At 37.1% G+C, this 72,089-nt stretch overlaps 1 protein-coding gene across 2 annotated transcripts; it reads right to left on the reverse strand.

The window, feature by feature from the left end:
* Positions 1–5,622: 5,622 nt before the first annotated feature.
* On the reverse strand, positions 5,623–41,562 carry LOC121302516 (leucine zipper putative tumor suppressor 1-like). 2 transcript variants are annotated; one of them, XM_041232529.1, is made up of 4 exons: positions 41,355–41,562; positions 12,687–13,155; positions 9,707–10,561; positions 5,623–9,388 (listed from the first exon to the last, which is right to left on the reverse strand). In XM_041232529.1, the coding sequence occupies exons 2-4, from the start codon at positions 13,035–13,037 to the stop codon at positions 8,693–8,695; spliced, it is 1,902 nt and encodes a 633-aa protein (XP_041088463.1). In that variant the 5' UTR covers positions 13,038–13,155; positions 41,355–41,562; the 3' UTR covers positions 5,623–8,692. The 2 variants fall into 2 exon arrangements, with proteins under 2 accessions (XP_041088463.1, XP_041088464.1); XM_041232530.1 differs by lacking the exon at positions 41,355–41,562 and adding an exon at positions 16,998–17,131.
* Between the last annotated feature and the right edge of the window lie 30,527 nt (positions 41,563–72,089).

A 72,089-nucleotide genomic window follows, 5' to 3' on the forward strand; every position in this document is an offset into this window, starting at 1 on the left:
CTTGCAAACCTTCTGGTTCAAGTAATTTAAGTCTGGTGTATAAATATATGTCTTTATACTGAGTCAGAGGCAGATAGTTAGTATAACAGACAGCTGGCCTATCTGTGCACTAGCACGAAGCGCCAGCCAACTGAGCAGCCTCTCTACCAAAGAGTCTCAGCAAGAACCAAACTGCGCTCTGCTGAAAAGAAATGGGAGAGAACCAAACCCCCTACTGCCCATGACCTCCTCTCCTCCTTCTCCTCTACTCTCTCCTCTGCTAATTGCTCCTATTTCCCACCTATTACACCGTGTAACAATTTTTTTTTTTAGTAGTAGTAGATTTTCGAGATTTACGATTATGCTGTAAATACAGTATAATTGTAAATCTCGAAAAACTACTCACTTCTAAATCTTTTGTAGTCATTTTTGTATTACTTTAGTATAAATACGTGTTAATTTGGATTCATATGGTGTTTTTTTCTGACTTTATGTGAACGAAAAGACACAAAAGCGCCCGTTTTCTCATTGGAAATAGTGATATTTTGAAATATCACTGTCCTGGTCACAAAAGCAAAGTTTGTGGGGAATAATAGCCATTTTCTCTACTTTTGAGGCATAAGCAATTAGGAAATAACACTTACTACCCAGGAACAAAAATTGTGTTACATAGTGTTATCCAGTCGTCCACTAACAACCCCTGGACACTATTCTCTACCTTCTCCCTCCTGCAACCCTCTCCACCCTTGCCCCGCAACGATGGAACGACCTTCTTACTGATGTCAGGACTGCCCAGTCCCTGACCACCTTCCGGCACCTCCTCAAGACACACCTGTTCAGACAACACCTGTAAAACTCAACTCTTCCCTTCTGGACAATGTAGCACTCTGACTTTAATGCACTTTAACATGCACTGATCTGCTCCCTGTTTTACTGTATTTAATCCTGCACTGAACCCAATCCTGTAGTATCTTGTATTTCACTTGCACTTGTATCTAAACCTGATATAACTATCAACAGTGTTATCTGCTCTTGAACTGCACCAATATCAAATTAAGTCATTGTATTTTGTAACCTGCTCTTAATTGTACTGTAATTCTTGATGTATTTTTTGTATACTGTAAGTCATCCTAGGTAAGGGCGTCTGCTAAGAAATAATAATAATAATAATAATAATAAAAAAAAATAATAATAATAATAATAATAATAATAATAATAATAATAATAATAATAATAATAATAATAATAATAATATACAACAAGTGTCTATACTGTATATTGCTATGTACTATAATAATATAAAGGCTTTTGTGAAGACTTGCTTCATGCTTTTGGATAATAAAGTGTTCTCAACTCCACGGTTATTGCTGATTCTTACCTGTCTTATATTTCATCTTCTATCTGATCACTGTTATTTACAGAAGTTGCTGCAGATTTGACTAAAATAACTGAACGACACAAAAAAAAAAACCAGCAGCATAAAGCATGGAAACACCCACATTCTGTAATTCAAGTCTGTAATCTGAAATCATTATTACAGAATTCTAAATGCACTTTTCTTCAAATGGATTACGGCAGAGCAGCATATATGTACACTCTTTGAGGTACTTCTGATAAGTGCTTTCTATTACCTACAGTGAGGACATCTGCTACTCTCAGTGACTAATGACCCCTCTGTACAGAGATGCTAAAGGTAATTGTTCTTAGCCTCTTAACACATTAACTGAAGCCTCCAGAATATAAGCTGTGCTCACTTACCTTTTTGAAACCCGTTCCCTTTCTTTCCATTAGCTCAGTATAATTATCACCCCTGCTATAGCACACCGGTTTAAATACATCAGCAACCAGTGACTCAGCAAGGGGGGCTCAGGGGGCTGGAGCCCCCCCGCCATAGCCGCTACTACAAATTCATGATTGTACAATCGCATTTACATAAAGATAGTTTATGGAAGCACCTGGCGGAGGCAGGTTTGGGAAGGGGGCTGTGATTGACCCCAGCATACAAAATGCAGTGGTAAGGTGCGGGGATAGTTCACAGGACTGGGATTCATCCAATATTGAGTTTTTAGAAATCTTCTTTTTACCTGCAAAAAAAAAAAAAGACTAGGTTAGACTAGGGTAGTGTTGTGTTGGTGTTAGTTCATGAGTACAATCTTCATGCATGTGATTTATAATACAATACTGCAGAATGACATGTGTAGGTTGTCTCTTATTATATCATAAATCACAGCTGGGACACAAACCTCTCAAGGTGACTTATATATTATATATATATATATATATATATATATATATATATATATATATATATATATATATATATATATATATATATATATATATATAAGTGGAGAGATTTGTGTCCCAGCTGTGACACTATATATATATATATATATATAATATATATATATATATATATATATATAAATAACAATTATTGTACCATGGTATTATTATTATTATTATTATATTATTATTATTGGTAGTAGTCATAGTAGTAGTTGGAGTACAAGGAGTAGTATTTGTATTAATATTAATATTAGTATTATTATGAATGCTGTTTTTACCAGTCATAAAGCAACTAAACATTTCTGCTCATTTCTGAAGAGAAAGGTTAGTCTGCATGTTACCTTATGTTTATAGCTGCATATCATATTTATGTTAAGGAACACTGGTCAATTCCAGTCTATTCCAGTTTCAGTCCACTGTAACCTAAGATAAGATACAAGCTGTTTTCATGCACCCTGACAAAGAATATCATTCCAGCGTTTATACGATTAGACTGTGTGCATTTGCCTCCAATGTAATTTATGTAAAACTCTTTATGAAGGCCTCCTAGCCTGCCATCATCTTCACAGCATGAGATAGGATGCATTATCATAATATCCTCTGTTACTGCTTGGCTCATGCACAATGATTTATGCATTGATCTAAACTGTTGTCAAACAATAGTCTAGGAGAAAGGATAGTCCAATGCATTTTCTTTTAGTTTAAACATACAGTACTGTACTATACAACATGTGGCCCAAGGGTATGTATACAGCAATAATTCACTGTGTTCGTTTCCAGAGATTTAAGATAAATATGTATGTCTAGTGATTGAATTTAGGGGACGTTTTCATTTTAAAGTCTTCATGCTTTGAACAAAAAATAATTACTGGGGTGTGACCGGGTGCCCTGAACCTGACGTCACCACCCACTCACACCTCTCTAGCCATCCTGCCACAGGGGGGCTTGGTGAAGTCTTTAAAACAAAGCTAAGCCTAGCCAATACTCTAAGAGCAGCACAGAAACCGGGACTAGAGGAAACTGAGTGGAGATAGACTTAGAACAGTGGGTTGGAGACACTTCTTTCATTGAGTGTATAAAATGTTTGCCATTGAATTGATTTAGTTTTTTTTTCAGTATTTCTTAATTTATCAATATTGGATGAGTTTTGAGATGAACGCATCCACAGTACTAGGAGCTGGATGAGTTCTGATACATACGCACATACACTCTGTCCACTATATCCCTAGAACCAGAGATTAATCCCTGCAGAGGATAATAAGAAGACTAGAACGACTGGCCGAGAATTTGAAAAGCAGTGAAAAGAATCACAGAATAGATTATTCTGGGGTAGGGCTGCTCCACTGATAAGCTCAGACAAAAGGTAATACTTCAGTCTTGAGACTGAAGAGGATTATATTTAAATAGGTGTTTTTGATTAGATTCCTGTCTGGGGATAACCTCAGGCATACAGAGATGTGTGTATTCAATGATAAAGATCCTTGCAAGGGTTATATCTTCCTTGCTATTTAATTTCACATGCTAACATTTTCTGTTGCCTGCAAACAGGAAAAGAGATCTTTTTCCTGGCTTAAGCCAGAATCTCGATATGATTGCGTTAAAAATGTGGTGTATGTAAAGAATGGTGTTCATCTGGTATTCTGCACCAACTTTCAAATTTGAACTTTGCCATCATTAATACATTACAGTTATATTGATATGCATTCAAATGAAGAAAAGAGCATGGAATTGGGCAGGATCTGGATACTAAGCGGGCACAAACATTATAATGTGATGTAAGGATTTTGCCTGTTCTTATAGGTGCAAACCATTGAAGAAGTGAATAATTTAGAGCTGTATAAAAGCACACACCTGCAGAGACCTATCGTTGGCTTCAGGATGGCTGATCCGTTTGTTTTTAAATATTTGTATTCTCATATCCACTAGGGAATTGCTTATTTTCACCTTAAACTTGTGAACTTGGTTGCAGGAGAAAGAAAGGGGTGCATCCAGTTCACTCCCCCTCCTGCAACAGCGTTTATTAAGATTTATCGGTTAATCTGCAAGCCTATTACCAGCAAGTACCCATTAACATATAATTAAGTCGTCCGATTTTTGGGTTTTACTCGATTTTAACGTGATTTCTCCCCCCCGAAATTTTTTTTTCTGCATTCGGGTTAAAACCGAAAACTCCCCAAATAGGCACATACTTTATATGAATTAACACATATGCAGTTGTCTGCAATTCAAATGCAACAAAGTAGAACAGGCTCCGATGACGGTAAACTGATTTACCTATTAGGAAAATGTAGCTTCTCAGTGTAATTATATATATATATATATATATATATATATATATATATATATATATATATATATATATATATATATTAGATTTTTCAAAATAACAGCCATATAGGTTTAAGGTTTTTGCTTTTTTTGCACACTTTTCTTCCCAGTTATTTGTTTTATGAGTGTGTGTTTAAGCCAAGAGTAGTTAGATGTAACAGTCAATCGTTTCTCTTTGTAAAACAGCATGGAGTAAAGTTGTTTAGTTTTCCTGTGTGTTCTGTGTGCAATTATACTTGATATACAGTCTGTGTGTGTGTGAGAGAGAGAAAGAGAGAGAGAGAGAGGGAAGAGAGATAGATGTCGTCAAAAGTCTGCCTACTCCAATGTGTGGAAAGATACATACGTTGGGGATTTAAACTGCTGACGACAAAAAATCCACCCGATTTCACCTGATTTTTTTCATTAAATAATTCTATCCGATTTTTAAAAAAGCATTCACCTGAATTTGGGACAAAAAAATCACCTGAAAATCAGACACCCTATCTCTCTCTCTCTCTCTCTCTCTCTCTCTCTCTCTCTCTATATATATATATATATATATATATATATATACCTATTTTGCAAACTGTCTTGCTATGGTTTCAAATCATTCTACTTATTTGTCACCCATTGTTGGGTCAATGTTTTTGGATACTTAGAAGATTTGTATTCTAATAAGGGTAATTAATTAACGCTAGATTGTCCTGACTGAAACACAATAGGGCAAGCCACTGCTAGTATAATACCACAGTGGTAGCACTTTCATATTGGCCACTCTGGTTATCTATTGTAGTACAATGGTACATTCAATACCAATCTCTTACTGTATATGTGCAATCTTCTCCAAATCCATTCTGTTTTCCATTGCTGATAATGAGCTCTGCAAATGGCAGATGGTTTCTTAATACTAATTATATTCCAAGGATCTCTTACAAACCTTTTATGTAAGTTTCTTTTTTGTTGTTGTTGGCAACAAAGGAACACCAAGAGGTGCAGACTTTTATCAATGAGATTCAACTTTATTTTTTAAATAAATACAAAATATACAGTACATAAATAACAGTGCAATTCCAATATTTTCCTTAAGTGTCACCAGCCCCTAGCAAAGCAGTTGTTTATAATCATTTGTGCAGCGTTTCAGTCTTTTTACAAAAGTGTTGGAGGGTAGTCAATTAAATAGGCAGTTTGTTTCGTTCAAAAGCTGGTGACTCATCAAACATGCAGAGTAGAAGTAGCTGAGAAATTTATTTACATCACCACTGTGATCTGATCCAACCAAAGCGGTTTGTGTACAATAATATAAAAACGCATAACCTTAAAAAAAGAATTTGGCATATTCAGTGAACATTGTAATGCTGCAGAACATTAGCCGAGTAAAAGGTAAACCGTTATTTTTTTTTAAAGATAATGCAATTAAAAGAGCAGGTGTTCACCTGTCAGGCACCAAGCAGCCTTTGATTGTACACCTTATAAGGGTAACTAAAACAACACCTGAAGTACATGCTAAAGCAACATCATGCTTAGTGCCCTGCAGCTGTTCCATTTTAGCTAGGTGGAGCCTGTTTTGTACTTGGAATGGAGACCACTAAACAAAGTCAATGCAAAGTCCGGGGTTGTGTACTCTCGGGGGTGAGGATCTTTGAACAGAGTTCTAAATCCAAGTCATCATGCCTGCTCCATGAACGTTAAAAGGGTGGGGTACTTATCTGAAGGACAGGTTTTACCACTGCAGCTCAATACAACTCTGGAAAAATCCTTTCTGCCCTGACCAAGTCTTAATTCCACCTGCCTTGTTTCACACCACTGTGAATAAGAACCTGAGCTGGTTCTACCGGTTTAGATAAAGGATTTGATTGAGTTAGTGAGAGACAACCTCTTAGAAATGAGTATTCGTCTCTTGATCGTATTTGAACCCCCTTCCTTCTGAAACAACGCTAAAAGTAATGATTTATCTGTTGTATTTTCTGGTGCTTTGTGTAACTCTAATTACTTTAACAGATTTAATCATTTTGCATGTGAAAGAAACTGGCATAAAACCAGTTTATGAAATACATAGGACTTTTATTTTGAACTGAATTTTTACTTTTTAATTTTTTTTTAATTCAATATGGAATGGATTTGCTTCGTTATCTATCGAATGGCCAGTTTATGTGTATGACTTCATGCTTAACATCTCATAAGTTTGCATTGCTCTGCATCAACGGCTCTATATTTGACAGAAATGTATGGCTAATAGGTTTGTAATTAGATTACAATTGTTGAAAGTCTCATTTTGGATTGTCTACAGTCAAGCACGGAGCAGGCAGATGCCAGTAGATGCTCCCTAAAAGCTCTGAGACTCTCCTAACCTAAACACCCCATGCAGTCCTGGGCCTCTCACAAGCAGACACTGCCAAGTGTCCACTAGCCCGAACACAGTGCTCCAGAGGTGAGAGACAAAAGAGGTTATAAAAACATCAAAACTCCATTACTTCCTACCTGGTGTTATTTTCTCTGCATTACAACCATTGTTTCTTCATCACTCTTTTGAGTCTTGAAAATCTTTCTGGTCATTACTTACTCAATGAAACACCAGACAAATGAACACAAATAGTAACATAAACCCCAGAAGATAAATTCAGCAGTTTTTTTTTAAATGGCTGCTGTCAAAGGCCTACATGGCTCATTACCAAAACAACAGCGCCAAAGGTAGTTAATTCAACTCAACAAAGCCATTGTGGTGAACATTTTTAGCACCTGGATAACAAATGGGGCGCAGCCGGGTGTCAGCATTTAAGGAACTCCTTTATCCTCTCTTGTTGTCATTGAAAATAGACAGTTATGAATGGGATCTCGTTGACAAACACTTTTTGAGGTGTTCTTTAAGTCAAGTGGAGTCACTCCCTAAAGAAGATCAGTATCTCTACTCCTTCATTCTTGTCAGCGTTCTCTTTTTATATTTTTTAACAGAGTCAGGTTTCCAGAGTACTATCAGGCTATGACTCAAAATGCTCAATGTCTTCTGCCTGACTAGCTCCGGAAACTGCCAAATTCTGCATCTAATGTACTAGTTCTTCAGTATCATGCAGCACTAAAGCAATGCTGTTTCCACGGTAGTTGTTCTTTGTTGCTGTTTCAGTGGCATGACCCTGTATACTTTCCATAAGCCTAAGGTGCTTGAACAATGTTTCAAGTATTGAGTGGATCTTCCTCTTTATGATATGAGCTAGGGTAAGGACTGGTTTTGGTAGTTGGTTTAGAATCAGGGCAAAGGTTTTGGGTGGGGGGAAGATATTTTTAACAGTATAGAGAATGTTATGCCTAGATTTGGGGGGTGATGGTTAAGGGAGGTTTCTATAAAACCAGCAAGTGTTCTTGTTATGTGTGTAATTCTCATAGGCATGTGGAAGCACCTGGGTAAATATTTCCCATAAATATAGTGGAGATGTTTGGGTTGGATTTGAGGTTGGGCTTATATAGTTGGCCATTCAGATGGAATGTGGAAGTGTAGGTAGATATAATACATAGAAAATTGATGTGCTTGGAAAGGAGTTGCATCATTTATAGAAATGCTTGGGTAGGTCTTTCCTACTGGCATGTTGATAACTACGATAGAGCAGCCTCTATCATGCTGGTTAATATACATTAGATACTCCTGTGTTACTGGTCTTTCCAGGAAGAACACTTATCACTGTGTCATCCTGCTTTACTGAAATATTGGACAGATAAATGACACAAAGACATAGACTTCCTCTGAAAATGTTACCAGGACAAATACAAAGGAGAGGGCTTCTCAAAGGAAGCTCATATTAGCATATGAAACATTATATTTTTCAGAAATGTATATGAGTTTAAGAAGCCATTTGGGAAAAATGTGTAACTTTTCCAAATGGGACAGGATTAAAGACCATTGAATGGATAACGTACTATCCACCAAAAGAGTGGGACCTCAAGCAGTGTGGTTGATATGGCATGAAAAGCCATTAAGCAACTTAAAGTTGAAGCACAGAACCTGATGCCCATGAAAATGTAACTGGATGTGGGTTAACCCTTGTGATAAGACCTCAAGCAATGTGCTTCAGAAAATGTAGTTTTTCTTTTATTCTATTTTGGATTTTGTAAAAAAAAAAAAAGTTCAAATTTTCGTGGCTATAATTTTCTCGTAGTGAATGTCTGCACTTTGCACGTCAATGTCCAACTCTGTGCGACTCTCCAGCTCCACAGTTAGTTCCTTCAAGATCTTCTCTAAATCCTGGTTCTTCTTGTGCACCTGTAGGTAGTTGTGCTGAAGCTGCTTCTGATACTTGATCACCTTTTCCTTCTCCCGGTTCCAGATCAGCCTCTCATGCTGAAAACTGGTCACCATCTTCTCCCTCTTCTGCCTCTCTTCCTTTAACTCTGCTTTCAGCCTTTCCACCTCCTTTTGCAGGGTTTCCATCTCATGCTCTCCAGTTGAATAACATTTGGCTTGTCCTGTTGCTCGTCGACCACTGGCTTCCTGCTTGTTTTTCTGCAACTCCTCCTTGACCAAGGCAAGATCCCGATTCAGGTTCTGGATGTCTGTCTCCAGTTGGCCCACCTTTTCCCTCAAGAGGTCAGCCTCGTTCTTCTTGCGCTGAAGCTCATTCTCACATACCTCCACCTCCATGGTCCTCATGTGAACAGACTCCTCCATCTCCCTGACCTTCTGCTCCATGGGCTCTATTTTAGCTTTGGTTTCTTTCAGGAGGGCTTTGAGGCTGACGATTTCGTTCAGCTTGTGGCTCACATCTCCCTGGGATTCCTTCAGCTGCTGCTTCAGTAGAGAGATCTCTCCAGATTTCTGGCACACCTGAAATGGAGGAGAAAACAGAGGAATGTTTTTTTGATTAAGAGAAACCCTAATTATTAGCAAACCGCAGCACTGCCAACAATGAAGTCAACACAAAAGGTTTGGAACAACAATAGTACTATTATCTCAAATCAGCAGCAGACAGGTTATCATGTTACCGTGGCACTAAAATGGATTACTAATATGAATTGTGTGTAAAAAACAGTTTTATATTAGTGGTATATATACGTATGGACCAGATTTTGTATTGACTTGCGAATGGACCTCCTCAAATTAAAGCAATATGAGGAACTCAAAACAAACCATTTAATCACTTACTTCCCACTGTGTTTCCTCCAGTGTTGGCGCCAGTTGGGTCTGCCCTTTTTCATAAGACTTGAGTTTGACCTCTAGCTGGTCTTGTTCCTGGGCCAGCTGGTTCAAATCATCCTGGAGCTTCTTCTTCTCCTGCTGGAGCTGGAAGATCTGGAGCTGCATGACCTGCTGAGCTCTCTCAGCCTTCTGGGAGACCTGCCGTAACTTGGATGAGCATCTCTGCTTCAGCCCTTCCATCTCCTCCTTACAGTACTTCTGTTTCTCCTCAAAGAACTGACAGGTGTCTGTTTCTTTCTCCTCAAAACTGACCTGCAGGTCCTGGAGCTCACTATCTTTCTCAAGCAGTTTCTGCTCCAGCTTCAGGATGAGGGCCTCATCGGTGGAGATGGGTGACCGGATGCAAGTCACGTTTTCAGAACAATGGTCCACCTGCCCTGAAGGTCCACTCTCACTAGAAGAAGATTGTCCACAGTCGGAGAAGGACATTACCTTGAGGCTGACAATGTTGCTGTCATCTGGTGTGCCTGTGTTTCTAGTCTGGTTCATGTTTTGGGCAGACCCTCCAAACCTGTTCGGAAGGCCAGCAGAAGTGCTGAGGTTGTCCGTTTGGCAGCTGCCAGTTGTGCTGTGTGTTGGGATACTAGACATGGAGTTCCTGCCAGAGTCTGACAAGGTCCCAGAGTGGTTTGCCTGCTTCTGATCTTGGTCCTTTGTTTTCTCAGAAGGGCTGAGTTGTTTGCCGTTGTGAACCTGGTTCAAGTTATTATGGCTTTCCATTGACATATGAACAGTGGAATTGCTATTCCGAGGAATGACTGGTTTAAATGCTGTAGGCCGTATCAAACCCTTTTCTGTTCCCTATTAGGGGAAAGAAAATAAGTTGTTAATCTAGTGCTATGCATTTTCTTGCATATCAATTTTTCAGAACATAAACACGTGTTTGAAACAATTGAGGAAAAGGTAATTTGTTCCATCAAGGCTTTACATCATTACTTCATGCATGTGTTTCTGTTCTGTTGATACTATTACTCTAGCTGCTGAAATAATAATACATTTCCATGAAGTCCTCCATACCCACTTTTGTTTCACTATGGCTACAGAAAAGTTTACTAAAACTTTTTTTTTGTTTTTGTTTTAACATTTCTTGAAACTTGTTCCCCAGTAACACTTGTCCGCTTTACTTTGTTTCTTGTAAGATTTGCCAATATGGCTCAAAGTTATGAAAAATATACATTTAATGTAATGTGTGATCTTGGACTTTGAGACCCTTTTGTTTCATACCCTACTCAGTCTGCCTGCTGTAAATAATGCACAGCAATCTAGATGTTAAAACTTAACTGCAACTGAAGTTAATGGTGGTAGTCATGAATAATTCATGATAGTGAGAATAGTGTCTAAATCAATCTATGAGTACAAAGTCCACTTGAACACAAAATAAAGAGGGCTAATTATGATTGATTGTTTAAATGATAATTGATATAAAAGCAGGCACCTGCATGAGGAGAATGGGAACTATGGGAAGCGTGTTGGTGGAAAACAAATGTGCATCGTCAATATTAAGACATTTTACACTATTTTGGTATATTATAAACCTTGCAGATTGTTTCAGCCAATCAGGTTCAGAGTAGAGCATGAATTATTCCACAAATACATGTAGATGCCCTCTAGAAGCTAAAATGACTTCAAAATCTTTAAACTTTATACATGCATTTCAAGTTGACCCAGCCATAAAAATAACAAAGACATATTTAAAAAGGTCTTCAAACATAAAACTACTGTTCAGTTTATAATAGCATAAAATCCTCTGCAGCGGTCATTATCTGTGAATAGTTGACATTCTATTAAGCGCCCTTTTCTTCAGCTCAGGACACCTAACTGTTGTTGCGGTCCATTATCTAGCAGGTAATGACCATTGTGTCATCCACTAATGCTTAATTTTATAAGCCTCACAAACCACAGAATGCTTAGAAAGACTGGATCATCAAATGTAGTGCGCCAGAGTAAAATGTGTCTGAAAGTCTGTTTCATTTCAATATACATGTACTGAAAGCATGGTGAAGCATCGCTAGGACCAGTAAAGCATTGCACAACCACAAAATTACGGGTCACATGTACCATGAATAACTTTTATATGGGCCAATCAAATGGCTATGCTGGTGTAATAAATTGCCTTCAAATCTTGGTAGAAGGACCCTATCATGAAAGATCCAAGTTATTTATACTGTCTCCTGTTGCCTCTACTACATGTTGTAAGCACGTTGATTCAGCATTCTTGTAAAATGACTTCATTCCTAAGACAGCGATATTTTCCATATGCCCAAGTGAAGGCATAAAGAGCCATTGAGAGGAAGTTTGCTCCTGCATGGCCCTACTGCAGCAAATCTTTCAGAAGATCAAGGCATTTCTATTCAATCTTAAGACTTAATGAAGCTGGCTCGACAGTATAAATTTTTTAGCGTTTCAGTAAAGGGATGGTATTAATTCCAATCTCACTCAGTAGAACACGTAGGGACTGTCTCTGATGTGCTACAATTACGTTTTCTGTGGCTAATAATCACATTTATCGGCTGATTTATAAATACTGTATACATTATTTGAAAATTGTGTGGGCTAATTCCTATATCTATCTATCTATCTATCTATCTATCTATCTATCTATCTGTCTATCTTTCTATCTATCTATAAAGCTTTAAATACTTAAGAATGTTTTCTTAAAAAAACAACACTTTGATGAATTAAATCAAGTTTGCAGTTCACAAACCCCATTCTACTGTCATAGAGAAGATTAGAAGTTTATTTCCAGAACTGTTTATACTCTTAAAAGAAAGGAGTCTTAATACAGACTCCTTTTTTGAATAGGGTGCAATGTTAAAAACTATCAACAGACAACTCAGGTACAGTACACCTACAATAAAGGAGGGCTTAAGGAGGCTTTGAAGGAACAGCAACCATGTACAACAGTGAGCTCTAATTCTTAACTCACCTTTTCGAGTTTTCCGGAGAATGGCACCAGTTTTGGTGGTGTCGAGCCGACAGCTTCCATTCCAGCTTGTGCTTTCTTCTCCTCCTCTCCGATAGCCGGTTTTACACCTTCGCTTTTGTGGGGCACTCTGGTTTTATGGCTCAATTTGATATAAAAGAAGTCCTCACTTTTTCCCAGTTTGGAGATGGCTTTGGTGGCGTTGTTGGTGGAGTCCTGGGAGAGACCATACCTCAGAAGGCCGTTGGCACTGCGACTCGATTTCTTGCTTGTCTTCTTCACTTTGTGTTCAGAGGCCCGGCAGTGCTTGCTGTGATAACTGTGTCCTGCTATCAGGCTACTGACGCTTCCCATGTTTTCTTGGCTCGAAGAAACGCAAACGTAAAGAGGAAGCCGTTTTTGCCTTAGTGGGAACTAGATGTAGCGCTTTCATAGCCACTGTGAGTCATCAACACGTCTTCCACCGGTGAACCTGGAATTAAAGGGACATGTTTTCAGCTTAAGATGCATAAAAGAGCTAAACCACGTGAGCCGAGATCCAGGATGTAGTATATCAGACCAGGAACAGTTTGAGGTAAGAAAGTTGTATGCAAAATTATTTGATGATAATATTGATCGGAATTTGAAAGGCGATACTGTGTGTATAGTTTAGTACTATAATACATGGTGGAACAGATGTCACCTTTTGCAGTTTGGAGGAAAGGACCATGAAGTGAAGCTGCTCAAACTATGCAAAATGACACCCTGCACATATACGTATGAACTTATTATAGAAATGAAGATCTTACTCATGAACTAACATTCAAAAATACTATAATACAACCATATCCTTAAAATAGAGTTTATAATCCTTATGTAATGAGTAAATTAGTTCAATATTTCAAATAAAACACTGAATATAATATACACATCTTATGATGATCTTGCGTAAGTCATTTCTGTATTATCCAAGTATTTCAGTTTATAACGGTACCTGTATAATTGATGTGACCTTGGTCTGGAAATGGCATGGGTTTTTTGATTGCATTGCTAGGTTGGGTTCACTAGCTTGAAATGAGATTGACCTCCTGGTTCCAGGGGTCAGTAAGCCTGTAGAGGTCATTCATCATCACCCTGTAAGGTATCACTTGATTGATATTGACAGGAAAGATCCAGAGCCAGGTTTAAACTGGCTGGATTAAGTAGGAGATAAACTGCTGTGTTCCACAGCCATGCTCAGCGTTAAAATCTGTCTTTACCAGTAAAGCCAAGAAAGGATTTTGTTTTGTTCAATACCTTCAGCCTTTCAGCTTTCAGTGTACTAAATTATAAATACTGAGTACTACATAAATACAAACTAATTAGCAGGACATGTGAGGTGAGAAAGGAAGTTCTCCTAGCTGCTTTCTAATAGCAGTCATTGTTACTGACCATGGGCAGTATATTCACGAGCACTCCCAAAACACCAAAAGAACAAACAAAAAAACATATATATAGAAACACAGTGTTGATGAACTTGTGAACATAGTGTTAATGCATGCAAGTCATGGGTAAAGAACTCATAGTGCAGCAGAGAACTCCCATGAAAAGCATCCAGACAGACCCAAAGCCTGACAGTGTCCCATGGAGTTGCAATTTACCATGTGCAAGGCCAATGGAGGATGCCAATAGAAACATGTTCTATAACAGAGGTGGCCAAACCGCATAAGGCTCCCGGTGAAATTTTGGGTGATGCACACTTTGCGGAAAGAAAGAATAAAAAAAGCAAAAATGAAAAGAAAAGAGAACAAGTAAAAATAAACACAGGGTTCTCCCCAGGAATTCTGTAGAGCTGGGTGGTGGGACATTGTAGCCGGGAGTACATTTAACGGAAAAAAGACTGTGGTCTGTTCCTTTGTGAATGGTTAACTTAAACGACCAGAAGGAGAACCTGTTGTGAAACATGCATGTTTTGTTTGTTTTTTGTTTTTTGTTAATAATACTGCTTGTGATTATTTGGATGGCTAACACAATCCGGAGCTGTTGCCAAAGGCCAGCACTAAACCCGGACCAACAACACTGAACTTTTCTTTGCACTAAAGAACTGTATTCACCACGAGCATTAGAGCACTAGAGCACGCATGTGGACTGGTGTTTGTGTTTGTTAAGTGTTACGTGTGGGTGAACTTAAAATGGGACTGTTATTATTTCGGGGCCAACCCGCGGATTACAAATAAACAAAACAGGCCACTGTTGTTTTGCCATCAGGCCATTGGATTTAAAAACCATTAAACAACATTGCACCTGGATTTTCATTGTCTGTCTGTTTGTTAATCGCTGCTGCATTACCTTCACCTGCACAGTTAACCACTTTGCCTCAATTTCGTATCAGGTTTTACCTCAGAAAAGTCAACTTCACATTTGAAGTTAGGGATGAAATCCTTATTTTTTTCACACGACCCGTTGTTTATATATCACTCTTTTTGACTTTCTTGCAGGAACACATTAATTTATTCACAAAGGCGAACGTGGACCCAGCGTGTGTCAGTGACTTTGTATTTCCCAGACACAGTATAATACATTTTGGAGGGACATGCTCTGTAATTGCAGCCCCAGAGACAGAATATCAGGTTTGGCTTCCAGCGTACTTCTCAGTGTGACTGCAGGAGGATCTTGGCAATCACAATCAGTGTAATCAATAATTGGCCATGAATATTTAATTTACACCCTATCCTCTGGATGCATGTGAACCCAGGTGTTGCTAGCTGTGGGCTACAGCCCACTTGGGACTAAGCTGACCCTTTCAAGTCATCTCTCTGGTGACAGAAGCTAGAAAGTGGCAGCGACTTCCACAGTTGATAAATGGGGCTTACGTCATCATCACCATCTGCTCCCTGCCTTAACTGGGCATATATAATACTTATTTACCAGGTAATTGTAACCAGCTTTGGAAAACATCCTTGCTTTTAATACATTGGCTGTACAGGGTATTTCTTTTGTAAAGCGCTTTGATAAGATGTATATGCTCTTGCTGTTACAATTATAATACCTGTGTATTAACCTGAAGAAAAGCCTTTCACTGCAATGTGTCGTTAACCCCATCTTTTTTAGCACCAGGGAGAAAAACAACCATTGAAATTACAATACTGAAAGCAAGCATCTGTGGAATTTAATTCAAGGGCTTTTGCTGTTAATTGTTATAGTAACTGCTGTTCTAATGTGCTAATGACAATTTGGAGTAAAAACACACTTTGTGAATCCCCCCCTTTGTTTTTTTTTTTTTGGTTTTGTTCAGGTATTTGGAAAAACATTTTGGAAGTATAATGAAAAAGACTTAAACAAAAGCAGACAAACATAAATAGTACACCCGAGTTACTAAACAGCAAAGTGCAGGAAAGCACAGTGAAAGCCTGGTAGAGCATTGGTAAGCATTGTAAAGAATGAGGTATAGTAAAGCATATTAGAAAACATGGGAAACCAGAGTAAACTATGTTAAATGCTATGGGACAAGCATGGTACAACAGCAAACATGCCAGGGTAAACTTTTATAAGGGTATTTGCAAATACAGACTTTTATATATTTGTCTAGCATTGACTATTCAGTACCCTTTCCCACTTTGAATGTGATGAGGCAAACACAAAGGCACTTTGGAACAATTGCTTGTCAACTCTTCACAGCTACCCAACAGCAGGGATCTGTCAATAGATAGCTATACAGGATGCTTCCTGGAGCAAACAGACGATGAAACCAACCCAATAACATTCTTATTGTCCAGGCGTTTCTGCACTGGCAAAATAGGGGACCTTGAAATATGATTTGTTTTTGTTGTAAGTTCTCGATTATACAGAAAAACAAAGACACACACATTGCAAAATGACTAAATAAGTATTATACTATAGAAATTTGATTTTTTTTTTCTCAAGTAAGAAAATAATTGACATATGTTTTGCACTTATTATTTTATTAAGATTATTATTATTATTATTATTATTATTATTATTTTTTTTTTTTTTAGATAATCTCTACTGCGTCAATTAGTTAAAAACAAAGTACTTTTTATATTTAAATTGTACAGTACATGAGTACATTTAAGAATAGTATCCTCTTTATTTAATGACAAAAAATCATTAAAAAAAAGAAAAGATTTTATGTTAATTATTTTGAGAGCTTACACTATGTCAATATTTATAGTTATTTTACAGGTAATGGAATGCTCAAAGCCAAACTGAAAAAAGGGACCAAAATGAAACCCATGTTAATTACTCCAAAAAAAAAAAAAAAAAAAAAAAAAAAAGTCATAAAACATCTCATTCTAAGAGCCAGCTAAAAACAAAAAGCTTTTCAAACGTACTTACTTCACAAGATCCTGGGCCAGACAGCCCTTTAATGCTCCTCTCTAAATCCAGAAACCCCAACATAACAAGCAAGCCTGAAAACGAGACCCTCTTACTGTTAACCATCCACTTTTGTTCCTCGTTGTTTAGGAGCTCCACATGTGCAGTGGCCCTGGCTGAACCAGTTTCTGAATATAGCAGGCTGCCAGCAGCCAACCAGCCAAATACTAGCATGCACTGGGGAGGGGAAGCTTTCATTCAGCAACTACAATTTTGCATAACTGACATGTAAATGCAGCCGGGGGGGGAGGCGGGGCTTTGCCCCAGGGGGTAGCACACTTCTTTACACCCACATGTGCCACTAAAGTGATTAACTCCTTGCTTAACAATACATTTACTTTGCGTCTCACAATAGGCACACTTTGTAGCCCCCCACACCCCAGCTCGACGGCTCCACACCATTCTTTGTATGAAAGATTAAAAGAAGCACGTTTCTCTTTGTCTGTTTCTCAGTGATGTCTCTGTGGAATGAGTCCACCTGCCCATATCTATCTACGAACAAACAGGTCTTTATTTACTCTTCTACCTAAATGGAGGACTTCACTCCAAATCTCAATCAACAATTCAGAGGTAACGTTAAGAAAACGGATCATAAGAAGGCTATTGTTTTCATCACTGTGAGTTTTACCTCAGAAATGTACATACTTGTATAGGCCTACATGCACAAATGGACAGTGCATGCTCTTATTTTGCAGTTTTCCCAGGCTTTTCCCATGGTTTTACTATGCACTTACCATAGTTGCAATCTTTTTGGATTTTGTTTTTCCTTACCTCTCTGTGCTTTTAAATGCTTGACAGGGCTTTACCATGCTTTATTACATTTTGTTCTGCTTTTATTTTGTTAAACTTGTATTATAGTACCTCGAAACACAAGCAAGCTGTATAATGTTTAGTATCTGTATGAGTTATCTAGTTTACAACAAATGTTTTAATACAATTTGAATTCCGACATTGGCCATGCCCGGTAATTTGCATGCAACTTGCCAACCACACTGTAGGCTTGGCCTGTCTGGATACTTTCCATGGAAACTTAAGAGCACTTTACCATGATTGGCATGCATAAACACCAAGCCCACACGTTCATCAACACTATGTATGTTCCTGTCCTCCATGGCTGTCTATTTGTAAATCAAATAAAAATTGATTTTCTGTAATAACGTAAGAATATATATTTTTTTCCCCCAGGTGATACCACTGTCTAAGAATCAACGATATACTGTAAGAAGGATATTGTTTGCGTTTCATGTTGTTTATAACAAGATCCAAAGACATTCTAAAAGTAATACAGCTGGCCCGAATTAATCGCTACCTGCACACTGTGTACACATTGCACATTGAATTCCAAAAATCTGTTCAGCCAATCTGAGGGGTACGTTTAACAAGTGTAGACAATCAAAATAATTGTAGGCATCATATACAACTCATATTAGTGCTATCCCTTTCAAAACATAGGTGAAGTTAACTCATGTCACTACTTCAAATTGAGCACAGTATAAAATATCTAATATCTAATATAACATAACATATCTTTCAACCTTGTCAACTTGGTACCATCTCACTATGTAATGCATTGGCATCTCAGCCCATTGAATTGAATGCAAAGGCAAGGGCTGGATGCGAACCGTCAACCGGACTGTTCAATGATGAATGTCTTACCATTCAGCTGAAGAGCAACCTCTGCAGTTGAGAGGCAAGTGCGTGTTATATGCTGATGTATTATTAACTCATCGGCTGCTAGGAGCAGATTATTACAAATACAAAGGTGTTACAGTATCACAAGCACGGTGCAATAAATCAACACTGTAGCTATGGCTAGGGGTTATTCATGCTGGTCTCTCAATGGCATTTCTAAAACTTTTCTGTTAAGTTGTAGCTTTTCAATAATGCTGACACTTTAGAAATGAGTAACAGATTATTTAATTGCTACTGTATTTGATTAAAAGGATACATTTTTAACACATGCTGCTGTAATTACATTCCATACAGTCAGCGGAGAACCAAACCATTAAAACAAATTGAAGTCTTATAATTTATCTTTTCAAAGGAGTTGAAATTGATGTGGCAAAATGGGAAAAACAAATAAACAGTGGAATCATCCCGAAAGAAAACAGTTTCATTTGTTTCTCAGTTGGGATTTTTAATGTGCTCTCTGCTACAAGGTAGTAAATGATTCTGCACAAAACATATAAATTACACTGGTTTGCTACAGTTTGTGAAAACAATACCAGTGGTACAATATTGATATATTTGATTACATGTAACATACAGTACTACTCTGTAAAAAAAAAAAAAAAAGAAAAACTTATTGGCTATGGGGAAATACAAATTCATGTCTTCTGAATATTGCATTTCTTACACTATGGGTAGATTATCAAAGCTATTTACTCCTCATTATCATAATACACACATTTTCTTAAATAAATAGAAAAAAACAAAGCAAAAAATAATGTGATGGCTTAAAAGTAGTCCAATTGTAATAGATGTGTTTTCCTTTCAGGGAAAAACTGCTCTAATGGGTAAATTGCATTGAGAATCTAGCCCTGTGTAAAGGCTACATAACACTATATACCCACATGCAGAATTCTTCAGAATTAATTAGAAAATATTAATATAATTATTGATAACATATTTTAATCATATTTGTTAAAAAAAAAACAAAAGCATAGTAATTGATAATATGTTTCAAATGCCTTATGAGGTAGCCACTCACTTATAAATGTTTCTCATAGTAAAAGCATAGTACAAGCATTGTAAAGCAATGGCTGTGCAATTTTACCACGATAAACATTTTATAAATATTATTTTTGCAGATTGTAGTAACATGTTATGACAGCAATAATATGAATGATTTTGAATCTTAGTTATTTGTCCTTTTTGAAGGCGTTTTGAATGTAACTTACTGTAGAACTAAAATTCCCTTTTCTCAACCAAAAACTGCATGTGATTTTTCCAGTCTTTGCAATAGTAAGTGCCACTTTATGTTATGTGATAGGGCTGAACAGTACCAGCTGTAGCAGAACTGCTTAAATCAAGCTTTTTTATTATCTTCTTTTCCTCAGAAACGGAACCAATTACTTGATCTGCCAACCACAACACAAATCTACTGACAAAATAATGAGTTTCTGAGGTTCAGTCTTTCTGAGGAATTCAATCAACTTGAAGCTGACAATCTGTGAAAACATGGCTGGTGTAATTCTCATAAAGAGATGTATAATTGCCCTTCCTCTCTAAAGAAATTTAAAAAGCCATATTGTGATGTTCCAGGCAGTTTATGTACATGTATGCGGTTTGATTTAGTAGATTATTAATGAGATAATTAGGTTGTCTTATATTCCTCTGGGTTATAGTACATTTTAAAAGATACTGTTTCAGCTCTACTATAAGCAAAATGCTAAATACCTTTAAACTGGTTAACAAATAAACTGAATACCTCTTACCATTTGTTATATACAGCCATGGCAAAGTTTCGCATCACCCTAGAGAATTAATACAATTTGCTTCATAAAGCGAATGAAACTGATGAATAATGTTATGTTAACATATGGAATCACATACTGCTTTGTGACTTTACTTCACGAAAAACTGACAAAAATTGACATTTAGAAATCTAACATTCAATACTGTACTACTATTATGACTTCCAGTAGACCTCTGCATTATCCTTTTGTAGTTTCTTTGACTACATAATGTTAAATAAAAAATCAAAATGCTGGTCATTGCTGGTCATGTTTATATATATATATATATATATATATATATATATATATATATATATATATATATATATATTGTGACCAAGTTGGCTGTAATTTGGGTTCGTGCCCCTTTAAAAATATGACCCAGGAATAAACTTTGTTTTCAAGCGCACTTTAATTCAAAATACAAATAAAACAAACACAAAAACAAACAAACAAAACGCTAGCTCCCTTGGAACACTAACTAAACATTGACAGGTCCCCGACTAACGCGTAGGACAGCTACACTGTTTACCTGCCAAACAACACACAACACACTTTTGACAACAAAAACTTTTAAACCAAACGTAGGTTTTACCCTTATATCTGCACCAGCAATCAAGGTTTTCATTCTACAGCCAGAGCCCAGAACAGACTGGCTGCACCCTTTAAATACCCTGCACCTGGTTCTAATTTACAATTACCTCCAGGTGCAGGGGATAATTAACAATTAACAAATAATACAATTAAATTAATCAAAAGCAGTTTAATTAAACAAAACGTGCATTTTCACATTTTTTTAGGCAGGGAGGAATTTGACCCTCCCCCTTGCCACCTTACAATATATATATATATATATATATATATATATATATATATATATATATATATATATTAATTATGTCTCAATCTTAAAATTCAGTGATACAATAATTGTGGCCACAGCTGTAAGTCTCAGATGTGCAGTTTTAAAAGTCAAATGATATCTGTCAGGTTATAGAAATGTATGTTAGCAATCCATATGTTAAGTGCTGCACTTCCATGCTCGTTTTACTTGTAAATTGCCTCAATCCATGCATATATGTATATACACACAAGGGTCTACACATTCGTACACAATACACAACAAACATAATGAATGTAAGTGATACACCAGACCTAATTCTCAAAGTCTCAATTCCCTTTCCCCTGTCTCACTGTAAACAAGAACCTCTCCTCTGTTTGTCAAACCCTGCCTCCTAAAATAAAAGATTTAATTGATTCGATTGATTCAGTGACCAGATGCATGTAATTCTCTTAAGAAAATGTTTGTTTTAGACTCAGGGGGGCTCATGCTTCAGGACAGCCCAGCAGGAGTCAGGATTTGACCCCTAGTTCCAAGAGTCTCAGCTTCATCAATCTTCCAGCCTTAACCAGATAACACAACAATAGGGTCTATAAGCACTGGTGTGTTCCAGTACTATTGTCTATAGACAGCAGTGGTGTAATAGGCAAGCTAAGTCACATGACTCGCATCTCTTCACATTGTCTGATCCAGTCAGTAGTTCTCTTGATACAAAGAAAAGAACATTATAAAAAATGCTGATTAAGACGACAGCAGCAGTGCATTGACTACGAATGTAGAAATTAAAGAAATGCATTACATATTATATGTGTTACTAGAAGTTCAGTAAACAAATAAAATATAACTACACCTCTGCCTGTAAGATGAGAATTTTGCTTGCAAGTGATGGCCAAAAATGAAATATTTATATGGAAGTTGTTTTGCCTTTAATGGAACTAATATAAGGTACATTTATAGAACTGAACTTGTCTGTTGCTGCAGTCTTATTTTTTCCATGAATATGGAATTCTAGGTAGGTCCCAATTTTCTCTGTTTTGCATCCATCTTTAATGTGAGCATATTTCAACAACTCCAGTCTTCAGTATGTTGTTTACCGTTATGAGATGCGATACATTAAAAAAAAAAGGATGCAAAGTAGGAAAAATTACCAGAATTGTAGAATTCGATACATAAAATAAATAAGGATGAGACAAGTTCTGCTAATTTACCTTACCTTCAAAGATGAAACAACTTCCATATTTCATTTTTGCCCATCAATTTTGGCCTATAAAATTCTTACAGATATCAGAATTCTAAAAAATGCCATGTCAGGAGACTTATGGATTCCCTAAGCCTTTAAAAAACCCTTAGAACATTAACATACTCGGTTGTAAATTAGTTAAAAAAAAGAAGCAGTCAGTCTGTGGTCCCTTTTGTTCAGGCTGGTTTAATGTAATTATGCAGCAGCAGCTCTTAGCTGTTTTTAAAGATTGTTCCCAGCATGTCTTCCAGTTTCAGCTTCATGTTCTATTAAGTGAGCAGGAACACACCTCCCCGCTGTGGCTCCACTGAGTAATCTGCATTCACTTAAAGAGTGCACTTCCACACCCTGCTGTTAAGCTCCTTGACTTCACTGTGAATGTTCATTAACACAGCGGCTGACCTTTTCAGCTTAATGGAGCCGCCGTTTCCCTTTGCCCATACCTGCAGCCTGGTTGCGATGCAAGCTGAAAGCAGTTTATTAGGTTTAAGTGCACAACAAAAGATGGGGGAAGATGGAGCTTAGAAAAAATAAAGGCACTTACCTACTTGATTGCATGCTTATTTAAAAGATAATGCTTTCCATTGACTGTGCTGTATTAACAATGCCCTGGTGGAATTTTTTAAGGTTATGTAGGGTAAGGGATTTCAGCACCTGGGTAGAATTAATGGAATTCCAATTTATATAGGAATTGAGAAGTACAGGCTAGCAGTATAGTGCCAGTAGCCCCTGTGATAGTTTTGGCACTTTGTTTAGCTTGGTCCACCTAGAACAGAAGTGACTGCTACAAGTGCAGGTCTACAGAGAAACACCTGTCATAACACTGTCAATGGGGCAGCCAGGACGGCACAGATTCAACATAACAAAGGAGTAAATTGTTCTGTCATCACTTTTCAGATAGATAGATAGATGGATAGATAGATAGATAGATAGATAGATAGATAGATAGATAGATACTGTTGATATAGCTAGATCAGTAGGTAGATAGGCAGATATCCTTCAAAATTAACTTGAAGACTTTTATAGTATGGCCTTTGTTTCCGCTTAGGTTTGTATATTTTAATATTAGTGTAGGTTTGACTTTTTTTTCTATTGCCTTGTGGCTTCTGCAAGTTTTTGGGGCTGTGTTTTAGAACAGAAAATAGTTTCTGTGTTTTATATCTACAGAGCTTTGAGGTGTCTCAACACAAAAAATAATGTTGTTGCTGTTGTCACTAAGCAAGACTACAGCCAACATCATTGTTCCTCACATTTCTAAGTTCAGAAAAAAAAGATCAATATTGCAAAATAAGCTTTATAGAAATAGTGTCTCGAAAGTCTGAAAACATTAGCTAGTCAATACACTACATTGCATGCAGCCTATCTATTTAACCTAATTATTCCTGTATGCCAGTTTGGAATCTGTCAGGCCACCTGTCCAGCACTGCCGATCTAGAGGAAGCCTGTCCCAACCCTTGTATTGTCCACGCCAGGATAATCCTTTAAATTAACTGACTTGACCTGGCGACCCCTGTGTGAAAAGGTCCTGAATGTGACTGTAGTCCCTTGGTAAGGATCTGGAAACTATTTTGAATCAATCAATAATGGGTCAATCAACAAAGGGTTACTCCTGGCCTTTACAGAAGGGTTGTGTTGTCTGGTGTGTGGAACATACTGCAAGACATTAATTTTCTACACATTTCCCTGATAATAGAAAGCTATTATTATTATTAATGAGTGTACTATGATCAGACTGTGCATGGCTGTGAACCTTTGAAGTGTCCTTCTAAGAGTTTACTACACTGCTTAACTATTACAGATACTGAAAACTGCTGATAAACAGGGGACTGCTTTTTAAACATTAAAACAAGAATTTCTATTCCAGTGTAAATTAATTCAAGTTGTGTTTGATCATTCAGATTACAGCTTTGCAATAACTGCTTTTTGAAACAGTAAAAAAATTATATATTGTGCAATACATCAGTATACTCAAGCTTGTCCTGTAAAAAAAAAAAAAAAATCCCACTGAGATATAATAGCGGTGTGTTACCCTGATCAAAACCTAGCAGAACCTTTAGCAGACCACAGCATACCAGCAATGGCAGCACAATAGATTTGGAAAAATATTGCACAAAATATGATACAAAATGCATGCACATTTTGCTCTGCAGCAAAAGTAAGTCTGTCCCTGAACACTAAAGATTATTTTACGGTTTACTATATGTACCACTGCTGACTGTTTTACAGTTATCAACAACAAATATCTTAACTCATTAATTAAATTATTCAAGATCTAGGTGCAAGATCAAGATTCAAGAACAGTTTTGGCTGGTAGTCTGAATAGCAGTAATGCATGTAAATCTGTGTATGGCCTGCGAATTCTGCTTTTGCAAATCAACGTGTTGCCATTGTTCTGTTAAGAAGATGTTCAAGTATTAGCCTCTATCCAAGACATTTTTGCGATTTGCTATCTCATTGCACATCTTGACCTTGAAACTGGGGACTTTATGCTTTCAAACTCCCTTAAAAATAAATGATTTTGCCACTGGACACCTTTTAGGACAAGTAGCAGACCACAGCAAAGGCAATAGATGTGCTAATCATACTGCAGAGTGCTCCTAATATCAACCTGTACAGTGGTGCAGTGGAGTGTGTATTGATTCATACCCCATTGTGATACCACTTGTATGTCAAAATATGATGCAACTGCAGTATCATTCTACCAATGGCAACTCATACTATACCACTGTGCAACCATATAATAACATACCCCTTAGTATTGAACCATTGCTTTTGCCAAAGCAGTGTCTGCCACTGCAGTGGGAAGGGATGACAGAACCCTTACTAGAAAACACTGTAAGCCTTGCTTTTAAAACACACAGCTTTATAGATGCTCACACTTAATTAACTATGTCATTTGCACATACCGTATGGGCTTCAACAGCGGCAATGATATAGATGAAAAGTTGCAGATGCTTCTTGGTAGCTAATGACTTCGCTTCCATTGTTTTACTCAATCCACTGCAGTAGCTGCTAACAGACTGCGACAAACATGTCTAGCAGTTTTGCAAAAACGCTGCATTTGGAATATGTTCATATTCTGATTTAACATAAAAACCTAAGTGAAGAAACAAAAATGATTCTCAGCACAAGAAAAGTGGGACAAGTACTAATTTGAATGAAGATTAGAAGTCAAATAGATATTAAACCAATGTTACAAGGTAGCTATGGTACAGTTAACTGCAATTCAATTTCTGTATATTCACTGTGGTTTATATGCATTTGTTTTTCAAACATTTCATGTGAAAATAAATTCTTAAAAAACCTACAGCATCTGTGCTTTACATCTTGAAACAAAAAAAACAACAAAAAAGGAAATCTGTGCTAATGTAATTTCACCAATGGTATATTAATGTCATGGTTTGCAGATTTCTTTCTTTGATTGCCCAGGACATGCTAGTCACAATAAACTGCTCTGCTACTGTATGACTAATCCAATCAAACATGACCTAGCCTGTCCCAATACTTGTTTCTGAGTCACATTGAATGCTGTTTTTTCCATTCTTTAAAAATAAGTGTCTTAAGCGCCACTTACAACGTTGATTTTATATCTCATCTGCAGGATGGAGCACAGGGAGGTTAAGTGACTTGCTTTCGGTCAAACAGTGAGCCAGTCAGTGGCACAGGTAGGATTTGAATCAGGGACCTTCTGATTACAAGCACTGGACTTTAACTGCTGTACCACACTGCCTCCTTAAAAGGGGATATGAATACAAATGTGTTGATAGGGTTAATCAATTTCACATACCATTGCTGTAGTCTGTCTATGTTCCTATAATAGTCGTTAATTCAGAGTTTTTGTTTCTGGGGGAACATGATCTGGATACACTCAGACACTTTGAGCGCTCCCCAGTGAAAGTTGAGAAATGCTTCTGGTTTTATTGCCCAATAGATGATGTTGAGAAATATACTGATGAGGTACAATGGGTACAGCAAACGTGAATGGCATTTCTGTACCCTCAAGACACATTTTCAACACATTTCAATCATTAGATTTAATGAAGTCATATAGCTATGTGGGATACAATAAAGCTCACGATATAACTGAATATATGGAAATGTTATTAAAAATGTTTAATAATGCATGATCTTCTTATGATCCCACTGAAAGCCACAGTGATCTTCAATGGATTGTTTTTGTATCATTTTTAACATTTTACATTATGCATATTATATATCTGCCTCACCATGTGGCTTAACCTGACACAAGCTGAATGCAATCTGGTGATACTGCGTTTATTGAAATACCACATTATTTGCTGCCGATTTCACAAAAAACTGAATCCACCCTGAAACAATCACATGTGCTCTGTTTTAGGGTGGGAGAGGATAATTAGGTACATTTCACTGACAAAGGAGAGAGAGAGAGAGAGAGAGAGAGAGAGAGAGAGAGAGAGAGAGAGAGAGAGAGAGAGAGAGAGAGAGAGAATGCCTCCTTAATACCGACTAATTTGAACTGGAAGAAGGGATTGCTCATTAATCAGGGAATGTGTACGGATAGGCACAGCACCTCCTTAGTTGTTCAGTCTGGCGTTCACACTTGCAGAAGCCTGGCGCTGGTCCTGTTGCAGCCCTGCAGATTTGAAATCCCATCACATAGCAATTTCAACCAACCCATTCAGCAGAACAGTTCACCTAACAAACGTGAGCCGTACTGCGCGATAATAATTTGCATTTGAATGCCTTGCAGTAAAGAGAGAGAAAATAGGTTATGAAAATGATATGTCTCCCATGTGTCATTCATGGTTTCTAATTCTTATATTGTTCCATTTTTCATAACATCCTTGAAAGTTAAACTTTAGAGTTTGTCCAAGTACATAGCAATAAATTCTCTTCTAAAATCTATTTGGGAGTCTGTGTGGTCCATTGGTTAAAGAAACAGGCTTGTTTGCCTTAATTTCTTATCTGAAATTGGAAGTCAATGAAAGAAAGGCTTTTTCAGGGTTCCTGGTGAGCCTGGACTTACCCACAGTGAAAGAGGATGCGCTCAATCAACACAGGCCTGACAAGTTCAAACAGCTTCATGTGTTTGCCTGGAGGAGGGTATGTCTTGGCACTGTATTGAGGGTACAGCTGCAACAGACTAGTAAACCCTTAGCACCCTGGCCACGGTCAAGGACACATTATCTGGGTATTTTATAAGAAAGCAGGACTGAGTTGCTTCCGATCTGGAACAGAGCAACCCTTCATAGGAGGTGGGTTGCTTGTAAAGTTCAAATACTCTTCTGTTTTTTGTTATGAGAGACCAACGCATCCAACACAAAGCTCCACAGAAATGAGTCACCTTAGACTAGGGACTGTGGTGCTTATTGAGGAAAAGGACACACTTTCAAGATAATCTTCCTCTTTTAAAATGATGACAACTGGAGAACTTCAGAAGAGATTCAACAAGTCCTTTTTACCTGTTTAATTATAAGCCTTGGCTGAGATTGGTGGGAGAGATCATGGAGGCTTACCTCCTCCTTGGTGTGTTTGAACCTCAAGGGAATAGGGAGCGTGTTGCGGGCCTGCTTGCCTTGCCTTGTCAGAGCAGTTCCTCTTTCACAGGGCTGTGGCTTCCTTCTTCCTTTGCCGGACCAACAGCCAGATCTATAAGCACATCACATCACCCCCCCCCCCCCCCCCCCCCCCCCCACCAAGTAAAAACCATGATCCAGACATTGAATATCCTACAGCATGCGTTCGGCTCAATTCCCTATTGTTCTTTTTGCTAAGATCACTATTGACATATTGTCCACAGTCTGTAGTGTGTATTGGGTCATTGGGTGATACCACATGTTACCATCTTGCAATGGCTAATACCATTGTAGCTGTCCTCAATCTGCCCTCGCTCCATTGTATGGAACCATTTGGTAATGGCAACCAAGCTGTGAATCTAGCTGACTTTAAAGTTTAAGAATATGCTGCACTCTCTGCAATCAAATGGATCAGTTGACGCAGGCAGGCTTGAAGTACATTTCAAGCTTGTAGAATATATTTTTTTGGACAAAGAATCTCAGAAGTGTCACAGGTCCTTCTAATTACATTTGACTAATGAACAATACCACTCGTCATTGACATCCACAAGGTTAAGTGTAATTAAATTTTAAAAAAATTCAGACTGCCCCATTTTTCAAGTTGATGGACACCTGTTATTTTTAAGCTAAAAAGGGACACATTTGTGAAATTGCCAGTCAACCTGAACAAATTACCCCTTGCTCCTGAATAGCATGCTTGTTTGGTTACTTGCCTGGTGACAAGGAAGCTGTATAATCAAATGTTACTATGACTTCATTACAAATGCATTACTTGTCACCAGCACCCAACTAAACAATACGAGTGCTCCTAGCCAGAAAGACGCCATTGTGATGCAAATACTTGTGTGCCCAAATTATATTACACGCTGAAGAGAAATCATAATGCTTTCCTATAATTACACAGTGCTAGTGGCCTAACAAATCAGTTTTTAGTTTCAAAAGTCGGGGGGGGGGGGGGGGGGGGGGGGGGGGGGGGGGGGGCAGTTTCTGTAGCTGATGCATGCATAAAGATTATTCTATCTGAAGTAATGAAAAAGTGAGGGACATGTCCTCTATTTAAATGACACCTATGCACATTGCCAAAAGTCAGTGCTTGTAGCATCAACTATCTACTAGTTTTAGACTTGTTGTCACAGGGTAGCCGGGTAGTGATGACGTTCCCAGACCAGAAAGCTGACAGAGAAACACACAGGCACTGCGGGTGAAAAGGGTACTGAAAACACAGACAGGCACTAGGGGTGAAAAGCACTCTTGTGCTCCATTTTTATTGCAAACAAAAATAAATTAAAAGGTTGTACAAAAATGTTTCTCACAGAGCAAAAATAAATGTTCAAACAAAAAACACCAACACAAACTGACACCAAACAAATACCGTGCTTCCGGCATGCTTAGTAATTGCTTTCTTTCGGTTTCATTTTTACTTTTGTCTCTCTCACTCTCACATACCTCTTCTCTGTACACCAAACCTGAACAACAAAAGCTGCTGGTTTTTATACTGGTGACCTGCTAACAATAATTACAACCCTCAAACAATAATTCAATAAACGGCACCAGCCACATTCTCACGAGCTGTCTGTCAGAGACGAAATGATACCATCGCATCTGCCAGAACACATCCAAACCGAACAATAACAAAGAAAAAAACACTGTATTTTTAAAGAACACAAATCATACAATAACGTCCCCTGTTTAATTAAACTTAAATAATACATTTTAAAATCATGCAATACATTAAATCAGCCGTTTAAATAACCAAGACAATACATTCAACCGTGCTAAACAAACACAACACATTTATTTACATGCAGGGCTTTGCCTCTGCCACACTTGCCCTTTTTCAATGTTTCAATGAAAGACTGAAAAATACCACTGGGAAAGACTGTATTACCCTGAAGAAAACCCTTGGCAACACCACACAAGCATTGCACAGGGGTCTCCTTTATCACAGTGATATGGAAATCTGAATGTTTACTTATCAAGCAGGGTTTTGCTGTCAAAGCATTCAGAACTGAAGAGACTGTTAACTCTATATTGTAACACGGCAGGGGTCTGTTGTGTTGGCTCTGTGGTTGCAGAGGAAGAACTAAACCCAGAACACAGTTTTCCATTATTTCGGTAACAATTTGCAACCAGGCAGGATCACCACTAAACTGCGCCTGCATCACCTCTGCTTGGATCTCGCAGCTCTGCTGGATTCATCACCTCCTCACTTTAGCTTGTGTCACCGATGGACAGGATTGATATCACTGACTCAACCCATGTGCTCAGTCTAGTGACAGTAAAACAATCCAATAACAGAATATAAACAGGGACTCGTTTAGCAAGGTACCCTCCCATTTATCAAGTGCCAGTCTGGTCCCAGGCTGGCTGATATACCCCTCCACCACTAGCTACAGCCACGCTGCCCAAACTCCTGAAGACACTGTCACTCTCCCTGACAAGCTACAATAAAAATAAAGGTTCCTTGTGGAAATCATAATAATAACAATAATAATAATAATTTGAGCTATTTAATATAGTATACTAATAATAATAATAATAATAATAATAATAATAATAATAATAATAATAATAATAATAATAATAATAATATAGGTATGTTTATATTCACTTTTACCACAGCTAAAAACTAGCAAGACCCTCAGAACAAAAAGAAGGAGAAAGAAAATGCAAATTGCACTGAATCCTAATAAGAGGGCCCATATTGACAATATTAACCTTTCTTCCCGAGGGAAACATGCTTGCAATGATATCAGCGTGTGTCGGGCTGCACATGTGTTTATTAATGCAATCACTGAAAACAGCTTTGAACAATCTGGGGAATTTGCAAGCACGAAATATGCACTAATTCTTCGGCACTGGCATCATCACAAGGTTGCCATGGAAACCTGTTTTGGCACGGTGTTCTTTTCTTTGAAATATCAGTTTTATATACCTGTGTAGCAACGCAGGGAGTCTGTCTGCTTCTATGTGTACAGTAACTTAAATATGGTTTAGGGGTTTTAAGGAATCCAAAGCAGCCCCAAACCTAAATAAAATGCTTAAATGCTCTATTTATGAAATTGCCTTTTGCAACTACCATTTTAAAATACAACCCTTTTTTTTACAATATATTTTTTAGCCAGCTTTATAACATAATTACTTGTCCTTTTTTATACTAGAATGTACTAGATATGCAAATATTTTAAATACAAGGTAAACTGCTGCATCCTGGGACCTTTGCTGTAGCTCTCATGGTCTGAGTGCAGCGAGACCCTTGCAGTGAGTTTGAACTACAGCACACTTCTGCAGCATTGTCTGTGGTATAACTGCTTAATCCAAACAGAAGTAAAATATAAACACAGAACCAAAAGATCTTCGTCTGAAGAAAGTGGGATCAGTGATGGCAATGCCAGAGGCAAGACTCCTTTAAACTATGGATCAGTGTAACTGTTCACATGCTTCTGCTCAGTCGCCATCGCATTGGCCAAATTGAAAAAAAAAAAAAAAAAAAAACTACATGGAAGTGTAATACAAACTGTCTCCTGCCTGCACATGAAAATGGCATATACTGTATAACGCATGAGAAATGTATAAGCAGTACTGTTGAAATATTAAATTGCAAAGTAAAACATTTACAGAAAAAGGCCTGCAGGAGTTCCCTTGAAGTCATTTTATAAGCTTCTTTGCTTTGCACCACTTCCACCTGAAGTGTCACTTGAGCATTAATATTACTCTCCAGGCTAATATTTGAGCTTGTCGTCAGTGGTATCCATCTGATCTGTCATGTAACCCTATCATTTATCTCATTCACCCGGCGCCACACCACTCTGTAAGTGTGCAATTACATCAAATTGTATAATCTACTCCATTTGTAGCAGGCAGAACATGAATGAGACTCACATGTGCTTATTACACAGGTGCATGAGAGGAGCAAGTGTCCTTTGTCATTAAATGACTTCATGCTCTTTAAAGAGAAAAGAATGACTAGGGGATGGGGTGATTTTATGCCATGGTGACGACAAATTTCCATAAATGCTACCTGTTGTGCACTTCTATTTGCTATGGCCAAATGTTTTGCGGCATTGAGACCTACTTTAAAAAAAAAAAAAAAAAAAAAAAGAATGTATATGAACATAATTTTGATCTTTTAACATCATGTAATCAAAGACACTACAAAATGATGTTGCAAAAGTCTACTGGAAATGTTAGAGTTTGAAATGTCACATTTTTAAATTTGTGTCAGTTTTTAATTAAGTATTTGGAAAACTACAGCGCGGTATGTAATTCAATATGGTAACATAACATTATTGAGCAGGTTTCATTCTGCAAAATTAATGAATGCTTATAGGGTGATGCAAAACCTGAAGATACTGCTGAGATGACCTAGGAAGTGAACATGTTTCACCTGAAAACAAGGCATGCAAACTGAAAGCTTTCTAGAATACTACAAGAGATCGTTTTCTGAAATGAAAATACAGAAACTGCACTCATAAAAGGAACTGTAACAGCACATGGATGCCCTGAACAGGTCAATATTTATAGAACTGTTTTGTTAGCTTTATTATTATTTAGCAGACACTTTTATCCAAACACAACTTACATCTATTGCACTATACATCAACTGCTGCAGAGTCAGGTACCATAGGTTGTGCATCTCGTCCAAAGGATGGAGCACAAGGTAGTTAAATGACTCAGGGTCATACACAGTGACAGTGAGTGGCTGGGATTGAACCTGGAACCTCTTGGTAAAAAGCCCTTTCCTTTAACCACTGCACCACCAAGCTTCCAAGTTGCCAGATAGGAATGGGGGAGAGGAGTATTTTGTACATCCCTATAATGGTTCCACATAAAAAAAAAAAGAATGACTAACACAATATTAATAACATTTGCAATTCAATGATTTTGCACTATGGGGAAAATGGAAGGATGGCTTTAATGCATACTTTGAAATGCCAATAGCATTCCAGTGATTTGAATCAATGTTCTACCATATACATATTCATTCCAAAAGGTTTGCTAAAGATTCTGGCAAGGTTTCTTCCATTTTAACAGAATCCCGATGTTGTTATCCAAACTCCTGAGATAAACAGAGAAAGCTTCCCATTTGCAGAGGACCTATGGAGCACTTGAGGAATCAATTCCAAGCAGCAGCCTCAACATTGACTCTTGGTAACAATCCAGTGTGCAAACTCTCAGTCTAGTTTAATTAGCTGCATGCATTCTGGCTGGAATCCTGGCCCTGCAGTGTGGGTCTCCGTGCTCACAGCAGTAGAGTGGATTGACTCAGCCTGCTGGCAGTTAGTTCTGGTAGATCTCTTGCACAGGCCGCATCTACGCATTCCTGCGCTTTCTGATTATATGCATTGACCTCGCACAGTTTTGAGGAGATTGTTTCGCTGTGACTAATATTCTGGCATACGGTATGGGAAACTGTTTGTAATGAACCCCTTTTCTCTTTATTGACTACCACAATGCCAGCCTACAGTATATGTTTTAAAATACTGTGCCTTTGTTTATAATTTACTGCTCGCTTTGGGACAGTGTTATGCTAGAAAAACTCCACCATTTTATTTTGTATAAGAAGTTATTAAAGGACTGCTTATGTAAGAGTTTTTTGCAGATTATATAAAGTTTGGTAGTCATAAAACTGCTTCAGATCAATCAAAACAGGCTAAGAAGAAGAAGAAGAAGAAGAAGAAGAAGAAGAAGAAGAAGAAGAAGAAGAAGAAGAAGAAGAAGAAGAAGAAGAAAAGAAAAGTTTTGCTATTTTGTGCTACATAACATTTTGTGCTGCAGGCAGTAGCAGGAGGGTGGCTGTTTAATTACAGAGTGGCCAGGGAAGAAGCTTAAGTGCCTGGTGCTAAAGGTACCTCGGATACTGTGAACACACGGCTTAAGCCAGCAAGATCTGGTTTCCAATGAGGAATACGGTGCTTGCCGACCCACTGGAGCAGCAGACCCATTGCTATACCACTCTCACAAGCTGCATCCCTCAGGGTACACATTACGAGTGTTCTAGCCAGCCCTCCAGCTCCCCCTTCGTCTACAGCTGGCCCGTGGCTTATACTGTAGGGGGTGTCCGATTGCCCTAAAATATCTATCGGGAGAGCATCTCTCTAAGCCCAACGGACAAAATACTGTATCGATATAGTGCTGCCATTATGTATTCTGTTGCCCATTGTATTCAGAATAATGTGTTAATTGAATCATGTTCTGCTAAATATTTTGAGATTTAAGTAAAACTGCCTCTGTATAATTCCCTTGTATTGTCAGGGAATGACCTCCCTTGATTGGTTGAGTGTCCTCATTTACATATAATTGATTACTCCAGCTAATTATAAGCGTGTGTCGTTTATTGATTCCAGCTGGAAGCAAATACATTACAAATCGATGAGGACACAAAGGCGAAGGAATCCAATGGCATTTGTAATACCCACTTCTTACTGTTGTAGCCTCCTGTATAGTTCTTAATGTTGCTTTTTAAATTGCTTGGATGCTGATAGGAGAAATAATTCATACAGTACTGTAGTGTGATCTAATTTCCTATTATAATGCTTCCTCAGCTTCCAAAACAACAAGCTAATAAATTAAACTGACAGTAAAAATAGATGTTCCAGCCGTTTTCATCAGATAACTTTCCACTTGGTTGCACTGTTGATGACAGATCTTTCTGTCCACACAGCCTGAATGGAATTTCCATTGCATACTGTCAACGCTCTACCTAGATGATAAGTATAATATTTATAACCAAGGCATACAGGGAACCAATATTCACAAGCAGCCCAGTTCAGACATAACAGGGAGCGGGCTTTTTGATAAACACATACAATAAATATATTATATGACAAGTGGGTTTTCGAATCCTGTTATCCTGCAATAACTGGACATGGTACTATTTCAATACACGTCACAAAGGCTCCTGCCTATGCACAACCGATTCAGTTGAAGTCAGACTCACATTACAGAATTATTTTTTAAATAAAGACCTTTAAAATAGGTAAGTACAAAGCATGCTTCACATATAGCTACACATCCAGTATTAATTTAGATAGCCATCTCAGTACTGTAGTTATCACTTAACTTTTAACACAATCCAAAGCAAAGGCATGGGAAACACGTTAACATGACTGCAAGGTGGTGTGCACGGTGAGTCACACAGTCAGGGGAGCAATGGGATTTCCACGGGGAGTGCTGCATTGGCTCTGGCACTCCTGTGAATTAAAGAAGGTCAATTATCAGGGATTTTTTCTCCTCACTGCTTTGTAGAGGACCCTATTAGTCAGGTCAGCTCAAGTGACCACTTGCAGGGCTGGCCAGGGGCAGGTGCTGTAGGCTTGGTCAGTGGGGTCTAAGGACACCCACTGACCTCCAGTTATCCTGAGCTGTTGTGGGGATTCATGTGAGTCACACTGAAATCTTTCTTAATTATATAAATTCTGTGCATCACACGGCAAATGCTTGGCTCTCTACTGAAATAAATCACAATGGCAGTTATCTATTATTCAGTACATCTCAGAAAGTAACAATTTGAATAGTTTGACCATATACCAATTAAGAATGCTCAAACAAGTACATTGATGTATTACTTAAGGACATAATTGCATTATTTCTTTTTATACAATATAACATATTTAGCTGGTTTCACACACCTCAATAAGACTACCTTACCAAAAGTAACGTCAGGTAGACCAATATTAGTGTTTATCAGGGTCTGTGAATCTGCTTATCTTATGTGTTGACCTCTAAGCTTTAAATCAAGTGGTAACAAAACGTTTTTCACCTTGTCTAAAGCTGTATTCATTGAAGAAGCACTTAAGCTCAAGAGCCACCACTAAAGGGCACTAAACATTATGGTGCACCTTAATTGCAATTAGTGTGCAAGTTCATGATTTCCATATTTACTATTGCAATTTTATTCATTATTGTCCAAAATAGTGGGCATATGGTGTCACACTATGGTAATCAGAATGAATCTGTGATTTGTATGGTAATGCATGATAAAGTATTTAAATGAGGCACTCTGTCTGAATAATTAGATGAGCTTTATTCACACTGTATTTACTAAAGGGCGATAATCATAGTGTGCACCTTAGAGTGAGACATAATTAGTTAGCTTGGAAACCAGGCTTTAGGAGCACTATTTATACCTATTTTTTCTGGGCTGAAATCTATCTGGCATCCTGGAGGCATAAAGTTTTCATACAGAGCAGTGAAAATTGCCTGTAAATAACAGGTTATATAAAGAGTGAATAAACATGAGTGAATGTTATAATTTCTTAGATTTTATTTTATAGTTTATTTTATTGGTACAAATAATAGAGTGGTTAAATAAAACGCTGGACCCAAAAGGCATTATAATTTAAAATAATTTAAAAAAATTTAAAAACTTATATACTAGAATTTCCAACTGCTCTGCGTGTAGCTTTATTTGCGTTGCCTCTGCCTGTCCACTGCGGAGGGTTGAGTCTGTTGATTGCTCATTTTCAGCCACCTCCACCTTTCACAATAAGCCACTGACCAAAAGATACGCCTGGACTGCTGGGGTTCATGGTGGTCACATGTAAGTCTTGGACATTATCGTGCACATTAAATTATTGCTCACAATGCATGTAGTGTGCACGCTATGGTATGTAAATTTGCCAAATAGTGTGCACATAAATTAATTCTCTGTTAGTAAATGGGACAGTAAATTTAGATTCAATGTGCATGCTAGGCTCACTGCTTAATGTGCACGTCACAGCTACTTTTAGTACCCTTTCGTAAATAAGACATAGACTGTCTAAGATAATTATATGTTGCCTTTCAAATCTACGTTCCTCAGCTTGATTTATGGGGCTTAAGCGTTTTGCATACCTAATCTACACAAGGCTACAACAGTTCAGCCAAGAAACTCATGCGATAGATTATTTTTTAAAACACGATGAGACAATACAACTATATTATACATCATTTACATTACATTCCCTGGCCTTTGGACTCACATTTTGAGGTACCCCTGTCCATTAATTAGCTGATAGATAAGTGGAGAGCCTGACCATTGGGGAGCGGGCAGGGGGGGCAGGGTAGCTGCCCTCCCTGTTAGACGAAGCCAAAAAGCATGTGGAGTCTGGGGAGGACGAGAAGGCGCACAGTGGGACGTAATTGATTGAGGTAAGAGGTAAACCATATATTTGCTGATCATTGGACGTATTGTTTATCGAAGGACAAAAAAGATAGTAGCTATTTGATATTTACGTGATTTGATCTACCATTAAAGACAGTTCGCTGCCAGAACCACATCTTTGCCTAAGGGACACCCCCGCCCAAGTAGGAGCTAAACTAAACACTGAAGTGCTCTAAAACTTCAGGTGGTTAAGCCTATCCAGGCCTCTGTCGGAAAATACGCTCCTCATTGAAATGTGAACGAAAGAGCTTTCATAACGTTTAATAGTACTATAACAGCAATGAAATGGATAACTTTCTTTATATTTTAACATACTAACGGCGTTACACACTGATAAACCATTTCACCATGCTAAAATGTGAATGGGGGTACATGTATGAGGATCAAAACTTAATTACCGATGTTTGCTGTCTTTTTATGTCCTAAATATTTATTGGAACAGAACTGCCAATGTAAATCTTAATAAACCTAGATACACACAGTATGGCATACCAGCACAAACTTGTATTGGCAATCTAATGGTGGGTACACATAAGCACACCTATTGCATATCTATTGTCTCTTTGTAAACTGAAAACATCAATTACATATTTATGTAATGCAGAATAAAGCAATTTCAATACCCTAACTCAGCCATCTTATACTCTGCCTATACTACGTTTAGCAAAATTGTAAGAGAAACAGCTTTTCCCTGTTATTTCTCAAAGGCATTCTATCTAGCATTTCCTTCTATTCATATTTCATTGATCTTGGGCTAGCTAACTTGGTCAAGGTAGGAAGCTAAAACACAGGAAAGCCACAGCAGACTGTATCAAGAGAGTTGCTTCAATGTTGCCTCAAATATGTAACATTTCAATCTAAAAATAGGAATGTGCATAAAACACAAAATATTTAAAACACCTGCCATACCCTTATAAAAGTTTGCATGGTGTTTTGTCTATGGTTAGCCATGTTTTTGTATAATGCTTTACTTATCTGCCATGTTCATAATTGCTTTACCATGATCCACTATGCGTTTACTATGCCCTACTCCACTTTGCTGGGCTTTTACCATGGTTTCCTATGTACATTTGATCACAAATATTAAAGTGCTTTCAAATAAAATTTTCTTTTAGGGTTTTTGCAGCCATTTTGACTTGTAGCTAACAAAATATTTCCATAAATCTTGCACCTCCAGTCACTATCCATGTGTCAAATGTGTAGTTTTAAAAGAAACTAATATTTTAGCAAACATGTATTTTCATTTTAAATCATGTTATCTGGTACTACATTAAGTTAAAAGAATCAGTTTGCATGTCTTGGTTTCTGATAGTCTTGTGCTTTCCTGGGCATTTCAGCTGGGGAGGGAAACTGTCCCCACTCTTTAAGGGCCTTCTTTCCTGGCAATATCCAATCAGCGCTTCCCCTAATGAATGAGATGCTTTGCAGCCAGACGCAGAAGACACTGCTGAGGGGAAATAAACCAGGAAGTGTAATAGATTTACTTGAAGACAAAGCAAGCAAACTGAGAACATTCTTTAACCTATTGTAGTACTGGCATCACAATTTAGAATGACAATATATGTTTTCTAATACAATTTTTTAAACTGCACTTTTGAGACCTGGATTGTGAATGGAAGTGCATGGCTGGTGGGGTTTATGAAATGATTTTGTATTTGCAATTTCAGGAGCTGCTCTTAACACAGACTCAAAAATATACGAAAAATACTGTATTTAAGTAGTAATTATAATATGAATTACTCAAAATGTACATTTTAACAGCTAGCATGTAACTGGTTACTTAACCTTCTCATTAACTGGTAAGTCACCTTAAACTGTTCAGATAACATCAAACTTGGATTATGAAATCCAAGTTGATTATATCATGGCAATGTTCTAACTCCAGTATTAACACAAAATGAATAACATTATTTAATGCAGCAGCAAGCTAGCTGTTAATGGTTAAAGTGCTTGTTAAGAAAACCCTAATCATATAGAGCACTTTCAATGGGGTGTATCCTTTAAAAAAGGTTACCACTTTGTATTTCGTAATTTACCAGGATTTTTTTAAATTTTTTTAATATACTTCACCATATCTTTCTGGGCTTAACAATGCTTACCTATGCTTTAACATGTTTTCACTATGCTGCATTGCACTTGGCTATGCTTTTACTCTGAGAAACCTGTCTAAACTGTTCTAGAACACTGCTGCTAGCTCTATTATCTTGTGCTATGCTGCACATCAAGAGGGTGGTTCTACTCCGATCTGACAAGTTTATCGCAATCTCTACCTTGTGACGGCTATTTCATAGCTCAGTGCACCATCCTAAAAATAGAGAGGAGCCAGCCTCACTCCCACAGCATACCAGATATCTTCAGTTAACACTGAGGAGTGCAGTGCTAAAGCAACACATCATGGGCAATACAGTGGAAACTTCCACCAGTCACACTCGGCCACAATATAAATGTGATTTAAAGCTGCAAAACCCCACTGTTCAATTATTTAGCAGGTTGTCTATAATACAGGTTTTCCTATAATGGAGATACTGTACGATTTACTGAAACACAAATAACAGGTTAATATATTGTTCATGCTTGCATATAATTAAAGGTGTCTGCCTGACTTGCAAATTTACCATTACATAGAAATGAGCTTTTCACTTCAGTTCCTCCAATACAGTAAATAAAAGGTTTTTGGTAAATTCAAGGCATGGTAAGCCTACATCACTGCTAACACCCTTTTAGTGTGATATTCTAAAATAGTATTATTGTTATTATTATTATTATTATTATTATTATTATTATTATTATTATTATTAATAATGCAAGGCTTTTTATATTGCACAGTATGGTTTTATTACTTAGTATTTACCAGCAAAGAAAGCACAGAGGACTAGGTACAAAACACGCATGGGTATAGTATTTAAACTTAAACGATGAAGAAAATGTTTGATACCTTTGAAGTTTAACTTTATAATGAAGCATTACCTATTGTAATCTGAGACTTCACAAGCCTGTACTGTCCCACTTAGTTAATTAATTCCTCACAGTCATTTAGATCAAACTCTGAAAGAAGTATAAGCTACGGGCAGCTATAATAGCTGGGCTAATCTTATTAAAATGAAGCAGTGCTTTGATGGTGCTGTATCCACAACAAACAAAACAAGTCTGACTCATTTTCTCGCCAGTGGAGTCTTCAGTCTGGTAAATATACAGCACAGTAAAGAGATAATCATTTTGGATACCTAGAATTTTCAAAGTGTGTGGTCACTTTTGAACAGAACTCAAAGCATCCCTTGATAATAGGTCCCATTTGCAGAGGTGTTCCCTGGTACCTTATTACTGATCAAGTGAAAGTAAAGATGTTCAGTATTCCTACATAGCCAGGTATTTTTAAACCAGTGATCATGCCGTTTGAAAAAATAAAGGGTCACAGTGTTGCAGTGGCTTAACATAGTTAACAACTAGTTTACTAACAAATGCACATGTTGTTCATTTTGTATCAATGGGTAGTTAAATACAGTTACCTATTTATAATTAAATATAAGAGACTCCCTACACATGGCATTAAAACAAACAAAAAAAAAGTACTCAGGAACTACCATTAAACATAAAAAATTATTAACTTTAGAATTAACAGTGGTTAATTTTCAGACAAGGTACTTTTAAACATATTCAGCAAATTAGATGCATTGCAGTGTACCTTTCTTATGCATAGGGCAATACATATTTACAAACTAGTAATAACAAATAGATTCATATGTTAATAAGCTAGTAGTTAACAGTTAATACAATCCAGTCACCAGGGAAATTAGTTTCTCAATGTTTCACAAATGACAGTAGTGCAAGCAGTTCAACACTAATATTGAACAGCACCTGCACCTTACAGAACTGAGAAAGCGCTTTAACATTCCTAAGCCAAATGGGGCCAGGTTTTGTTCATACTGAGGGAGTTTTATTTAACACAAAGTCTATTTTTGCCACCGAAGCAGAATTATTTCCTAAACCCTGGATACAGCATTTCATTCTAGACAGGAGTCTGTCTGGTTTCTAGCTCCCACCAGCGCCAGTAATCGATCAATGACTTCAAACGAACTTACCTTCAGCCATGGTGTTCACGCAAGAGCTGCAGTAAGACAGGAAACTTTTATGGGTTGTTTTGTTCGGATCCTGGACTTAATTTAGCTGAACCCAGACGGACTTATTTCCAGTTGAAGTTTCTGTGTGTGTGTCCTTGCTTGTAGCCCATCTCCTTGGATGTGAGCACAATCACATTCTAATATAAACACATTTTCTGGCAGGTGGCCCAGAAGCACTGCTATCCATCAATCCACTCTGCTGCTGCTGTTGCCAGTGAAAGGCCAGCCTCCCACGGGCTCTGCCTCTGCTGATTGGGTTGCTAAGTACTGTTAGCTGAGAAGAGATTGTATTTCAGTGTATAGGTATACTGATTACAGTCAGAGGAATTTCGAAACACTGTATAACTACTGTGTGACCTTTCTGGGATGTGAAACAACATGAAGAAACAGTCTCACTGTTAGTGGTCTGGTTGGGAGGACATTAAACACCTGCAGTATGTAGCACATACTTTTGATTTTAAAAAAAAAATTATATTCTAATACAGTCATTATGGGCCATTTTTGGTTTTGCTCCAATAATGAAATGCAGTCATTAATGTCAATGTCTTTGAGCAGTTGGGGTAAACACAGGTCATCCATAACCTTTAAACACTCAATGGAGCTGAATTTAGAAATACAAAAAGAAATGTAATTAATTCAATGACAAACATTTTGCCATTTTAGAAAAGTAATTGATCCACATTTTGAAATGATAAAAATCAGATTGCATACTATGCACACATATTGTGGGGGCATTTCGGCATGCCTAATATTTGTATATTCATCCAGGGATATGTAATGTTTTAGCTATTTTAAAATAAACATAAACACCCTAGTACAGAAAAATAGCTGTCATGACCCCTGCAGCTGCTGTAGAACAAGGACATGTTTTGCTAAGCTTCAAGCTTCTAATGTTTTAGACAGTTTCTAACATGCCCTGTCAAACTAGTTTAGAATGATGCTGTAATCCCAAATAATCACACATTCTTGGATACACCTTTAGGGAGTGCTATCCAGGGTTAGCAAATCCAATCCCCCCTTCCATTACCTTATAAGTTGGCCATGGCATTTTTGCACAGTATTTTAGGAGTTTTACCATACTTTTCCCATGGTTATACTATGAGTTTACCATATTTCACCCTAGTTTGCCCTGCTCTTCCACACCTATAATAATAACAACAACATTCTTTATATAGTGTCTTTCATAGCTTTATAAGATACGAGACACGGGTGTGTGTGCACAGTCACTTACAACAATGACTTACCCCAAGGATGGAGCACAAGGAGGTTCAGTGACTTGTTCAGGATCACACAGTGAGCTGAGCTGGGATTTGAACAAGCCCGTTTCTTGGTTACAAGCCTGTCGCAAGCTTGTTTATTATTATTATTATTATTATTATTATTCATCCATTATCATTAACTGCTTAATCCTTTACAGGGTTGTGGTGAGCTGGAGCCTAACCTGGCAGACACAGGGCGCAAGATGGGACACATGGCAATTTAGAATTACAAATCAACCTGAACAGACGGTGGGAGGAAGCTGGAGTATCTGGAGAAAACCCACACAGACACAGGGAGAACATGCAAACTCCACACAGACAGACCCCCTAGGTTAGAATCGAACACAGGACCCTGGTGCTGTGAGGCAGCAACGCTAACCACCACGCCATCGTGCAGCCCCGTTATTATTATTATTATTATTATTATTAATAATAATAATAATAATAATTAATTTATTTATTTATTAGCTGATGCTCTTATCCAGGGCAACTTACAATTGCTACAAAATATCACATTATAGAGTATCATATTACAGATAAGAGCAGGTGTAAAGTACAATGAAATCAGTAGCAAAAAAAGATCAAATTTAAATAAGAGCAAAAAATAGAGAACACAGTAAATAATTACATGTAAGAGCGAGTTCTTGACAATGCTTACCTATGTTTTACCATGCTTTCAGTATGCTTATTGCACTTTGCTATGCTTTTACAATGGTACACTTTTAGAAAGGCAGGTCTCTTCAGTCGAATACCATTCAATTGGGGTTTGTGGAACAAAATATTATCAAACACAAACGCTATCAGTTGTCTGGCTTCCCTAACGTGCTAGGTGTAATAGATTGCACACATGCTGCAATATCCCTAAATTCAAGGAGTGAAATTGCTTTCTGAAACAGAAAACATCAACATTCTTTAACTGTGCTGGTTTTATGTGATGCTCAATGTATTATCACGGATTTAGTTGCCAAATACCCTGGCTCATGCCACGCCCATTTTAGAATATGTTCAAAACATAATTAACAAATGGCCAATCAAAAACAGTAACAAGCGCACATTAATGTTTAACATTTGCATTATGATTTTTCACAAACATACAGAAACATTCAGGTATTGCTTGCAAATAATATGAATATTAATATTGCATCAGATAATACATTGTTATATTGAAATAAATAAATGATTGTTTTCTGTAAGCACACATTATATTATTATTATTATTATTATTATTATTATTATTATTATTATTATTATTTATTTAGTCATTTAGCAGATGATTTTATCCAAAGAGACTAGAGACTCCTGTTCTGCTCTTTAGGTCCCAGAATCTTTTTTGGACTTCTTTATTTGACCTTTTTTATGGAAGAAGTTGCGTTTATGTTTTCTGTTATATTTTTCTGTATTTTAAGTTTAGCTGTGGCTCCGGACCGTTTGTCAAAAATAATAGTTTGATGTGCTAAAATGTCATTGAGCAAAACCTCAACTTGGGTGGCTGAGAATTTATTTTTCCTTTCTTCTTTTCCCATTGTTGAGTAATCCTGTTTACTGTGTGCTTTGAATACCTGCTGTATTCAGTAACTAGTGGCAGGCAACTTAGCGAGTGGAAAAAGTGCCGTGCTTGAGTCATTTAAATATAATTAATGTTAAGGGACGGAAATGTATGCAAATTACAACACAAAAAAACATTGATGTAGATATTTGATATGCAAACCATATTCACTTAAGGGTGCTAACTTTACTGTGTGTTAAAAGTACCGCTTATTGAAACCAGGCGGTGTTACAGAACCAGCAGAGGAGCTGTACAGGAGAGCGAGAAGAAGAGTCAGGGAGAGAGTATTTCTGACCAGGAAGACATTACTGGGGCTGTATGAGGAGGGGTTAATAACTAGATACAGATTGAGCACAGATCATACTAGCCTTATATGTAGGACCCTGGAAAATTCAAGATATCACAAATTTGCCTATCGTGAAAAATATGCATTTTATTTTCCTTACAGTACAGTATTTTATGCTTAGTTGTATAAGATTTTTATTTTATTTTATTGATATTATTTTTTTAGGTTGATAGGCTCCAGTGGCATATATGATGTTATGTCATTTACTAATAATTTGACGGTATCTGTGGTTTTAAAACTTCATAAAAATTTCTACATACCAATAGAAATGTAGTGTGTATAAAGAAAAACACAAAGCTTTCTTTCGTGTTTAATATTTTGGCATAAAGCAGCAAAATAGACTATGGGAATTCCACAGTCAATTTAATTATGTATCAACATAAATTTTAAAGGTTTACAAAACTTGAAAAAGTTGCTGAATGTGTCATTCAAGGCTGTTTTTTAAAAAAATCTATTTTGTCTAATTGTTGCCTTTTTTTTTTTTTTTTGCAGCTAACACAATCTATTTTTAAACGACTCCAGCAAAAGTTTGTTGTAAACAAACACTGCACATGTTAAAATGTTTCAGCCTTGGTTTTGGGATGATGTTTTTGATGAACTAGCAATGATAACACATAGACAAGTGTGAACAGGCTGGCTGTATGGTGACGTCAGGCCAGAAAGGAGACAGACAGGTAGTACTGGCAGTGAAACAGAGACGCTGTGGCACTTAATAAACACACAGAAAATAAAAGGCTGAACAAAACAGAACACTGCACTTGAGGCCAAAATAAACAGACAAACAAAACAGACTAACACTAAACAAACAGTGGACGAACACGAAACACAAAACAAGTAAGGTCCAGGTGCTTCCAGCACTTGTAGCAGTAGTTATTATTATTATTATTATTATTATTATTATTATTATTATTATTATTTTTTTTTTTTTTTTTTTTTTTTTTTACCTCTCCTGTTCCTTCGCCGTGAAAACACAAGCTTGAGTGAGTGAAAAGTGCATCTATATACACTGTTGTGCCGGGATTCAATTACTAATTAATTATTCCTTGAATCCCAGCACGTGAACTAATTTGAGCAACCCCAATGCTCACATACTATTACATATTTTAAATGCACGTGAAGTGTTTGTGCAATCCCCGTGCCTAAATACAAATATACATTTTAAATCACTCATGCTACAAAGACCCATTTATATCCTGTGCAGCAATACCTATACACCAACATTAACACTCCACACACAACATATAACACAAAATACACACAGAGGCGGAGCACACTGCCACAGCAAATATAGAAAATAAGTTTTCTAGTGAGTTTAGAAAAATAAATAAAAAATGTTTTTAATAAAATGGCGGATTCGTGACGTGAAATGTGTTTGCTTTTTTGATTGTTATTTGTGAATTTCCTTTAAAAAATACAGTGAATTTTCCGAGCCCCTAATTATATGAGGAGATCAAATATGATCTAGCCACTGGAGTCATGCAGTGCCAGGTCTAGTGAAATTGCTGTGCACACTACATTATTTAGCATCTGGGTCGTTTCAGACACCTTTGTCAGCAATTGCTTGGATATCCCAAACCACGTTTTCCCGTTGTTTACAGCAGTACTGAATGCCCTATTGAAACGCACCAGGAATTAAATCTATCGGATTTCCAGCATCTACAGTAGGCATTACAACTTGGCTTCATTTTCTCCTATTGATTGAGCTACAGGCTTGTATGAACTAACCAGAAGGAAATTCTGAAAAAATAAATTAAAAAAAATAAGACAAAACTGAGTTCAAAATGTTCTGTGCCGAATAGATCCAACAGACAATCTATTCTAATTCTCAGTATGCTTTACACACGCATGTAGGAACAATCCCTTAATTTCATTCCCCTTGAAGCTTGAGCTGGATCCAGGATAATCTATCTACTATGACAATAATTAATGACAATTGCTATCGGATTCCATACTCAATCATACTTTGTCAGGAGGCATACTGAAAATCTTACTGTAGAATTCTACTTTTGCTTTACCCAATGCAATTAGTTTGTCTTTTCACATACTTCGTTACTCATCAGGTTACAATATCATTTCGTTAATTGTAGTTCAATCATGGCCGGTCATGTTGACTACTCAAAATTCTACTATAGAATCGATGGCTTTCGCTAATTAATGCAACCTTGTGAGTCCTCTGCCTAATATTTTTTGTTCACCTGGTTATAATTTTTATTTTTTTCTTCAACCATTGTTTGGGTTCAATGTTTTTAGAAATCTGTAAGATTTTGTATTATAATAAAGGTGGTTATTTAACGCAAGATTGTCCTGACTGAAATAATGACTTGATTAAGACAAGGAAGGAGGTTAAACTGATAATTAATGTACAGGTGATCCAAAGTACTAGAATTGTGCACCCCTGCCATGTAAAATCACAGATATAACCAAGCTGTTTGTTGCACACGATTAGTTTCAGCAATTTATCAGTGTCAAACCAAGAATCTGTCAAGCAAGGAAATCAACAGGAAATCTCAGGGACAAACATTTTCACCTTGGCAATGTGCAAATGGATTTAGCACTCCCAATTCCCATACCAACTGCTCAGCTTTGTAGATCTGAAAAGAATCAGGATGCATTTGAAGGAAGAGATTATCCACTTTAGACTTTAAGATCAAACCCTTTGACCTATTGCTCACTGCTGTATTAAATTTTTTTTTAAATAAGTGCTGATTTTAGGCTGCAAATTTTTTTGAGTTTCATGAATGTGCTGCTGTTTATTAAAATAATATACATTAACATGGGTCACCAGATTGTTCTATAGCATCTCTAGCCTTGTCTTAAATCCTAGATTACCGCCTCCAATTCCTTCTGAGATAAAATCTGAAGCAACATCTGTTCTCCAGAATTACCCATAGAGGAACTCTGTATGACAGTTCCTCATGAAACATCAATCATTTGTACAGGATACAGAAGCACCTGCCAACCAAGCACCTGATGTCACGCCTCAATCAAAGAGCTGTCTAACCCATCCTGACTCAAAACACCTTGCAGAAAGAGAAAAGTGCAGCAGTATATGGAACGTATTGCTCATTTTTCTTTTTTTGTTTGTCCAACCTTTATAAAATGCAATATTTTTTGTAGGAGGAACAGAGGACGACTTTTAATGATGCTGGCTAGGTGGATTGCCATCAGTTTAAAACAGCAAGCTGACTAAATGCCCTGCTTCAGTAGCCTTTGGGATCTGGATTGTATACTTAAGGGGACCGCAGTGCATCTGTAAGCACCAGATGAAATGCAAAGTAAAAACATAAGCCGCTTTCTACGGGTTTTCCAAAAATAACAAATCTCGAGACCTCTCCCTAATTATTTATTAGCAGAGTCTTTCCTTCTCATCATTTTAATTCTTGATCTTCATTGGGTTTCGTCTGCTTCACTGAATCAAATCTGCATCAATTATTCATAGTTCAAATCATTATATATATATATATATATATATATATTATATATATATATATATCTATATAATAATATATATATATATATATAATATGCCAAAACAAGTGCATAAATTAATATTTGCTGTAAATGCAAATGAGAGCAGAAACCCGTCTGTGGGTGGATTAATAATCTGCTTTATATTTGTCATGACAAAAAGCAGTATTCAAAATATATAAGATTGTATAATAGGTTGCACTGTAGATATTTTCTATGGGTTTATACCCAAAATACCATATAATAATTACTATTATTATAATGTTTAATATGTTATATGCTATTTATCAGTATGTAGGTTCAAAATCTAATAAAAAATGAAAACTTTTTTTTCACCACAAAATATATGTTATTCAGAATGCACGGGGGAAAGTGCATAGTTACTGTCATATCAATTTTCCATTTGCTGTCCAGCAACAGTGCAACAAATTCACTGATAAAAAAAAAAAATCATAAAAAAGCAGAGTTGCTGGCTGTAGCCCAAAGCATAGGGAACTGGCCTCTGATCCCCGAGGTACTAAGATTGAATCAGCCTTTTTATTTTAAATGCAGAGCCATCCTATATAGAACTGATAGACTTGCATTTGGAGTAAAATCTGTTTCTTCAATAAGTCTGTGTCTGTGTATTATTAGTGTTACACACCATCACCCTTGAAACGTCACTGAACTCTGGTGATCCTGGGGGCTGGTGGGCATGTCGGCTGAGCGGGACACCGGCCAAGCTAGGTATACAATAATTTAACCTGCTCTCATTTTGGCACAAAGGATCTGAAAGAGACCCAAGAAGCTGTCAGCTGTAGATTGAACCAGATGGCAAATCAGCGAAGTTGCAGAGCTGTTGTTATCATGCAGCTCAAGAAATGATTATCATGCAGTTCAGAGAAAACTGGTAAAGGGAGATGATAATGCAGCAGAGAGGTAAACTCTCTGGTAACAGCTCAGAGAGATTTGCTGGGGCAGACCCCATTGTTCACACCGCAGATTCAATCACGCAGAAAGAAAAGCACTTCCCAGAAATCTCTCACATGAAATAAACATGGATTGAAATTGAAATAAACAAATAAAATGTTTCAGAGTCTTAAAATGTGTACGTGGGTGGGGGGGGGGTGCATGGTTGTGTGGATGAGGAGCAGAGTTTTTTTTACTTTAACAAAGAATTTCTGCTCTCTAAGGGGTGGAGGTGTGGTACAGCTTTTCTTTTTACTAAGGGCACACAAATATAATTCTCCCTTAGTTAACGTAAAGGGCAAGACATGGCTGAAAAATGCCTTGATTACATTTGAATAATTCAGAAACCATATTAGAGAAGCTAAAGTCGGTTAATTTGAAAGGTTTATAAATGTGTAATATTTATATATACTATAAATATTACAATATATAAAAAGTAATATTGTGATTTCGTAGTTCCAAGCCTATTTTTTATTTTTATTTTATCTGCGTATCTTAAGATTTGGAATCCCTATAGAAGTAAACAGGGCCTAAAACTGAAATGTAATAGTTTGAAAATGACAATGTGGAAGCCTGGCTCTGGAGACGTGTTATAGCTTTCTTGCGTTGTCCATGAATGCTGTATTATGGCTGCCAGTCATTGACTAAATCATAATACATCACAACATGATCTCCGTTTGACTCGAAAACTGGTCTCCAAATCAGTCTATGAAACTTATATAAAATGTGTCCCAAGGGCTCAGCTCTCGCCACGCTGGGTAAAATGATTGCTTGGGCTGCTTCAATAAATAAAAACAATTTAGTGGCTTCAGTTGTGTGAATGAAAATGAAGTGCTGTGCTATTTCATCTGAACCTGTCAGCTATCTCAAGCAGACACAAAAGCATCCTTAAAAACCGACCCCTAAAACCCCTTGGCTTTAACAGGCATCTAGCCAGTTTTCCTCCGGTTTCTCTAGGTGAATGGAAACACACTCTGCCCTCACCACAACAATGCTTTTACCAGATTACAGAGCAGACACCTGGTTCAAATCCCAGCTCAGCCTCTGACTCATTGTGTGACCCTGAGCAAGTCACTTAACCTCCTTGTGCTCTGTCTTTCAGGTGAGACGTTGTTGTAAGTGACTCTGCAGCTGATGCATAGTTCACACACCCTAGTCTCGTATCTTGTAAAGCGCGATGTGATGGTGGTCCACAATGAAAGGCACTATATAAAAATAAATATGTATTATTATTATTATTATTATTATTATTATTATTATTATTATTACTAGACGAGTGCCCCCCATCTCTACAGTTACCTGCATGCAAAGACAACAGCTTATATGTTGTAAAGTATTGTACATCTATAAGAAGTTTTCTCTTAGTGCCTTCTTTGGTGTTCTTCTTCACTCGTCTACTTCTTTCTTACGGCTTATGGATCTTTAAGTGGTTGTTGTGATGCGGTTTCTCAAGTCAGTATTGTTAAAAACATTCATCACCAGTGAATTAAAGTCATTTTCCTGTCAATAATATAACTAAGCAACACCACCAGATCATTTAAATGCCAGCAAGTTGATTACTGAAAGTCACTGTTTGACAGCTCAGCGATGAGAGGAGGTGTGAATCCCACCTTTAATTACCTTTTACATGGTAATTGCATGCCATGCATTAATGAGACACAGGCCCCCAGAAAGCATTTCATGCATAATTAAATATTAATTAAATGGACTCAAAATGAAAGCATAGCCAGGATGACATCAACATGCAACACTAACGTTGCATCACAAGGTAAACCAATATATACTGGTAGCAATACCATGGTGCTGTATTAATTAGTCATTTAGCAAACCCTTTTATCCAGAGCGATTTACAGACTAGGGGGTGAAATATGCATCAACAGCTGCTGCTGCTGCAGAGTCACTTACAATAGGACCTCGGTTTTACATCTCATCTGAAGGATGGAGCACAAGGATGTTCAGTGACTTGTTCAGGGTCACACAGTGAGCCGGGATTTGAACCAGGGAACCTCCTGGTAGCAAGCCCTTTTCTTTAACTGCTGGACCATCAAGTCCATCTACAGTGTCATATCAGTACTGGAAATTGAACAGATATTGAACAGAGTACTGGTGTGCTGTATATCAGGAGATTATCCACTGTGTTGCTATTCCTTTCTGTTAAAGCTGCGGTCTATTAATGGTCCTGCTAGGGTTTCTTCATGGTAACAAAAAGGAATTAGAATGATATTTCAAAGGTATTTTTCAAACAAATGATGCACAGTGGTCCATTGTATTGCCATAGAATACCAGTGACTAGTATTAGTATTCACTGGATTTTTATCTGTTGGCATATGAAAACATGGGTAGCACTTTACATTAAGTGTCTCATAATGCTGTGTATTAACATAGTAGCTACATAAAAAATAATGTACATGTGCCCTATTACATCATTACAATGTTATTATGCATAGTTACAATATACCCAATGTATGCATTGTTTTCGTGATATATGTAAATGCACAATTGTATGCAAAAGGCTTAGGGTTAGGGTTAGAGTTCCAGTTAGGGGGTTAGGTTTAGGATTAGGGTTGTATCATGCAAAAAGATCCACACATTAAGTACATTGTAACTATGCATGTTAACATTGTGATTATTTGTAAGTACACATGTATTTAATAAGTAACTACTATGTAAATACACAGTAACTAGAGACACTGAATGTAAATTTTTCCTTTGGTCGTACTGCAGCAGCACTCCGCGTTTTTTTCTTTTCTTTTTTTTTTGGGGGGGGGGGGGTATTTTTTTTTGGGGGGGGGGGTAATTCCTTGCACCAGGGCCCAGTAAATCCTAATGCCGGCAATGTCTAGTACATCGCAGTATTTATGAACATGTAAGTAATAAAAAATGAACTTCCACCTGAGTAAAAAAACCAAACATTTAAAACAGTATTACAGCACTAATAAAACAAACAAATAAACAACTCTGGAATTTAATTCTTGGAGAAAACATGTGACCTATCCACAGTTACATCTGCTATAACCAATCACACCAGGAAGGTATGACAGTCATTTATATTGGATAAGTCTGGCTGTCAGTGAGTAGCTAATGAGGAAAAGACATCACCACACTCTGGTGTTTAGTTCCAAGCTGGGCTGGTCAATAGGAAACCCTGCTGTCTTACAATCTAAAATAACAAAGCAAGCGTGCAATGAAGACACAGATCAATACCTTCAATGAGTAAAAAAGAAAAACCCAGCATGACCTCTGTGACCTTGAAGCCTGGCAGGCATAGCCTGGGGGGTGTGGGTGTGGGGGCTGGGTTTGCTTAAAGGTAGGGGGCGATGGGGTAGGGTTGAGGGGAGGGTTGCCAAGCCAGTCTTCCCAAATGGCCAACGCAAGAACCAGCAGCTGAGATTCGGAAATACTGTTGTGTGCTTTAATTTGATTGTGTTTGCTTTGTGCTCACCACGTGCCACGTGGGACCATGCTCTGGGTATTGAACAGCAGCCTAGCCTGCTACCAAACAATCAGGAACAACAGCTGCAGGCTGGCATGTCATTTTATATACAATCCATGCCTGCCTGAAAGCTTACGATATGATCGTTCAGTAAGGACAGCTTGCATTTAACTGTCCATGTAACTATATCATTTGCAGTGTATTTTACAGTTACCTGGATTAAACAGTTATTTGCTAGGCAACACCTGAACAGATTCCCCTTTTTTATTACAAGTAAATGAGAGAGCTGCTTGAAAAAAACAGCCACCTGCTTTTAAGGAGCCACATATAGTTAATATAGTTTTCATTGTAATCTAACATAACTGAACATAACGTGATAATATAATATAAAGGAATAATATACACCCAACTGTACACAATGATGCTGTAAATACTGTAATAAGATTGTAAACTTCTGTAATAATGTTTACAACTAATTATGTTTTATAATATAGCATAACAATATCATACCAGGATTGTGACTATACTGTAATTGCTGCCTGGCCCATGCAAAATAAAATATTAACATACCTGCAATGTGGAGATCAAAATTTCAAAATTCACTACGTGCATTAAAAAAACAAAAACAAACAAAAAAAAAACTACTGGTTATTAAACTAATTTAGTTTATAGCCACAAAAAAAACAGCTTTTAATGTGCCACGTATTCAATGTTCATAGGTCAAATTGAAAAATAAATACATGAAATAATACTTTGTGTTCGAAACTAAAACTAATATTGTGTACATTTTAGTCAAAAAAGTGCATATTTCTCTAGGTTTATAATGTCACACAGGCCCTTGATGTAATTATTTTCTTGTAATTCTGAATAATTTCTATATATAATAAAATATAAAAAATGGGGTAGCACTTTACATTGAGTGCCTCATTTAAGAAAGGGCATGTGAATATGGTAAATGTTGTTTATTTAAGGTTTTACACTGCCTTGTTTCACCAACAGCTCAATGGCATAAATAAAGAGCCACCTTATGTATTATTAAACATAAAACTCAATCCACAAGAGGCAGTTGCGCTCAGGTTTCATTACAGACAATCAGTTTGCCTCTTGCTTATATTTTCCCCTCTCGCTGAAAATTTTAAAACTAATTTAGGCTTAATTAGAAACATGCTTACATTGTGCTGGGGATGTACTTAGGCAAAGGGGATGTACTTATTCTTATAAGAGGCTTCAAAAACAACTCCGAAAGGGTCACTGTTCAGAGAATACCACTGCAAGCGTATGCTTTGGGGCTCAGGGAACACATTGCTGTGGTCAATTAAAAAGATGCTGATTTCATTAAAAGTGGATTAGCATCTTGTTGTTAAATATTTATTAACCCCGGCTTATGTGTTCAAAACTAGGTTTGAAATGTTAATATAGTAAAGACCTAGTAAAAATTTTAATTAGTGTGCTATTTACTTATGGATTACTTCTTTTTAGACCCTTACTTTGAGACAACATTAACAGAATGTTTTTAAAAGGATACACCTAATAAAAGCATTGATATATGGAGAAAAAATTAGTCAAGCAAGCCTGGTTGGAAAACCAGGTGTTAAATTTGATTTTGGAATTTCATATTGGATATTACAAAAATAAATAAATATATAAAACCTAATTGGGCACCCCCTAGCATCAGTGTAGCAGAAATATGTTTTAAGAGGTAATTATTAGAAGCATAATGTATCCATGCAGAGAGATATGAATGCATGCAATCAATGTTTAACTGCTTGCTTACTTTAGTAACACACCAGTTAACTAAAGTTGATTTTGAATAACTCTTTTGGTGGAAACGCTGCAGAATGTGGATTATTACAGTGTTTTGTTCTAGCCTACGTGTGACTTACTGCTGATAAAAGGCCACCTTGCACGTAGGTCAGTACAAAACTTTATCTTGACAGAGAGTTATTTGATTTTAATGGTGGTGAAAGGGACTGCTATCATTGAAATGGAAAAGGGATTATAGCTTTGGTTTCCTGATGTGATTTTGATTTACAGAAACACACACACTGGGGGGTCACCATGTAAAATCACTACCTCTCAGAGTGCAGGGTGATTAATGGCTGCTGGCTGGCAACTCTGAGTTGCCAGTCTTGGCTTGGGAAGGGAGAAAAAGCAACTGGGGATAGTTCAGCTCGTCAGATTAAATACAAGTTTAGCCTAAACTATACTTTATAAAATCATCATTTGGATTCAATCCAGGACTCGGTTCGATGGGTGAAAAGAGGAGATTGGCTTGACAGCAGCGATGGAAGTTGCCCTTTGATCTTCATCAGTTGGTTACAGTATGTAATGAATCCCCTTCTAGCGACCGCTGAATTCATAATGTAATGGGCTGAGATGCTAGTTCATTAGTGGTGAGATGCCATTCAAAGTGAAACATTTTAAATTGTGTAGACACTCTATAAAAATGAAAAATGGCCTTTAATTAACCGTAGGCACATTTCAATAAACATCTGTTTTTAAAAGTGTGATAATAGAGGTTATATTATCAATTTTCTTATCTTTATTAGCTTAAGGGTCAGTTTTATAAACAGTGTCACTGGTATGTGTTATTTATCATTATAAGGACCTCTGTTGAATTCTAAAGCTAGTTTGTGGACTGGGTTTTTATTAGAAGTTAAACATAATGTACTTGATGTATTTAATTGGATCACAGTTGTGTCTTAATGGTTTGCTTTACTGTGTATGAAAAGGTCATAAAGCTTGTACATATTGATTTTTGATGGAGCCTCACAAATGTTTGTATATTCCCTAGGAATGTATGCCTAGCATTAAAAACTCACTGGGGGGGGGGGGGGGGGGGGGGTAAAAAAATAGGGTGATTGACGTACATAATACACCACTTCACTAAAGTTTTTAATAAAAAAACATTACATGAGCCGGAGGCCACTGTTTTCCATAGTTCTGCATGTGTTTGAAAGGTACTTGTGTAAGGGCAGTTAAGGGTTCTTGATCACGTGTTGTCACTTTTGTTTTGGCCCTATAAATATTGCCTATAAATATTGTGGTGTTTTGGTGGCGGTTGCCAGGGATGGGGTTAATTCCTGTCCCTGCCAAAAACATGTTAGAATTTGGCTGCTCCTTAATTGGGATAATCAATTGATAATTGAGCAGCCCCATTCTATAAAAGGAGAGCCCAGGGCTCTATTAAGGGAGAGGGGAGTTTGGTGAGTTTTTGTTATGTTTTAATTATTTTGTTTTGGCCCTTGTGCCTTTTGATTTCTGTTATTTTTGTTTGCTAAAGTGTGACAGGATAACAGCAGGAAAGAGACTCAGAGGCACAGAAGCTGCAGTATAAGTGCTAACACACACTTTAATAAACTCAAATAACAGCAATTAAATGGCACAAGGGCCAAAACAAAAGGACTAAACAAACTAAACAAACATACACAACAAAAACTGCTATCAGACTGAACATACGCCTTCGCGGAACAGATCTTTTAAACAACCAGCAACACACAGAACAAGCGTGAAAATAAATGCAAAATTAAAAACATAAAATTATTTATAAAAAAATTGTGATCTTATGATTCGGGATAGAACAAGGCTGTTTACCACCATCTTTCATTAAAGCAACAACTTACTGATCATAATGATCATGTGATCACATGGAAGTTAAAAGCTATTCGTTAGCAACAGATGTTAAACAAAATACCGAAGTTGACAAACTATTTCAGTAAACTACCAACAAACACACCAGCGTGATGTGGAAAACAGTTCTACATCCGAAACAAATCCGCAGGAGAGAGTAACATGGTTAATCTGGTGTTACACTGATTTCTGTATCCCCATAGAATTCTGTATCCCCTTAGATTTGACGCAAGCGTAGATCAAGATCGGTACAGGTGAAGGCTTGATGTTTCTGCACAGTATTTACATGTAATAAAAAAAGAAAATAGTTTTATAAGGTTACTTTTAATCAAGGGTTTCGTGTATTGAGCAACGCAGGAGGGTGAGCCTAATGTAGAAAAATCAGTGGGTTAAATGTGCTGTTTTATTTTGCTACAAAATTAGTTTGATCTTGTTTTCAATATGTGTTGCAAACTGCAGCAGAACTCAATGGCAGTGCTTGAGAACTCAGCGGCATTGCGATACTTTAATGTTCAGAAGTATATTCATGCTTGCATCCTAATAATGTGTTCAGAAAATAATTGGTCACATCCTTATTTTAGCAATTTAAAAAACTGTCAGAAACTGTGTCATGTTCCTTGATTGTTCTATCAAATTGGAGTTAATTATGATTTTACTTATTATTGAATTGGTTTCATAGTTGTACATCTTAATACATTGCTTATAAAGCACTTTAATTTGAACTGTAATCATCACGTTTTAATTAAAATTCAAAGTGCTGCGTTCTGAAATGTGTCAGATGTTAGAGAAAGTCTTTTTAAATAAATTTGTTTTCTGCATTATATGTGTCCCACTCCAATGACCTGGTTTATTAAATAATCACTGCTAGAGTCTGGCGTTCATGGCATTTCGTTACTTATCCCAATCTGTTCAAATTCATTTTGTAAATCCTGTAATAGAAAGCCACTGAAATTTTACGTTCTCTCTTTTGTAAGATGTTTGTTACTGGTCTATTGCAGAAAGTCATGGAAAGCTGAGACATTTAAACTCTATACCAAATGTCTGTAACACTTTACATTAAGTGTCTCTAATTACTGTGCATTTACTGTGTATTTAATAAATACATGTGTATTTACACATAATTTCAATGCTATTATGCATAGTATAACCCTAATCCTAACCCTAACCCTAACTCTAAACCTAAATCTTTTCTGATACAATTGTGTACTTACATATATCATTCAAAATGATTTACACATGAAGTCCACTGTAACTATGCATAATAACATTGTAACTATGTGTAAGCACACATGTATTTGCTAAGTAACTTCTATGTAAATACATAGTAATTAGAGACACATTGGGGGGATTTTCAAAAGTTCATAAATGATAACTCCGGTGAACAAATCAGGAATGTGTCATTGATTCTGGCATTTTCAAGCGGTCGTTATGCTTTTTTCGTTATTAATTAGTCATGCTGATGTAATTTCTGAAAAATTATGTTGATTTACGAATAATGTTAATATCTTAATGAGCAGTGCTTCTTCGACTATTTATTTCGTTTGATGGCAATTTAAAAGGAAATTGTCATAATTATTGTCATTGTTAATTTGCACTTGGAAAATTAGGGTTTAAATTAACAAAAAAAAAAGTGTAAGGGTTAATTTCTTCACAGGCTACCTAGATAACTCAATGTGTCTAGTTATGGAAATATTTAAGCCTTTTCTATACCTGTGGTTAGGAATGAGATTTATTCACTTGTTTTAACCATTTGTAATTTTATGGAAAGTTTGTTGTATTGCTAAAACTGTACACCGGTTCACCGGTAAATACATCTCAGTTACATAAGTGGGATTCCCATCATTAGTTACTATATTGTTTTATTTAACTTTTTTTTAAGATTGTTTTTGTATTTATAAAACTTTATCAATGCTGTCCTTTTCCACTGTATTAAAAAAAAAAAAAAAAAAAAAAAATGTCCAGTTTCATTCCGTCCCTCCATCACTTCCCCACATCGACTCAGAGGGACTGAAGGTCAATGGATGTCCTCTAATCCCACAACTAAGCCAGTTTCCTGGGTATAACTGAGATCGGATGTTGGCAAGGGTGACAAAGGCCAGTCCTGTTGATAAACACTTTTTTGCCTCCCTAACCTACAGGAGAGCAAGAGCCAATGGGATGCTCCCTCTAGAATCCCCAGAATACTGACGACCACGCACAGCCAGGGCGTGACCTTGCCCTCCCCTGTCTGTATTGGTCACTCTGCACACCACATGGTCATGCCTCAACCAGGTGAGCCACTCGGGGGACCAAGGTGGTCACATTTAAACTTTATACTAACATTCTTCACTTGTTCTCATGTTTATTTTCTTTCTTGGAGGTGACTTTTGGTCTGTTGAACCCCCTACTCATTAAAGCCAGCCTTGTACGTTGTATTTGTATTATATTTTGAGTCAATAAATCCCACCGGAGGGAAAAGCGCCAATTGACTAGACAACTGGAACATGGGACATCAGTTGATCTTAAGCTCTTGCTGTTACAGCCCTTGCTAATTGTTACACTGGCTCCAAGCCTGGTGCCTTATAGTCCAATATAGCCAGACAGAGCACTTAGATGGACCCATTCCCACACTGCCTCCCAAACCATTAAACTCCTACATTAGACATAACACAGCATCCCAACAAAGGAACTCTGTGCCTTCTAGACGCTATTTATCCATCGAAAAGAAAGATGAAGGAATTTTTTTTAGCATGCTAAGCACTGTAACTGTATGCAGCTTTTGCAAACTGTGTCGTCGTTTAAATGTGTTTTTTCTGAGCATAGCAGTTTAATAACAATTTCTACTACATGCCTTTTGTTCCAAAGCATATTTATTTTTCTATTTCAGTGGTCTGCTTGTAGCAATGTGACCTCACAGCACTGGCGCCTGTGGCCGTACGCACGTTACGCACTGCGTACCATTGGTTTGCAAAATTTCAGCTCCGTAAGTGTGGACTCTCATATCATCTTTTGCGGTGGAAGAGAAACAGACATTTTACGTTTATAGGATTGTACTGTTTATTCAGTGGTAGTCATGAGCAAACGGAAGCAGATAAGTTTGGGTGAAGCCTTGAAAAAGAGCGAAAATGTTCTTTTGATGACCCAGGTGTCAGAGGAAAAAAAATCAGTAAAAGCACCAAACTTTTTGTTTATGGCACTGACGGTGGTGAAGTTTTAAGCACCAAAAATATATTGAATGTTAGGACTGCATTATCTGAATTCTGCTGCTCTTCCAGGAATGAGCATGATAAATGCACATTTATACAAATTCCATTTGTATTTAAATTTGGTCAGTCTTATATTAAAATTGATAATACATTTCTAATCAGAAACACATAATTGCTAAGCTGTGTCATTATGATGTTTTTATTTTTGTTTTGTCACAACGTACAGGATTGAAAAAAAAAAAAAAAGTTTCTGTATATACACCACGCTTTGGGGGTGAGAGTTGATTTCATTAGTAATGATTGTGAGAATAATGATTAGAAGTGGAGCCAGCATAACATATACGTGAGCTAGTTTTTCTCTGTAATTTAAGTCTGTATTTCAAATAGGTTTATTTGCACCTTATATTGTTGTTGTGCACTATTTGGCTGCCACTGTAGTTGCTGTCCTGTCTAGATAGCAATGTGCTGTGTTTATTCCTTTTTAGGAAGGGAAACAGTGATGCTATTTGCAGTTTTCTAATGTGATAGTGTAGGCACTGTGCAACTCAGGAAAGATCAAACATGCATCACTCCCATTGGCTGAAACACTTTCCAGCATGGTGATGCAGAGTCGTTATCGGCATGAGATGGGATGTCAGTGTGGTTCAGTTTTGCGTACCATGTGAAACGTTTCTGGGGGCACTCCTGCATCACAGTAAGGGCATCGTCGAGAATTCAGAGCCCCTCACAGAAACAGCAAAAAAAATAAAAAAATAAAAAATGGCTTAGTTAACTCATAAGTCAATGGTGTCTATGTCTTCCCTCACTCATTCATTATTTTTGTGTTACACACTTAGAACCTTTGTGTATGCTGTCTGTCGGAGTACCTCGTTCTATATATTTTATTGTATAACAACACAGAGATTTCCTCATCTTGGAAAAGTTGCGGACCACTGTGGTGAGTGATTTAGCATTAAAAACACAAACCCGCTTGACCTTGTCTATACTGTAATTAGCTTGCTTTTATAATTCTTATAAACTACCCAGTTCTTTGAGATGCATAGGCAGCACAGTATGTCATTATGGTAAGGTAATTTGTCATTAGATAGTCTTTAAATAACAAAGACAAAACTGCAGTAAAAGTCACATTTTTTTTTTTTTGTACAAATTTTAACCAAATGACATTGAAATAGAACGTAAAAGGAGAGGGGGATAAAAAAAGCCATTTAAGAAGCCATTGTTAAATGAATTACATTTCTGCCACTGCTTTTCTTTACATTCTGCTCAGACTTCTTGCTGATAAAACTCCTCTCTCCTAGCAGCCCCGCATTCTGGCTTATCTCGCAGAGAGTAATTTGATTTTAATGATGATGGAGAGCCCTGTAATTACAACAATAAAAAAAGAGGATTTATAGCCTTAATATTGCCCGGGGTTAGAATGAATGAAAATTCACTTCAGGACCAAGATAAACCTGCTGAACATCCACTAACTACAGTATATTAGCTTCTCTTACTTAGTAACTTACCCCCCCAGTCCAATACCTCTACTTAGGAGAGGACCTATGTTTGTTCTATTCAAACGTAATCCATCGAGAAGACTATATCCTATTTAACGATCAATTGTCAAATCCATTGGTAGAATGGTACATATTTTCCATCACAATGACCAAATACACACAAGTCAGTTACTATACCATCACCATAGTGCATTCTTTGTTTGAAAAATTTAATCTTAGTGTGTTTCCTTATTATGACCGTTGTGCATTTTTTTTTTCCAGATAGGATATCTATGGTGTTGCCTTTGCTGGGAATGCTGTGGTCACCTACTCTTCGCTTTCCAGGCATGTTCTTATTAGAAACCTTAAAAATCTACTAATCATAAAATAAGGAGACACTACCTTACGATAGATGACAGTGAAACATTTAGACGTCTTGCTGTAGAAAAAACAAAACAGAAGAAAAATAATACAAAATTGAAAAAAGCAACTCAAATGATAATTTAAGAATGAAAGAAAGAAAGACAAACCTGTTCATTATAAAGTGATCATCCGTTACTATAAAGCGCTCAGTACTGCTGATTTAGAAATACTAATAGAAACTTAACAAATGCAATGACATACAATTAGACTTTTTAACAAATTAAACACTTAAGAGTGCTACATTTTAAAATATCAGTACTAAAAGTAACTTCATTAATTGATAAACACTGACAACTTTTTTTGCATTTTGCAATTTCTTCAATGAAACGTTTGTGAATTTAACATTTTAATATATTAATAAACGCAAGTTCTCTTTCTGCACTGACTGTTATATGAAACAAGCTGAAGGGAGTCAAGTTCTAGTTTGCTTCGCTTCAGCTGTATCAACGTTTGCAACCCCAGACGGTAAGTAGCCCTCCCCTGCAGAGAAGGTCCTCCACGCTCATTCCCTGCACTTTCTCTACCTTTGCCCTCTGTGACCTGAGACGCCTGAAATTAGGTTCCACTCATTAAGAGGGGACTCGGCTGATTCGAGCAGAATTCTTTAGAAATCGAGCTGCAAGCATCTGTTGGCTCAAAAAAGTGCCAAGATGGCTGATTGTGAACCGAGGTCATGAAACTGACAGGCTGGGGTCAACAAATTACCAAGGGACTTTTCCACTGAGCTCCTTAGCTCTTTTGTCAAAGTGACAGGTGGTGGTGCAGTTATATTCCAACACCCCCCCCCCCTTCTGATAACAATGAAAAAAAAAAAAAACTGCTGCGAGATTAGAAATGTTTAACGCGTTTGCAATTTCTAAATCACATGCTGCCTTCAAGATTAGCTGAATTAGGGAAAAGTCACACCTAACATGCAACCTTCCTTGCCAGTAAATCCTGCTGAGTAATGGATACTAATAACCTAAAAGATAAATTAAAACACTTTTTGTATGCAGGCTATGACTAAAACCAGACTTATTTTTGAAAGTATATCTATTCCTAGTAAATAAAATTAAATACTGGCTATCTACATACAATACCTGGGTTTAATCTCAGGCTATGGGTTTAATCTGGGCAGGTTACTGTACAGACAAGGTGAAATACCAGGGTAATTCCCCACATTAAACAAGATGGGGATGGTTATAGAGGTGATACCTGTCCTTACCAAATGATTGCCAATAGCAGCACAGTGCCACCGAGTACCTTAAATGTCCAGTCAAGCGACAACGTGGTCTTTCAGATCAACCAACTCTTACTGATAGCAGAGTTGAAAAGTCACATGGTCACATGACATGAATGGAAGGAAGGCTGTTCCATCCTGGTACTTGTGATTCTCCAGACAAGCCTATAGCAAGCTCACAGCCAAGTAAAGACTAAAAAGGAATAATATGCAATACTGGAGCAAACGAAACCCAGTACTGCGAATAAATGCTGAATCAATGAAATCTTAAAGGAAATCAAATAAAGCAAAATTTGAAGCTACCTGCTTTTTAAGTAAGAGATGAGCCCACGAGAGAGAGAGAGAGAGAGAGAGAGAGAGAGAGAGAGAGAGAGAGAGAGAGAGAGAGAGAGAGAGAGAAAAATATATTATTGTGATTCATTTCCAGTACAGTCTGGCTTGCTTTCATATTAGGATCTTAGTAAAGAAACGCAGCACACAAGACTGCTGTTGCTGAAGTGTGATTTTAATGAGCAAAGAAGGTCTCGTCTTCAGATGCTCTCAGCCTTATTTACTATTCTACTGGACCTTCTCTCAGGGAGGCAAAGATAATATTAGTCTAACCACTAAGGGACCTGACCTTGGAATGTACCAAATGTAGTGTGATAATATCAAAAGAAATTATCTTCCAAGACATATCACTGAGCCCTGCTAAAATAAACTGATTGGAGGTGTGTTTCCAAAGCCCAATTACTTATTGATTAATTGCACGGCACTGAAGCGTGTCGTAAGAAAATTAATTGCAAGATAACTTAATATTTATAACCTCAATTGTCTAGATATAGGCCGTCCTTACACCCACTCACCAACTTTGATTTGGCTTAAAATAATACAGCACTCTCTTATTTCTGCATGGCTGGCCTTGTGTGTGGCATAATAATGTGAATGTTGTGGAAGTATAAATATTTATGCAAGTGATGGTTGACCTGCCTGTTACAGATATTACTTGATTCTCATGTCTATCGTGCTTTTTTTTAAATAGCATTTTGCTCAATCTACTGTAGATGTGATTGTTTTTATTTTCTCCCTAATTTAGAAAGCCCGTTATGTTCACTCAACACAGAACATAACACAGCCATTGCTATTTGTTTAACCAAAGAAGAAACTGTGACATTTTACATGAAGTGCCTCTAATTTCTGTGTATTTATATAGTCTTTACTTATTAAATACAAGTGTACTTATATATATTTACAATGCTATTATGCATAGTTCAATGTACTTAATGGGTACATTATTTTGCATGGTATAACCCTAACCCAAAACCCTAACCCTTGTCTGATACAGTTGTGTACTTGCATATATCATGCAAAAAAGATGTGCACGTTAAGTACATTGTAACTATGCATAATAGCATTGTAATCACTGTAAGCACTGCCTGTGGGTTTTAAGAACATTTATTATTTTGTGTCGTTTTATTATTTTTTGCTATTTCTGTTGAATAGTTGAGTAAAGAATGAACGATTTGGAAAATAGCGATTGTAAAATAAAGTTTTAATCTTTGCACTTTTGGATTGTTTATGCAAATGTTTTCTTTTTTTTTTATTAATAATGTTATGAATAAACAGAATATTATTATTTTGAGTTCTGTTTGTATGTTATTTTGGACAGGCATCCAGTCACTCTTTTCAGTATCCCAGTAGCAGAGAATGACCCATTCAATCTCATTGTGTTTGTTTATATGCTGTACAGCTCTTCGCAATGCCCTTGGTACAAAAAATCCCAATTTTTTGGGAATTGCTTTACAATAATACAGAATTTATCAAATTCCTGCTGATTTCTTTTCTCTTCAGCTTATCTATATTAAAATTCAATTCTATCATTGATCCCAAAGCCCACCAATCAGGATTTGATAGGGCTAATGATCCCATGCCAGCAGGGATTGACAAGATCAAGCAGCAAGCAGGCACTCAGCTTGTTAAGAGATTGACAGTGATTGGCAGACGTAGCCTTGTCTATTGCTTTTCTTTTGTCACTGCAAGCAGTGAGAGGTGTTCCGTTTGTCAGGTGTTGAATTGCTCTATCACTTTCTCCAAGTCCAGTTGATAGGGATCATTTAATCCCTCCCCTGAAGAGGTCGTCCAATTAATTGACCCTTCAAGTCCTTGGAAGGAAAGCCAGTGTTGCACCTGTGGGATATCAGCTGTGACTTGGATTGCTTTTCCTCTGTTTTATTAGCATCTGACGTGTGTCGTGATTGCCTTCCTCAAATGTTTTGGCTGGGAGTTAAAAGAACTTATTGGCAGCCAAAAGGATTAACACGGTTTGGTTTCTGTCGATCACACACAGTTCCTTTTGCTTCAGGCAACCAAAAGGAGGGATTCTTTATAATAATAATCCTTGTGAGTTAACGTTTTGGAACTTGGATGTTTTTTGGTGTGATGTTCTGACCCCGCGGCAACCATTTGGTCAAATAGAACCCCACACAAATATTAATATGAAGCATTTGTGACGTGTTATTAACTGATGCTCCTCTTAGTTACTCCTGTCAAGTTGGAATAATGGGCGAACCAGCTACGATGACTCTCTATGTAGCCTGTCTTTGGAAAAACACAGGTATCACAACTCTAATTGTTAGAGTATGCTTATGATCTGTTGCAAGGTGAGGTGCTGCTGTGCTTTGTATTTTATCGTAATCTGCTGTACCGATGTCTGTGTCTTGTAATCTTTTATAGCAATATATCTTATGAGCAAGGTGTGTGTGTGTGTGTGTGTGTGTGTGTGTGTGTGTGTGTGTGTGTGTGTGTGTGTGTGTGTGTGTGTGTGTGTGTGTGTCAAATGCATGGATTGTGAATCTGGTTATCGCAGAAGATGAAAAGTGACCAAGAGAGAAAAGGTACAGGAGGACACCAAGCTGTACTGGAGAACAGTTACAAAAAGAAAGAATTGTTGAACAGTGATGTAACTCCAGGTTAGGTATAAAAAGACATGTTTAGAGCTCTTTTGTTAGAATAGAGAAAGAAAAGAAGACTGCTGCCCTCTATTGTCTCTGGAATTGATAATTTTGCTCATTAATGCATTTTTTGTATTGCATGCTGCTCTGTAAGTTCAATAAAGTATTAGTATTTAACTAACTTTGTAGTATTCTGGGTTAATCAACAAAATCAGACCCACACCAGTGAGCCACTTACAGATCTAAAAACAATAAAACCCCATTCATATTATTAAGTTGCTGACTATACTGGTCTTTTTAATCAATGCAATACTTAGCAATTTTAGATTTCCACAGAAAACCAGGTATAGGTGTTGTATCAATGCCTCTGTGTTTTAATGCTTATGTTGTCAGGTTATTAGTTAAACCCCTTGCAAGTCAACACTGCATTTGTCACCATTTTCTCTTTTATATGAAAAGGGTTTGACTGCAATAAAATTCAACTCGAAATCTGTCAGTGTCTCCTTATGGTGTAATGAGGCTTATGATTATTAGAGTAGCGATTAGTGTAAAGCTCTCACTAATGGTCATATTGAAAAAAAGTGTTGGTCTGCACGCACAGTGATTGGCCAATAACCGTTGTCTGCTGCCAGACACTCAGGGATTATACACTAAATGATTAACATTTGAAAAATATCAAAAGCAATAAATGAAAGAAATAACCTGAAAGGGCGGATAAGAATGAGTAAAATGAATTACGAGGTGAAATGTAGGAGAGGTTGGTGTTAGTGGTAAAAACTTAAGAAGGATTTTCTGGTATTGCTGTGTTCTTAATTCCATGTGGAATCTCTATCATTAAATATGCTATGTGCTGCTGGTCATCAGCGTCTGAAGCAATGGTCATACTGTAGCAACAGTTTGGAGTCCTGAGCTGAAGACGAGGCCACATAATGAAAGACGAGGTCAGATATCTGTGACTGCTGTTATAAACCTAACAAAAGTTTTTAAGTGTGAAGACATTAAACGAGTTTTTAGGTTTTATTTTGGACTTACTTGAAATGTATGTAACTGTTTAAAGTAAGTTTCTGTTAGCTTTTAGATAGTGTCTATGATGATCACTCTACTCAGAATCTGACAAGCTAAGGCGATCAGTTTTTTTCTTACTTGCCTGTGCTTGGTCCATATAAACCTGGGTAAAGGTGCACTGTATCTTTGAATATCCCAGTCCATTTCAAAGCAGTAACAATGGGCTTTAGATAACACTTTGTTGTCTGTAGTTATTGTGTATTTACCTAGTAGTTACTTATTAAATACTTGTGTACTTGCACACAATTACAATGTTATTATGGATAACTACAATCTGCTTAACGTGTAAATATTTTTGTACAATAGATGTAAGTACACAATTGTATCAGAAAAGGCTAGGTGGATTAGATTTAGAGTTAGGGATAGGGATAGGGTTAATATTGCGCGATAGTGCCGTTGATGATGGTAACTCAGTAACTACTCTGCAAATACACAGTAATTAGAGACACAGAATGTAAAATGTCACTGGGATTTATTGTGAATTGTTTATTTCTGATGTACAGAATATTTTCAGAAATGTAAACCTTGTTGTAGTACAAGCAACATTGAATTTGATTTTAGGAATTACAGGTCCATACAGGTTATTGACAGTGTAGTAAGCCTCTGCTTCCCTGCATGCATGGCAGGTTGCTTAAGCAAGACGTGTGACCATTTGGGTCTTTGTACAAGTCTGCTCTCTCCTGGTGGTGTACTGTGGCTTGACTTCAGTGCTACAGTTGCTAATGACTTTCATTTTGTTGGATTCTGTGTTTGTGCTGCAAGCCTTCTGCTGAATAATACAGTGAATGCTGCACAATGCATACGGATTCCCCACTGTGATATAACATTAAAAAAGCATAAAGCCTGAGTAGCCACTCTAATGCTATATATGATTCAATAACAACTGGGGTGTGGGGGGAAGAATATTCTGCGCTCTGAATGCTTAACACTGTGAAACTATTAATCACAAGATAAACCTTTTTTTTTGCAGATCCTTCTGTGCTGTGCTTACAAATGACTGAACAGCAACAGAGAACATGCAGTGCAGTATGTTATCTGCAATCTGAGGTGTTAAACATAAAATCTGCAAAATTTACACTACTGTGTAAAAGGAAATTCATTAGCTAAAAAAAAAAAAAGTCAGCTGCATCATTGTGCCTGTAATTATTTCACCGTTTCACGAAAACACGACAACTTATGTTTCAACACCTTTCATTGAGGAATTCTCTGAGGAATGACCATACATCCTTCCAGAACAGTAACTACAAATGGGTGTTTCATCCTCTCATAGTGCTATTAAAATACTCTACATGCCCACATGGGGGTGCTGTTGCGCTATCCATCAACACAGCATGCTGTATATTTCTTATGCTTTTATAAAAAGGACATAATATACAGAAGACTTTGGGCATTTGGGCATATCTTAAATCCAGTGCAGTAACAAAGCAAAACTTATGCCAGATTCTTTTTTTTTTTTAAAGCTATAGTGCCCCCAATCTATTTTACACTAAGATATTAACACTTGGTGTCTGCCTGTCATTTTTAACCAGTTTGTTTTACACTGACTAAAATAAATTACAAAAAGTAAAAAATACATGACAGCAAAGGGGAATAAGGGAAGTGTTTGCACAAATTAACAAAATCAATTAGCAGTCACCTTCAAATCCATCAAATTAAATATACATATTTCAGCTTATTACAGTGTTAGTAGCTAGACTTCATGACAACTGCATTTGATGGTTTGAATTACTCAAAGGTCAAGTAGCAGTATTAAAAGGCATTAAGTGAGCTCAGTACTTTTCAGGGTTATTCATAATTATATAATCACTGCACATATGCAGCGTAAGTCCTACTTATCAATGCACATATTGGGTATACACAAGTACTGTGAAGCCTAATGAGATGAGCCAAGGGCGTTTTGCATTCTGAAGAAACGATTCTAAAGAACTGTGGTTTGAATGACAGGAATTGCTTTATGTATTTCTGCATAAATTAAGCACCTTAGCATAAACAAATATTGTACAGTCATCTCCATGTGGTAGCATCCTGTCAGGTACTGGTATATGGATAACTAGAGTGCATTGGTTTGCACCCCTTAGTACAGAACCATTACAAAACCTTTGTGGATCACCACTTTGGAGACCGAATTGCCTGGGAAACAGCTATATAATTATAGGGTCATTAATGTAAGCATTAATTATATTAGCATTGTTTGTTAATTAAACTCAATCATTAAGCCTTGAGGGGAATACTTTTTGGCCTGTTGATATAATTATACTCTCCCCATATTTGTTTGAATTATTTGGCATGCTTGCTGTAAAAGGCTTTTAAAACTGCACCTTTGAACCCTTTATAAAACAACAGTGCAGAACAGGTCAAATGTATGACTTTATTTTGTTTGCTGCTGTTTATCTGGTTTAAGCACTGAAGAACAATACTGTTGAATCATTTAATGGTGAAAGCCAGCTTCATGTTGTATACCTAAGATCATGATATGTCAAAGGGGAACACTCCAAAACAAATCTATTATGCAAATTATACCTCTAGTTTATGTAAAGTCTGTTTACCAGCAAAAGGAATAACGTAATCACAATGGATACAGTGGAGCTTTGGTCTTATTCACTGATATGTGCGGTTGTACGTGAATAATACCATTGCAGAGTTTCCTGTCAGTACCAGTGATAGCTTATCACTGTTCTGTGTATTTTCTTGCACAGACTAGAGGTGATTTACCAATAATAGTCAGGTGAGTTTTTAAGGTAGAATATACTCTATTTGCTTAAAACACAAAACAAAAAAAACTTTGCCTTTAAATCATGAGAGTCCTCTCCTTGGCTCTGCTGCCCTATACTCATCTACAGTATTACTGAACACATTAAGCTGACAAATGTTTTTTGATTTAAAAAAAAAACTGTAACATACGAAAAGGTATACCTCCAATACAATCATATAAGCACGAGTTCCAAACTGACTTTGGACCAGACCTCAATACAGCTCAGTGCACGATATGTTTATATCAGAAAGCCCAGATATCCATGGGGTCAATTCGAAAGAGATGAAGAGGCTGACAAAACTTTACAATGTTTGATATTTATACCTTTGCAAGCAATTGTTGACTCCCCTGTCCAAGAATTGAGGTAGTCGTTCTTTTATTACACACCGCGAGCCTACCACATACTTCCTCTGTGGGAAAGGGGGCAGAGCTCTCCGATCTTATGGTCCGCCACGTGCTACATGCAGTAGGGCGCATCTATCTTGTCTTTTAATGCACCCTCCCCCCACCTTCTAATACCAGCAACTTCTGGTGCTGTTTAATTTACTGTAAGAGTTGACAAAATGTTACTACAGTAAGTAGAAAAATTAAAAAAACTTCTAATGGAGCAACATAAGGTGAATGCAGCAATATTTTTGGGCCATTGTGTAATCTGTTTAAAGTAGAATTATGAAGCTAGCGAGATGTATTAACACATACACCACTGCAGGCAAACACATGTACCTTTGAAGAATGAGACTGGGGTAAGCTGGTGGTAATTTGCTTTAATGAGCTGTTAGTATTTGACAGGGAACTTTTATTTGAGGCTATGGCTCACTTTATTAATATCGGTGAGGATTCCACATTGCAGGAAGATGGGAAAAGGTTTTTTTTTGTTAATCTTAAGTGAGATATTGTTATATAGATTTCATTTATAGTGTGTTTGCCTCTATTGAATGCCACCAAGGTGCTTCTGTGGATATATTTTTATATATTTATTTCCATTATCACGATTTAGATTAACAGAAACCTGATTTTGTCTAGCTTTATATAATAATAAAAAAAATAGAAAAACCTTGAACCTTGTTCTGGCAACTTTGACAAGGAGTTTTCAATTCAAAGCACGTCCCCAGTTACACGAAATATATAAAAACAACTTTTTAGAGCAATAACACTCAGAGAACTGTAACAGGTGATGTCTAGATGAGAAACAGCAAAGGTAATATTAGGCTGAGCTGTCTAGTACTTTAAGAAAAGGTCTTTAGGAGGTCCCTGGTTCAAATCCTGCCTCATTGACTCACTGTGTAACCCTGAGCAAGTCACTTAACCTCCTTGTGCTCCGTCTTTCAGGTGAGACATTGTTGTAAGTGACTCTGTAGCTGATGCATAGTTCACACATCCTATTCTCTGTAAGTCACCTTGGATAAAGGTGTTGGCTAAATAAACAAATAATAATAATAATAATCACTGTGCAAAAGAGACTGCTTGTCACATAGCAATATGCAAATGCATTTTGTTGCAGCTTTTATCTGTTATAAATTTCTTTCCGTATTACTAAATATCCAGGTTCCATCCTGTCACATAATCAAAAAGCCTCCCCTTCAGAACTATTGTGATTCCAGTTATAAAGCAATGATACCATGACAATTATAAGAAAGGCTGTCTTTGTATTCTGCCAGTTTGCCCAGATATAACTGGTAAGTGTGTGCTATGCAAGAATCACGTTTAAAGAAACCACAATTACATTGCTTGGTCACCAAATGGCACTGTATGTCATGCACAAATCCATTCAAAGAGGTGAAAAAATACATATATGTTTGCATTCATAGACCACCTCCCGTAAGTGACATATGAGTAAAATATAACTTTCTTGTCCCCCTCCACACAAGGAAAATTGATTTAGTTCATTGGGGATTTCGGGAGTGTATTATAGCCCAGTCAAAACACATTAAACCCCCATAGGAACAAACTGATCAGAAATCAAAAGGTTATCTGGTAATGGTGCACTGACACAGCATGCTATCTTTGTGCATAACTGCCAAAAGAAATTAAATACATGTAACTTGGACCTATATACAATGCTCCAGGGAGGAAAACCACAAAAGGCAAAAGGCAACAGAGATTGAATATAGATATATTGAGAAAGGTTCATAAAGGTATAGAATAATGCCTAAGAATCAGAGTGTTTTATAAACCCTATTACAGGCTGCCTGCAGGCAGAGTTTGATTGGATCGCCAGGTGACCAATACACAGTCAAAACTCTTTCCTGCCTCTAACTTAAATATTTTTAAAGGCAAAGTTCATTCACAGGTTGGAGTAGTCGAATTTTGAGAAGCAGATCTAAGTAACTTATGAGCCTCTTAGACATCAGACTTAGAGATCAGCAATTATTATTATTATTATTATTATTATTATTATTAATAATAATAATAATAATAATAATAATAATAATAATAATAATAATAATAATAATAATAATAATAATAATAATAATGTATTCATTTATTTGGCAGACACCTTTATGCAAGGCGACTTACAGGTGTTATGGGGCAGTAAAGGGTTACAATGCAAGCTTAATATTTAAATACAGTGTAGTTTAAGTGCAATAGTATGACTAATTAAAAAAAAAAAGGAAGCAACAAGTTAGGATTACAAGTTACAAGAGGAGTGGAGAGTGCGAGAGGGGGTGAGAAGAGGAGGGGGTCCCAGGACAGATCCTTGAGGTACACCTGCAGTGAGGGGGCGAAGAGATAACGAGGAGCCATACGAGGAAACCTGGAAGGAACGGTTAGAGAGATATGAGGAAAACCAGGCAAGAGATCCACAGGTCAGAGAGATAGGAGAGGAGACGAGCATGCTCAACAGTGTCAAAGGCTGAAGAGGACGGAGGTTTCTGTGGAGTGTGCAGAACAGAACCTGTGTTGAAGATGGTCAAGCAGAGAGTGCTCGTGAGGAAGGATGCTGGCGGGCAGAGGTCAGCTCGCTCAAGAGTTTTAAAGAGAAACAGGAGAGAGACAGAGCGATAGTTCTAGGCAGA

This window comes from Polyodon spathula, chromosome 29, assembly GCF_017654505.1.
Source record: "Polyodon spathula isolate WHYD16114869_AA chromosome 29, ASM1765450v1, whole genome shotgun sequence".
Taxonomy (NCBI): domain Eukaryota; kingdom Metazoa; phylum Chordata; class Actinopteri; order Acipenseriformes; family Polyodontidae; genus Polyodon; species Polyodon spathula.

Excerpts from the sequence above, each read along its gene's own strand:
- LOC121302516 (XM_041232529.1), bottom strand. The coding sequence starts at position 13,037 with ATGGGAAGCGTCAGTAGCCTGATAGCAGGACACAGTTATCACAGCAAG. Across the intron at positions 10,562-12,686 it reads TCTCCGGAAAACTCGAAAAG|GGAACAGAAAAGGGTTTGAT; the intron begins GTGAGTTAAGAA and ends TTCCCCTAATAG. Across the intron at positions 9,389-9,706 it reads TGGAGGAAACACAGTGGGAA|GTGTGCCAGAAATCTGGAGA; the intron begins GTAAGTGATTAA and ends CCTCCATTTCAG.